The following is a 63,838-nucleotide window of genomic DNA, read 5'->3' as shown; positions in this document are numbered from 1 at the left end:
TTCGGGCTTGCTCTGCCAAGAGAGCGATGCGTTGTCCTAAGGTGTTTGTTTAGACATTGTCTTTTCCACCTCTTGGCCAGTTTCCGCCGCTATTACCATAGGCTGACCAGGTGAGAGTCTATCAACGGTGCCTCCGCTGTGCGCTCAATGGCTTTGGTAGTGTCCGCGTGCACTTGTTGAAGGAACTGAGTCCATTCCCGTACGTTGGTCGGGGTGGTATCCGACTCCTCCAGAGCCCTTTGGAGTTTTCTATAACGAGGGCAGTCGGTTAACTTTGTGGTCTCTATTGTTCGCCGGACGTTGGGCGTGGAGAGCGCTATTCTGATGATGTCGTGTTCGCTTCCTTAGGTTTTCGTCGAGGGCAACTCACTGTGTGCCTCTAATGTTAATTGTAAATGCGCGGTTTGGCGCGGTCTTTGCTGACACTGTTACCCGTGCGCGTCGGTTTGCCGATTTGATTGATTGCCCGTAATCCCAAGGCCGTGGCTGCGCGCTCGAGTAGGAACCCTTTGGCGGATATTTTCGCGTATCCCCGTAGTATGTGGGGTGCGTTAAAGTCACCCGCTATCATGATTATCATGATCATAATTATCCATGCTACCCGTTAAATCTTTTGTTGCCGAGAGAATTTTGGGTAGGTCTCCCCTTTTGCTTTTGGGGGGACTGTACACGTTTTTGATTATTGTGTGTGCCTTACTTCGTTTCTTTGGCATCACACTGATAACTATGGAATTAGTATCTCCCTCAATTTGTGGAAGTGTTCATACAGTGTTTATCGACTTGATCACCAGCGTGGCGACCTTCGAATTTAGGGGATCGTTAAGGGTGTAGTATCCCTGCATTTTGGCCGGCTTGGCTCCGACCTCCTGCAGGCATATCACATCCGGAGCGATTTCAGAGTTTTTGATAAACTGTCGGAGAGCTGCCGCTTTCCCGGAGAAGGAGCGGCAGTTCTATGCCAGATATCGAATTGTTGTGAATTTGGTATTCGTTGTTGCTTCTTAGTGTGATTAGCCATGTTGCGCACTCCTATTTTATGCCGATGACGTTTCCGTGCCTAAGCCATCGAGTTCTGTTACGCAGTCGCGTATTTTACATTTTTCCGAAGCCACTCCTACCGAAATTGCGTGTTTTCTGGTCAGAACAGCCTTCTTGACTGCCGTAAGTTATTCCGCCGCCAATGCCTTATGTTTTTTCAAGTCGTTCGTGCACAGTTGTTCAAATTACATTAGCTTTTGATTAAGTAACGTCATCATTTCAGGCATGAATATTTTCATGTTTTCCGTGATCAGTGTTTGGATGTGCGCTGCCGTTGTCTGCGTGTTTATTTAGATTGGCATTGTCAGATATGGCGCGAATTCCGAGGTTATATCTGCCGCCACCTTCGTTTTGGCTTTTTCTTTAGATTGACAGGGCATCTGCAGCTGTTGTATTTTATTATTTAGTCGTGCCTCTGTGACATTTGTTTCTCTAGTGATTTTCGTTTGCGTTCTTCTTCCAAAAGCTGTTCTCTTAGTTGCGCGTTGTCCTTTTCCATTTCCTTGATGCGTTTATCATTTTCGCCGGTATTCAGTTTTGGAGCAGTGGAGAAACAAGCCTCGCCCAGCTCACCGGCTATCTTTAAGGCAGTGACGACTTTGACCGCTGCGAAGCCCTGGAGCTGGACGGCTCCCTAGCTAGGGTATTGCTCTTCCTTCTGCTTCCGTGTGGCGATCTGGATCTCGATCGCCGTCGGTAGAGGTCCTCCTCCTCCTCCTCCTCCATCGACTCGAACCTTTTTGGTGTTTTTTCCCGGCCGCTCCCGCGATTGAAACCTGCGAGTCACCTTCCCGTGATTGGCGGCAATCAGTTTGTTCAGGAACCTACGCGTCTCGTGCCCCGCCGTTCCACACACCTTGCACTTCACTTCACACTCGTGTCCTTGTGGGGGTAGATTTTCTAGTCCGCAGCCCCGGCATATGTTCTTGGGGTTTGGAAACACGTCTGAGCGGTGCCCCTATTGAATACACTCCAGGCACATTTGGATTGTCGGTTTGTACTCCATACACCGTATCTCTACTCCGATGCAGTACACGCATTTGGGGCACGTGCCTCCCGAAAAGGTGAGAAGCGCGGTGTTTGAGCTTACTAGCATTCGGGTCCTATCGATGGTCACTCCTTGGGTCCTGACTCACAGGTGTTGCTGGAGATCTGCTGATTCGTTGTGGGCTGGGAATCTGTGTACCACCCCTTTGTATAGCTATATTCTGGATCCGCTACCTATGCGTTGAAGGGGTGTTGTTTTCCTCGCAGGTCCATGAATGTGATTCGACGAATGACGTCCGCCACTTCCAGTGAGGGTGTGGAGATGATGATGACATTCGTCCTCTCTCGGATCTGCGGTATGAAATCCTCACCGGTGATTTTTTGTTGGTTCGGTCCGTTTCCTGAGATTGTCATCCAGGTAGCCCGAATAATCGCTTGTGGCATTTCTGTTCTCAGGAATTTTTTGAGCATGAGTCCATTGGGGGTTTCAGTATTATCTTGATGTAATTTTTCGGTAATCGTGGTAGAGGCTTCCTCATCGTTGTGCGCGTGTTGCGAAGACCAGTGCCCGTCTCGCCGTTCTGCCCATCGCCAGCTGATGGTTGTCCAATAATCGTATACTTGTTGTTGGAAGCCTTTTGCCTGTCGTTGTGCTTGGCAGCCTCTCACTGTCGTCGCGATAGAACTAACTGCCAGACGTCCGTCTCCTGGTTATGGGCCGCGATCCCCTGGCTTTTGCTAGTCCCCGCTTCATATACATTCGTCGTGTCCCCATTTTCGTCCGTGTTGTTATTCGTATGCGTGGGAGTTAATTGGAGATCCATATCTGCTGATGCAGCCATCTCGCATGCTCGGTAGAGGCGTCCCGGGTATTAACAAGTCGCGAGGCGGTCGCTCACGCGCTAAGCTTATCGAGGCCTAACGGGGCTTCCGCCGCTTCGAATTTTCAAAGTCGCTTTGGATGATGAAATATTCCCTCACGGACTTTAGCTTGGTCTTTAAACGCAATTTTTGTCCAGCGGAATACGAACGGATACTCGAGGCAGGCGCACGTGGTGATTTTCACCTAAAAGGTCGATATTTGGTGGAGCCCACGTGAAGAACATGTTCTCCCGGGAAACTTCTTCCTCCCTTTTTTGCGCATTATAAGAATGACTCTGTTGCCCCCATAGCTGTTGCGATTCACAGCGTGTGTGCCGACTACGTTTTCTTTGCGAATTCATTTTCTGGTTGTGCTCTCATCAGTATGTCTTCTCGCAGACATGTGTAACTGACCATACAGCTGCTGTGTTTATACTATGTAACCCCGATCCCCTCTTCTCATCATTTGGATCTATTATTTCTCTTCCTCACAGGTGGTGGCTTGGCAGCCATGATGGAGCGCGCTGAGCCAGTACAGCACATAAACACGCCACGCTACCATGTCACCAGGTCTCTACGTTGGTTTGAAATAATCAAATGTGTTATAAAATAAACAACGATTATCGCGTCCGCTGATCGTGTATGCTACATTTACAGCAAGAGTCGATTAGATAGTGGAAATACGTTCGTTAGTTGCGTTATATAATTGGAAAGAGACAGAGAGAATACACTTGATTCAATAATTTGAGCCGCCTGTTCTTCACCCGAGGAGTGTGGCCTCCCTAGTCTAAGAAGCCGTAAAATTAGTTATTTTTAGAGCTGGAAAGGATGACCGAGGATCGTGATGAGTATCATGCTTAGAAAATGACCAGTTATTGATTCATGTCGAGAACATTAGGCTAGTGATTAATTTACTTTCAGAAATTATATATGAAGACGGAGGTGGTGAGGTACTACCATCGGAGTTAGCCTGGCATGACTGGCCGGCAACGGATCGTCCTGATCATCATATACACTGTTAAGAAGATTGTTTCACCAAACGTTGATCAACCCCGTGTCTTGAAGGAAAGAAATCGGAAGTCGTGGAACTCCCTTCCTGATTACTGCGGGCCCTTCAGGGAACGCTACTTCTTCGAAGCTTGAGTGTGGAAGATCGTTTTCCTGTAGGTTCTGTAGCAACGCCTTTTTTTCCCGCGTCAAACTGTGAGTATATAACCACGTGAAGTGTTCCACATCACTTATCTCACCAGCGGCTGTATATAGGCGGCTGTATATATTGGCTGTATATCATCATCATAATCACCATCATCATCATCAGCCTGGTTACGCCCACTGCAGGGCAAAGGCCTCTCCCATATTTCTCCAACAACCCCGGTCATGTACTAATTGTGGCCATGCCGTCCCTGCAAACTTCTTAATCTCATCCGCCCACCTAACTTTCTGTCGTCCCCTGCTACGCTTCCCTTCCCTTGGAATCCAGTCCGTAACCCTTAATGACCATCGGTTATCTTCCCTCCTCATTACATGCCCTGCCCATGCCCATTTCTTCTTCTTGATTTCAACTAAGATGTCATTAACTCGCGTTTGTTCCCTCACCCAATCTGCTCTTTTCTTATCCCTTAACGTTACACCTACCATTCTTCTTTCCATAGCTCGTTGCGTCGTCCTCAATTTGAGTAGAACCCTTTTCGTAAGCCTCCAGGTTTCTGCCCCGTAGGTGAGCACTGGTAAGACACAGCTATTATACACTTTTCTCTTGAGGGATAATGGCAACCTGCTGTTCATGATCTGAGAATGCCTGCCAAACGCACCCCAGCCCATTCTTATTCTTCTGATTATTTCAGTCTCATGATCCGGATCCGCAGTGACTACCTGCCCTAAGTATATGTATTCCCTTACGACTTCCAGTGCCTCGCTGCCTATTGTAAATTGCTGTTCTCTTCCAAGACTGGTAAACATTGCTTTAGTTTTCTGTAGATTAATTTTTAGACCCACTCTTCTGCTTTGCCTCTCCAGGTCCGTGAGCATGCATTGCAGTTAGTCCCCTGGGTTACTAAGCAAGGCAATACCATCAGCGAATCGCAAGTTACTAAGGCATTCTCCATAAACTTTTATCCCCATTTCTTCCCAATCCAGGTCTCTGAATACCTCCAGTAAACACGCTGTGAATAGCATTGGAGAGATCGTATCTCCCTGCCTGACGCCTTTCTTTATTGGGATTTTGTTGCTTTCTTTGTGGACGACTACGGTGGCTGCGGAGCCGCTATAGATATCTTTCAGTATTTTTGCATACGGCTCGTCTACACCCTGATTCCGTAATGCCTCCATGACTGCTGAGGTTTCGACAGAATCAAATGCTTTCTCGTAATCAATGAAAGCTATATATAAGGGTTGGTTATATTCCGCACATTTCTCTATCACCTGATTTATAGTGTGAATATGATCTATTGTTGAGTAGCCTTTACGGAATCCTGCCTGGTCCTTTGGTTGACAGAAGTCTAAGGTGTTCCTGATTCTATTTGCGATTACCTTAGTAAATAGTTTGTAAGCAACGGACAGTAAGCTGATCGGTCTATAATTTTTCAAGTCTTTGGCGTCCCCTTTCTTATGGATTAGGATTATGTTAGCGTTTTTCGAAGATTCCGGTGCGGTCGACGTTATGAGGCATTGCGTATACAGGGTGGCCAGTTTCTGTAGTACAATTTGCCCACCATCCTTCAACAAATCTGCTGTTACCTGATCCTCGCCAGCTGCCTTCCCCCTTTGCATATCTCCCAAGGCTTTCTTTACTTCTTCCGGCGTTACCTGTGGGATTTCGAATTCCTCCAGAATATTTTCTCTTCCACTGCCGTCGTGGGTGCCACTGGTACTGTATAAATCTCTATAGAACTCCTCAGCCACTTGAACTATCTCATCCATATTAGTAATGATATTGCCGGCTTTGTCTCTTAACGCATACATCTGATCCTTGCCAATTCCTAGTTTCTTCTTCACTGTTTTTAGGCTTCCTCCTTTCCTGAGAGCATGTTCTATTCTATCCATATTAAACTTCCTTATGTCAGCTGTCTTACGCTTGTTGATTAACTTCGAAAGTTCTGCCAGTTCTATTCCAGCTGTAGGGTTAGAGGCTTTCATACATTGGCGTTTCTTGATCAGATCTTTCGTCTCCTGCGATAGTTTACTGGTATCCTGCCTAACGGAGTTACCACCCACTTCCTTTGCAGACTCCTTAATGATGCCCACAAGATTGTCGTTAATTGCTTCAACACTAAGGTCCTCTTCCCGAGTTAAAGCCGAATACTTGTTCTGTAGCTTGATCTGGCATTCCTCTATTTTCCCTCTTACCGCTAACTCATTGATCGGCTTCTTATGTACCAGTTTCTTCCGTCCCCTTCTCAGGCCTAGGCTAATTCGAGTTCTTACCATCCTGTGGTCACTGCATCGCACCTTGCCGAGCACGTCCACATCTTGTATGATGCCAGGGTTAGCGCAGAGTATGAAGCCTATTTCATTTCTTGTCTCGCCGTTGGGGCTCCTCCACGTCCACTTTCAGCTATCCCGCTTGCGGAAGAAGGTATTCATTATCCTCATATTATTCTGTCCCGCAAACTCTACTAATAACTCTCCCCTGATATTCCTAGTGCCTATGCCATATTCCCCCACTGCCATGTCTCCAGCCTGCTTCTTGCCTACCTTGGCATTAAAGTCGCCGATTAGTAAAGTGTATTTAGTTTTCACTCTACCCATCGCCAATTCCACGTCTTCATAAAAGCTTTCGACTTCCTGGTCATCATGACTGCATGTAGGGGCATAGACGTGTACCACCTTCAATTTGTGCCCCTTATTATGTTTCACAACAAGACCTGCCACCCTCTCGTTAATGCTGTAGAGTTCCTGTATGTTACCAGCTATATTCTTATTAATCAGGAATCCGACGCCTAGTTCTCTTCTCTCCGCTAAGCCCCGGTAGCACAGGACGTGCCTGGTGTTTAGCACTGTATATGCTTCTTTTGGCCTCCTAACTTCACTGAGCCCTATTATATCCCATTTACTGCTCTCTAATTCCTCCAATAGCACTGCTAGACTCGCCTCACTAGATAACGTTCTAGCGTTAAACATTGCCAGGTCGGCCTGTCCGGAGCCAGTGATTCTTAGCACCCTCTGCTGGGTCGCAGGTCTGACCGCCGCCGTGGTTTGTTGCTTCACAGCTGCTGGGGACTGAGGGCCGGGGTTTGATTGTGTTGTTCATATAGGAGGTTGTGGCCAAGTACTGCACCAGGGTGGCCAATCGTGCTCTGGTGAGGGAGTGCGTTACCGGTTCTGGTCACCGGGATCAGGCCACACTCAGGCCTGTTTATGCAATTTTATCACACACGGATTTTTTTTTAATCCGGTAGAAAATTGCTGGCACCATGATTCGAACCACGGACCTCTTGCACGCGAGGCGGGTGTTCTACCTCTACGCCACCGCTGCACCACTATGTAGATATAGGCTGTATATAGATGTCATATATTCTGTGTATTTTCTAAGTACTGTCCCCTTTACTCAATGCCTCACTTGGAGGCCTGTAAGGTATTTTTAAATAAAAAATAAATAAGTAAGGCACAAAGCGCGGGAACTGATCGTCCACTCTTAAATAATCATGACTCGGTTTAGGCGGAGCTAATTTTAACGCGATACAGTTTAGGGTAGCTTTCCTGCTAGCAGGTCGTTAGATCACACAGTGTTGTTGTGGAGTTTTGCAGAGCGACCGAAAATGGTTGCGGATTGCGTCCTTTCCTGCAGATTCTTCAGGGCTCTCAATTTTGTGCCACATGATAGGGCTTCGCGCGCATATATATGAAGAATTACCTGTGGCACCCACCGCGGTAGCTTAATGACTATAGACGCTGTGTTGCTGATTATTACGACCTTCCAATTACACTTGTGGCTTCAAATTGCCGTCACAACTGTCATTGGAAGGAGCAGTGAGTAGACAACAAAGTGAATTATCGAGTCTTAAGAAATGGCGAGCATAGGCGAATAATGGGTAAGCACCTCACGTTGTTGCTGTCCAACGAAAAAAACAACAACTAGATTTTCTAATGTACATAAATGGATATTCATAATAGTGCAGCTTTGACAATTCGTCCATTTGCGAGTGCGTTATTTATAGGGCTGTTACTGACCATAACGATCCCATTGAATCGAAAAAAAAAGTTTTCCTGAATAGTCTTTGATTGGCAGATGAGTATTAATATCAAGAAGACAAAGCAATCGCGGTTTAATTACTACCTCAAATAAGGTCTTTTTGACGTAAACTTACGCAATCAATATTGCTGACCTTGAACCCTTCAAGCCATATAAATAATTAACCAGTAATATATGGTAAAAAACACATTCTGACAGTCTTTATTTGGGGGGGGAGAGAGAAGGAGTAACACAAATAAAGCTCTTCGTTCTCTCCGACCCACTCTTCGCCAAGCTAACAAATATACTAAACTTCTTGCGTACAACTCAATTGCGCGTTCTAAACTTAAATATGCATACGCTATTTGGAATCTTCATCACGAATACCTCATCCAGAGATTAGAATCACTACAAAACCAAGCCGCTAGGTTAATCGCATTGGATTATGGAAAGTCTCTCGACTAACATTCTTTCACAAGGTATACCACCAGCCTTACCCCTTACACTACAACAATAATAAAGACAGAAGCTGCAACATTTCCGCGCTTCGATTACTCTTAAAAAGTTCAACAACCTTTCGCCCACACTGACCTACTCCGTTTTTCGTCCATCCATTTGGAAATTCAGGAATGGAATCATTTGCCTAAGTCAGTAGCTGATATAGTCAGTGCAGACAAATTTTCAGAAGCACTGAACCAATTTTTTTCTAGCTGACCGTCAGACCGTTAACATAAACGCGACAATGTTCTTCATTGTCTTCACCTCTGTGCAATACCATGAAAGTCATGAATGGCATGGAAGTCAACGATTAAAGGTCATGTTTTCCCACTATCGTAGCTACTGCATTTTTCTGATTGGCTGTACGAGACATGCGTCAACTATTTCTCTTTTTATGGCCGTTGAATTAGTTGAATCAGGGCTTTGCATTTCCTTTTGACTTCTACATTTATGCTGTTCGCAAACAGGAACACTCACACACGTAATGTGGGAATGCACCTCACTCTCATTTTCTCATTCCCCCGTCAGGAGCGAGACTGACTGGACAGCCTGGCTCAGTTCCGGGGACGTCGACCGACAGCTTGAATTGGTGGACTGAGCGGAGAAGGCCAAGCAGGCCCAGGGCCTTACTTGAGCCCGATCTCACAGCCACGTCCCCCTTTACCCTTCCCCCTTTCAATAAAGTTTATCACTACCACCTGCCTACACAAAGTATATGGTAGCGGAGCTTGACAGTGTAGTGGAGCTTGCGTAGGAGCCCGTAAGTTCAATAACAATGTCGCTTCGTGAACAATGCCAGCATGTGTGCGAGGCAGGATACTTCGGCTGGCACAAAACCTAATATGACCTCACACTCGGAAGAATCGAAAAAAAATTGCGTACTGCTATATGCGAATTCGGCCACCTTGACCTGGTTCCCATGCGAAGGTCTGTGCGCAGACCTAAACAGCAGCCGACAACCTAACAAGCACCACCTTAGAATAGTATGAAACGGTGCAATGATACGCCAGCACAAGTTGGAATCAAAGATGTTTGCTTAGAAACCGTGCACAGTGTTTTACTATCTCATCTGACAAAAACATTTGTACTTCACTATACGCCGCAGCGCGCAAGAAAATGCTCTGATTGTGCAGTACCATTCTCATGAATTGAATTGGCATTGTTTTTCACAAATATGGTTGAAGCGCGAGCTATCATGAAGAAGGCTAGAAGAAGTGGCCGGTGTCCGCGCATGTATTGATGAACAGAATAAGATCCATCATGCTATAGATGTCAGACAAGAACACTTCAGGGTTCCATGAATAGAACCCTTACAAGAAAACTTTTTGCAAACAAGTAGACTTTATATTTTCACGAGACTATGTTGTCGCATACTTGCCTTAAAATGTTATATTCTTATAGCCGGTCTGCTTTTTGGCTACATCTTGTGATGGTGTTGAAACGATTGATCATTTCTTATAGCGTCGTCACTTTCCGTCGTTAAGGAAAGAAATTTTAGAGGGCCTGGCATACCAACTTGGTGTGAATTGTGCCATTTCTGTTATTCTTTCAGAGCTGTTATACTTTTGCACATTGTCATAGGGATGTTTGTTCAACGCTGTTTAATTAACGGTATTTTCCTTGATAAATTTTGCTTGTTGTGACATTTTTCATTTTCTTTGTTGTTAATTCTCCCTCATATTTTCTTTATTTTTAATATAACCCAGAATGTAATTCAACTAGACTTTTGGGTAAATCACAGAAGTAGGTATGCGCCATTACCTACTACACTGTCAAAATTGACTCAAACCATCGGAATGCGAATCGCGTCGCCAAGGTTTATCATGTCTGCTAAATAAAACGGCTCCGATGCACGTACATTCATGCAAGTTGTCTTGACTACCGGGTCTCATGGCATGTAGGACACTTAAGGTCGCCAACCCCATTGTTTCCCACGTAGCAGGAATGTTAAGCATGCACCTTGACGGCGCACAGGTATGGAACCTTGACGTAGTAGGTGGTGTGGAGTAAAACGTGTACGTCGATCTAAGTTCAAATTGATAAACATTTCACGCTCCTGCCTACTTCCAAACACCGAATACACGGGCAAATTTTTCTCTGCATTGGAGCAAGAAAGAAAGAGAAAGAAGGGGCAAACAGTGAAAGGAAGAAGAATAGCGAAGACTAGTGCATTATCTGCTCAGTTCTTATGTTTTCGTCTTCGGAACTTTCTGCTTGACAGTTGCCGAAATGTCCGACCAATGTCACCACGAAGAAGCGGAACCGCTGGATTGCGAAAGCCGGCCTCCGAGCCGAGTTGGGCGCACAGCCGATGGTGACGGCGTACCAGTGGGCCAGTTCTATGAAGAGCCACGTGACGACATCGCGAAGCACCATCCAGAACACCAGGGAGAGGTGAGCAGGCCCTTGAGCCGAGTTGGACGCCTGGCCGAAGGTGACTGCACACCTACCGGTGAGTACCATGAAAGCCCAAATCAGGAAATAGCTAAAAACCTACTGAAGCTCCAGGAAGACACGAGCCAGCCACATAGCCTAGTTGCGTGCCGGCCAGATGGTGATGGGGCTCCAGCAGATCATCTCCATGAAGAATCAGGTCACGAAACTGAGAAACTGTCTCCGGCCCTTCGGGAAAACGTGAGCCGGGCCTCTAGCCCAGCTCAAGGGCATTCTGACGATGGCGGCGTACCAGCGAGCCAGTGTCAAGAAGAACCAGATCAGAACGCCTCTCAGCAACCTCCGGCGCTCCAGGAAGACATGAGCATTTCTCCTTGCCGAATTGGAATCCAAACCGACGGTGATGGTGATCCATCTGGCCAGGTCTTTGAATATCCACCACAGGACACTGTGCCTCCCTCTCCAGCAACCCAGGAAGGTGCCACTACGCCCCCGAGCCAATCTGAAAGCACCGCCGAAGGTGATGACGCTCCAACCAATGACGTCCACCAACACACATGCCAGGACACTGCACAACACCCTCCTTCGCCTATGCAAGGTGCTAGCGAAGTTGGAAGCACAGCGGGTGGTGACAACGCGCTAGCCATCCACGTTCATGACCAGCCACGTCAGGACATCGCGCAACACACTCCGCCACCGCCAACGGATGCAGGGGAGCAGCCGACAGATGAAGTCGTAGTGGAATTCGTCCCGAGGCCATCACAACCGGGCGAGCCGCAATCCCATCTCGCTGGCGGGCAAGTAGTGGCTACAATGCACCCTATGTGGCGATTGCCTCTATGCGGTGACCTTCTGGGACCCACGCTGTTTCTCCTCTTAGCAATGGTCGGATTCGTGACAGTTCTCGTGGCGCTCCTGCTTTATTTGTACTGGACGCGGTTCAGGTAACCGTCTACACTTAGCAGCGGACCATTTATTAGCACGAGCGACTATACGCTGTAGAAGCATCACTCGGACAGCGCGCAGTGCCGATAAAGCGTCGGCGACGTTAGAAATAAATGAGTGGAGCAGGAGCTCGCGGTCCGAATGGCTGACCAAAATTTTCATGTCGAAATAAATTTTGTTTCCTTTCTTGACCGGGCTTTATTGGGGCTTTTACAGTGAAACCCTCAACGTTTTTGTGCAACGTGGAAATTTAGCTTTTGTACAGCTGGAAGCTTAGCTTGATGGAGTGATGAGAAAACTGGCGAACATTGGAAAAATTAGGTTCATGAACAATGAGAAAAGCGGTCAGATTTATTTTTAACAAATTTTCTAGATGTGGTTCTCCCACCGAACTTAAGGAAATTAACAGCCTCGAACCACTCGGACTTAGAAGAAAGAAACAGAGACTTGATTTCCTTAAACTACTTCACACCAGCAATTTATCCCTTGACCCATCTGAAGATTAACCGCAGTCATCGACCAGAACTACACGCCACCGCAGACACGATGCATTAACCCCTTACTTTGCAAGAACAAACACATATAAGTTTTCTTTACTTCCTAATCTTGTAATTTCATGGTTCTGTTTGTTCTGTCAATCTGATTTTTATTGTATGTACCACATGTCGCCCTCCCTGCTTGGAGCACGTGTCCGCAGTATTTAATAAATAAATAAAAATTAATAAAGATATAATGCACAATAAGCTTTGGTCTGTTCGCTGCCGTGTTGGAGGGAACATTCGCAGATGTGAACGAGTAGTCTCTTGTCTTAAAGGGAAAGAATTACCAGTTGTATTCGTTTGTGAAAGTTCTGCCTTCTGGTGGTGAAGCGGAAAAACTGGGCTTTTCTTCTTCCTCTTACCTATCCGTACTTATCTACTGACCTCTACAAAAACAACGCTTTCGCGTTTTACGACTGGAATAGATTGGCTTTTCTCAAATTTATATTTAGGCTACCCATTAAAGGCTTCATGATATCCTTAAAAGGCCCCTTACCAGGTCTGGCCATTTTTTGCTGACAAGCGCGGAGCATACAATGCGCGATGACGATCGTGTCTGCAAAGTATTACATCGTTACGCGCCGCAGAAAGATCTGAAATTTCAAACCGAACACCGTTTTGCCTTCTCCTCGTGGCCGCCGCGCTCCAAGCCGGAGGATGATGTATATGTGCTAATGTGACTACGTACACGTGTTTGTGCTGTGACGTCACTCGTCGTGATACGTGACTTCGAGAATTATTCAAGGCAACATCTGTTATTTGTGTAATATATGTTGCTTGAATAGACGAATCAGAGGATGTGCGCCACGCCGCAAAAAAAGCGAGGACAAATAAAAAGAAAATTAAGGCGGGGCCCATGACGTATGTCTCACACGATCCTCGAGATCCGGTATGGGAGAACGCAGGGAAGGAATTTCGCTTGTGGAGACTAGGCGGGGCAAGTGGAGAGAGTTTTTCGCTTGGCAGTACTGCTCGCCTCCTGAAATTATAGGTTGCGCGGCACTGAAATATTTCTATCTCGGCTATTAATGAGCCGATTTGAAAAATGTTTGCGGCAGAACGCTCCCTACAGGACACATAACAACTTCGAACGTATAACCAAAAAGTGCTCTGGGGCCTGGTAAGGGGCCTTTCAAAGAAAACAAGACGATGGCAGCGCCATCGTCTGGTGACATCTGAAAAATATTGGGTATTCCTTACCACAAGCAAAAGAAGATTTATACACTGGATAACGCAGGTAATTGTCGTTAGAAAGGTTTCAGAAATTAATGCATTCAATGCAAACATCATGCTTGATGAGCCGATACGCAATTAAGCCGATAATTGGTGACGTCTGGCTAATATCTGTGGACAGGAAGGCAACAATTTAGGTTTGAAATTTAGTGTAAGAAAATGAGGTGTTATGGTATTCAATGAAAACAGTGAACTGAAAGTGGCAATACAAGGCCAGGAATACCTCGGGTAAGAGTATATAAATACCTTGGTATATGGATAAACGAAGACAATAGATACATGGAAACACAGGAAAAAACAATAACAGTGAAGGAAAGAGAAATGCAGCCATAATGAAGCACAGAGCGTTATGGGGATAAAATAGGTACGAGGTGCTCCGAGGTAGGTGGAAAGGTGTAATAGTTCCAGGACTTACTTTCGGAAATGCGGTTGTTTGCTTTAAATCAGGGCTACAATCAGTACTCGATGGGAACGACAGGTCAGTGGGGCGCCTCGCTCACGGGAAGACTACAAATGAAGCTGTGCAGGGTGATATGGGCTGGACTAGTTTTGAAGTGAGGAAAGCTCGCAGTAATATTGATTATGAAGAACGACTGAGGAATACGGAAGAAAGTAAATGGGTTGGGAGAGTGATAAGGTATCTGCACAGGAACAACATTGATTCACAGTGGAGGAAAAGAACTAGGAAGCTTACCAGTAAGTATGCGGCCTGTAGGGTGGGCAACACTGCAACAAAGGACGCCAAGCGTAAAGTCAGAGATGCTGAAATAGTCTCATGGGTGCCGGCAACAGAAACGAAACCTGCCATGAGTAACTACTAAAGAGGAAAAAACTAAATCAGGAAAGAAATCATTCATGATAACTTAAAGGGAAGCTCATTACTTTTCGAAGCGCACCTATAAAGCGAGGTATAAGAAGGGAGAAGAAACATGTGCTTGCTGCGGTAAAGCTAGGGAAACGATGGAGCATGTTTTATTAGAATGTGAAGATATCTGCCCAGTGGTTGATTTAGGCAACACTGGCTTCCTTGAAGCCCTTGGGTTCAGCGAGAGCAGAGGAAATGGAAACATGTCCGCAATAGACGACCGCACGCCAAGTTTCATCCTAGACGCCAGCGCTCGTTTCTCCCCTGGCGGAGCGATTTCATCTCCAACGGGTGTAGGTTTCCGTCGCCGCTTCCCTTCGCGGTCGCGCCCGCGCTCAGTTCGCGCTGCGCGCGAAACGTCTCTTGTTTGCGACGGCGCCTTTCGAATAACCGGAAATTATTATTGTGTTGTTAACTGTCACGACAGCAATGTAAACATGAAATGGTTGATGCCACCAGTGAAATTCTGCCGATTCTCAAGAAAATGGTACGAAAGAAGCAGACGACAGACATGGATTACTGCGGTGCGCCGAGCGAAGTAAACAACTGGCAAACGAAGCGAGCTCGTTCATTGATCACTCCTGAGTGTATGACGGTTTCTATATGTAACCCACGTGAATTTAATAATTACTCGGTACATAATACTTTTATTCATATAAAAACTTTAATTTCAACGAGCGCTTGTCCTGTCTTCTTTCTCGTGTTTCGTTTGTGTGTGCGCTGCCCAAGAATGGAAACCACGTCTGTTGTATGTGCTAGCAGTGGCCGAAGTTCACGCGTGCCGAGAAATTGAGTATGTGCATGATGCATTGAACATGACCGGAGTTCATTCCAGCTTCACCACTGCACCGATCGATCGAGTTACTGGACGATACACACCCTCGTCTCGGTCGCGCCGGCATTACTGAAGCAGAAATGATTAATAATACTTTCAACTTCCGTCTCTTGAGTACTGTTAAAAAATGGTCAAGCTGTCTACATTGCTGCCTCTATTCCATATTGTAGGGGACGTACTAGTTAAAGTTGTGTGCGCATGTCGTACTTGTGCTATGCAGCGATATATCTTGTTTATTTCCGCACAGTGTCGATAGAAGTCCGTTGTCGCCATCAGAGACAACACGGATTTGTAGCAAACATAATGTGAGAAACTGCAAAAATGACTTTAGCTTGTAGGTGCCGTATGTATGTGCCGCATCGTATGTGCTGACGATTTTTCCGGCGGCACATACGATGTCGTTTCCAATTACCTGCTCAGAGTCACTTGGTTCAGCAGACGCTGCCCTTTCGCCACATTGCAGCCATTAAAATAATCGTCAAGCGTACCGACCTTCTTAAAGGCAAATAGAATCGTGTACAGTCTGTTTCACACTAAGGGGAAAACTCGGAACGTATTGTATCGCGATGCGGCAAGCAATGGAGTCGTGCGGCGGCAGCAGCTCGAGCAGGCGCACACGCTTGAGGGGCATGTCGTGATCTGCGTCGTCTGCTACGGCGGCGCGCGCTGGCCGCATTTTCGGGAAGCGTGGTACTGTCAGGGGCAGTGCACCGATTTCATCGGTACTGCTGGAACTGAGCTGATATTCTTTACTAAACGTTGTGCGTCGCCACACTCTGATCCTTCATTGGCGATAATGGAGTTCCACAAACTTCTTTTGACAACATGGTTCATTTCTTCTTTCGAAAGGCTGGAGTACTGAGCGTGTGTACGTATATTTCTTCACTGTGTGTGCTACCGTAATGAGCAGCGACAAAACGCACCAAGATGTGCGCGCAACGTGCTCAGTCTTTGTTTGACTCGAAAGGAAAACAAAGCACTCAACAATGGGAGTCGAACACGGTGAAACAAACGGACACGATTAAATGAACGTTTTAAGTTCAGACAATGAGCTGGAAGTGATTTTTCTCTATAATCTTTCGCTACACCAGACAGACCCTGCCCGCCGGTGGGGAATTGGACACGTCACGCTCGGAACTTCAGTTAGTATCTCGTCATGTCCCCAGCGGCAGCGATGACAGCGCTCATCCTGGAAGGCAGTGAAGTGTAGAATGACTTGATCAGGGATGTGTTCATTCGCTGCACGTCTCAGTCACTGACGATGGTGGATCGAAGCCTATCCTCGGGCGACTGATAGAGGGGATGTTGCGCCAGCGATACTTTCAACGAGCCCCAGACATTTTAAATGATGTTGGCGCCCGGGGATTGAGGCGGCCGCTCCAAGAGAGTGACTGCGCGCTCTTCTAGCAGTTCTTGCACAGCACGAGCAGTGTGGATCGGCGTCCTATCGCGTTAGAATATATAGTCGCCTTCCAGAAACGGGCCGTCAAGAATGTATGGAATCAGTACGTCGTCTATGACTGTCATGCAGCGATGAACTTACATTCGAGGCGTATCAGCGGGCGTCGCGCAACGCTTAGAAGAATACCGGCTCCTTTCACGCAGTAACGATGTGATCAGCGCCCTGCACCTGACAGTAGAACGTTTCTCGACAATGCGGCCAGCGTGCGCCGCCGTAGCAGACGACGCCGTTCAAGATCCCGCCCCTCGAGCATCTGCGCGAGCTGCTGCCGCCGCTTGACTCAAGCGCTCGCCGCATCGCGATGCGATGCGCTTCGAGTTTTCCCCTAAATGTCAGGGAGACTGTACACCGCCCTTCGAAAGAAATGTCCACGCGCACACACCGCGCGCGGCGCGAAACGTGCCCAAACACGCGCAGTGCAGGAGGCAATCAAGGCGGCGCGAACGAGAGATGGGAGAGGGGTACCACCCGCTAATAGAATTTTGCTCCGCATGCGGCGCTCGCAACGCCGGCGCAGCTCTCGGTGCCGTTCTTGTCTATAGAGATTAGTAAGAGGCGATTGGAAGATTGGTGGAAGAAAAGTAAAGAAATGACAAAAAACGGAGGCGTACAAAAGCAAAGTTCCCAACAGAGGGTCAGAAAATTTGGTTGTGGGAGTTCATAGCGTTTTTTTTTCTTTTTTTCGTTTTTAACTTAGGCAGGAGATTCGGCAGTTTAATAGCAAGAGATTGGTGGCGCAACCCACCGCCCCTTTCCAAAGATGACGCTCTTAACATCCATCCATCCATCCATCCATCCACCTCTTCTCAATAGACGCCTCGCTTTAGGGCGGTAAGAACGGAGGGACAGGGTTCACCGCACGTGCTTTGGAGGTACCGCGAAAATTCACCGGACATGAGCGCACACATTCGCTACTGCCGCGTTTTACCAAGTAAGTATAATGGTATTGTAACTAAATTTGTATGATTTTCTTAATCAATTGATTGCGTTAACATGTTTCCTGGTGGTTCGTGTTAAATTTGTTCACGTGGACTGATCGGTATCCAAATGGTGCACTGCTACGTGCCCTTTTGCCGATCGCACTCTGACAAATGCCCGGGCGTGTCATTTCATCAGTTTACAAGTGACAGAGAGTTGTGCGTCAAATGACAAAAAAACATTGGAAGGAAGGATTTTACTATCAACGATAAGTCGCCACCTACGGTCGTATGTCACCAGCACTTTCTTTCGACCGACTACGCTCCAGAGTGCCGCATCAAGAAACGGTTGCTTGGCGCTGTCCCCACTGTTTTCGAAGGCTATCCGATCTACCTCACGTCTCCCGCGAAAAAGCCTCACAAAGAACCTGCTGCACGGGCAGTTCTTGTTCCTGAACTAACGCAGAAGAGTGACAACGGTCCCGGAGCAGAAAGGCAACTGCTTTATTGCCAAGAACGGCTTGTTCTTATACAGAAAACGCTATGACGTCACAGGGTCATGTGGCGTCACTATATCGGAGCATAGTTAGATAGCACAAGGCGTCACACACAAGCTTGCGCTACGACAGTTCCAAAATAAGCCAAGCGGAAAGCAGAGCCGCTTGAATCGCTGCCTGGGGAATGCAATTTGTTGGACTGCCTCTATAAACACACTAAAAGCGTCAGCACGCAAACCACAAACAACGATGGCCAGCGAGCAAGCCGGTACATCTGTATCATTACAAAGCTTCGCTCTCAAGTTTCATATCACCGTTTGAAGAGCCAGCAGTTACTGGAAAAACTCGCGACAGAAGACCAACCCACGGTATTCTATCGCAAAAGCAAACATCATGCTTTCGTTGGGAGAATCGTGACAGGCTCACAGAATGTAGACAAAAGGCCGTATTCCTGCTCCACCAAATATACCGATACGGAAAGCAACATCACACGTATCCTGAAGAAGTTATTCAAGAGGGCATAATATGGCTATTTCTGTCACCGAAAGGCTATGATCGTACCCGAATGTAAAGGCTCCTGAATTTGCCAGCAAAATGCACCCTCCAGAAATACATGGGCCCAAGTCCGACAATGTTCGGAATGAGTGCTGCGATGCGAGCAAGACTGGTTCACGAGGCTTCACTTCTGAGCAGCAGGCTGCATATGTCAACATTAATTATTGATGAACCCAGCATAAAGAAGAATTCGGAAGAATTCGACAAATGTGTGGCGGCAACGATCAACTGGATGCCAGGGCCGTTACGACTGCCCTTGATAGGATTGTGAAGGCCAAGCCATTAAGCCCGAAGGAAGCCGAGACGCCCGGTATGGATGCTGAAGAAGTGGTTGCCACACTGTCAAAAGTTTCGCGACGAGCTGGAAGACCTAAGGGAATGTCAAGCCGCTACACCAAGGCCGGTGACTTACTCGGGCTTGTCGTATACGTTGGCAGCTACATTGCTAAATTAATAGCAGATTTTGGTTGCGGGTCCTGTGAAATGCTTGCAACAACAACGTGCAACAAAGTTGATCTGTACGCACTGTTGCAAGACCAAGACAGGAGCGGGCTATGGTGCCCAAGGCCTGAGTTTCTTGCTCTTTTGAACAGTGTAGCGAATTTCTTTAGCGTGTGGCAAAGGACTTGTCAAGAACGAATGCGCTTAACGTTCTTCAACTACTCGTCGAGCGTCGGCTCGAACGCGCGCCAGTACTAAGCTGTTCAGAGTGTGTTGACGACAGCCACGCAAAGCGATCAGCGGCTTTAATTGCCGAAAAATTCATGCGAATACTCCTCATGGAACACGCAAACAAAATCACTGTCGCACAAGATAAGCCCTCCAAATATGTGCACAAGCCGTCAAAGAAATTAATCAGACTATGACCTTGACACGCTTGAACTCGGGATCTTTGACGAGGGAGAAATAATCCCACTACAAACTGCTTGTTTACACAGCTTTTAATGCTTCTTCTGAATGATTTTCTTCATTGAAGTTTGTACCAAACTTTGTTGAAATCAACGCTTGAAATGCAGCAGGTATTATTCAATAAAAAGTATACTGAAGAGTAATTTGCATCATTCACGTCATGTCCTTTGCGTTGAAGTGTTTCTTCCACATTTTCATGATTCCAAGCTTCTCAAAGATAATTTAATGCTATTCGCCCCTATAAGCCCAGTATTTCCGGAGAAGGGGGGGGGGGAGGGAATCTCCCATTTTCAGGACGCCCATGATAAAGGGAATGTAGGAAGACAAAGAGAATGAAGAGGAAAGGCAGGGAGGTTAACCAGATATCAGTCTCCGGTTTGCTACCCTACACTGGGGATGGGGGATAGAGGCTAGAAAGATGGCAGAGGAAAACGCTAAAAAAAGGAAAAAAAAACATGCACACGTGGAGGCACACACACAAAAGGCGTATAGAGTTAAAGTCGTTCACACAGGCCGGTAGATCGTAAAAAGCGCAATAGCGCTTGCACGGCCTTCTTCTGTGACGGTAGGTCCTTTCGATGTTGCAGAATTATTTTTTCGGAAAGCGGTTGGTCGTCCAGTTGGTCAAGTTCGTGGCGAAGGCATGCCCTCTGTGGACTGTACTGCGGGCAGGCACACAAGATATGGCCAATTGATTCTTCAAGACCACAGTGGTCACAGGTTGGGCTGTCGGTCATCCCTATGCGGAATGCATAGGCTTTAGTAAAGGCAACGCCCAACCAAAGTCGATATAAAAGCGTGGCGTCTCTACGGCGAAGCTGTAATGGCGCTCGAAGACTTAGTGTGGGATCAAGTGAGTACAGTCGCGTGTTTCTTAAATGTGGCTCATTCCATTACGACGCGGTGCACTGCCGAGCAAGTAGGCGGAGCTTCCGTGCTGCGTCAGTTCTAGAAAGAGAAATTGGGACGTGGCACTCCTCAGTATGGGCTGAGCGGGCAGCATGATCCGCCCGTTCATTGCCGATAATCCCGCAGTGACTTGGAAGCCACTGAAAGGTTATTTCGTGGCCTGCATCACTTGTATGTTGTAACAATTCTGTAATATGGAATATTAGTTGTTCGTGCGGTCCGCGTCGTAAAGGTGGCAGTAGAGACTGCAGTGCCGCCTGCGAATCGCAGTATATTGTCCATTTGTGTGGTGGTTCATCACCAATGTGATGAAGGGCAGTAAAGAGCGCTGCGAGCTCTGCTGCCGTCGATGTTGTCGCGTGAGTCGTCTTAAATTTGATTGTTGTAGCTTTCGCTGGTATGACGACTGCCACCACGGAGCTGCTTGGAAGGACAGATCCGTCAGTGTAAATATGCGTAGAATCACGGTAGTTCTCGTACAAATGTAGTAGCGTGAGCTGTCTAAGGGCTGGCGATGATAGATCAGCTTTTTTCGAGATACCAGGTATAGCGAGGTTGATTTTTGGCTGAGCGAGGCACCATGGAGGAATCGAAGGTCTCGCAGCCGGGGTGAAATAAGCTGGCAATGATTCATCATATGCGCTTATCGTCTGGCTGAAAGATGTGTGTGGTCTGTCCGCTGTTAGGGAGACCAAGTGGTGACGAGGAGTCCTGGCCAGATGCCTTATATGGGTCCTGAGTACTTCAATTTCAATGGGGGTCCTGACAAGGTGGTCTCCAGCGATTGCTATCGTAGCCACTGTTGAAGCACTCTGACGCAGGCCTAGACAGATTCGGAGCACTTGACCCTGAAGACTTTCTATTGTGCGTACATTTGTTTTACCTGTGTTGCTTATTGCTGGCAAGCTGTATCGCAGAAATCCTAGGAAAAGCACCCTGTACAGTTGCAACATGGCACTTGGCGACATTCCCCATGTCTTGCCAGCGAAAAACTTGAGCAGGTGACAGATGCCTGTCAACCTCTTTTTTTTCACGTATGATACGTGTGGGCTCCATGACAAGTCCCTGTCGATTATGACACCTAGGAACTTGTGCGATCGGACCCGTCGTATTATTTGGCCATTTATCATTACACTGTAATTGGCCATGGGTTTGCGCGTAAATGGCTCCAGTGCGCATTTCTCGGAGGAAATTTCCAGGCCTTGATTACAGAGGTAGATAACAATTTGTGTGGCGGCTCTCTGAATTCTCGCGCTCAACTCTAGGCGTGTTACTGCAGACGTCCATATGCAGATGTCATCGGCGTACATTGATAGCCTGACTGTGGTTGGCGCGTGCTCAAGGAGAGCAATTAGTGTTAGATTAAATAACACAGGGCTAAGTACACCGCCCTAGGGGACGCTGCGGTAGCTATAATGTAGAGAAGTATGGCCTCCCTCAGTGCTTACAAAGAAGGATCGCATGGATAGATAGCTCCGTATCCATTGAAACATCCGACCACCCACGCCTACCTCTGCGACAGCAGAGAGGACGGCTTCATGCGTAACGTTGTCATACGCCCCTTTAACGTCGAGGAATAAAGAAGCGCAGAGACGCTTACGGCATTTCTCATGTCGAATGTAGGTGACCAGGTCGACGACGTTATCGATCGATGATTGACCGCGTCGGAAGCCCGCCATGGCATCTGGGTAGGTGTTGTGGTACTCCAAGTACCACTCCAGACGTCCTATGACCATCCTCTCCATTACTTTGCCCACACAGCTCGCCAAAGCGATCGGGCGATATGATGAGAGTTCCAACGGCGATTTGCCAGGCTTCAGCAGTGGAACAAGGCGACTTGTCTTCCAGGTGGCTATGGTGTTGGGCTGCTGAGCACGAGGTCGCGGGATCGAATCCCGGCCACGGCGGCCGCATTTCGATGGGGGCGAAATGCGAAAACACCCGTGTGCTTAGATTTAGGTGCACGTTAAAGAACCCCAGGTGGTCAAAATTTCCGGAGTCCTCCACTACGGCGTGCCTCATAATCAGAAAGTGGTTTTGGCACGTAAAACCCCAAATATTATTATTGTCTTCCAGGTTGTTGGTAGCGTGCCATTTCTCCAAGATTCATTGTACACTTCGAGGAGAACTCCTCTCGCTCGCTCCCCCAGGTGACACAGAGCTCGGTAGGAAATTCCGTCAGGTCCTGGCGCTGATGTGTGGCTACACAAAGCTAATGCTGCCTTAAGTTCGTGGACTGAGAATGGTAGATCCAACCGGTGATCACGTGGTGGCGGACAGCTACACGAAGGTGATAGAATGTTGGTAGCTGTGAGTTGGCCGGATACGCTGGTGCAGAAATCCTCAGCCACGTCAATCTCCGATCTCTTTTGAGAGAGGGCAAGCGCTTTGAATGGGAATCGCTGTACGGGAAGTGTCCGGAGACCGCGCACCGTTCTCCATAGTTGAGATAAAGGCTTGCGTGGATCTAGCGACTCACAAAAGGCAGCCCAACGTTGCGAATCGAGCTTGTCTAACTGGCGCTGTATCTTCTTTTGCGTGCGCCTGGCAGTCCGTAGATCGTTCATTGTCTTCGTACGTCGGTATCTTCGTTCAGCACGTTGTCGGATTGCTCGAAGTTGTTCTAGTTCCACATCAAAATCATTCAGTCTCGAAGAGCATGTGAGAGTATGCATAGTGTCTTGCACCGTGCTCTTGATTGCCTCTTCCAAGTCGAAAAATGGATTGGCGTCGCAGTGTTCTTCCATAAGAGACTGAAATTTAGGCCAGTCCACTCTTTGGATCGCATCCCGTATTTTGCAAGGGGACAATCCTCTGATCTTGATGTACGTGGGGATATAGTCACTTCCGTGCGTCTCTATGTCCGTAAACCACCCTGCGCGTCTGACAAGGCTTCGTGAGACGAAAGCCAAGTCAAGACAGCTGCTGCACGTGGAGCCACGTAAGAAGGTAGGACTTCCATCATTCAGCAGCCAAAGTTCATTACTGGAGGCGAGAAATACTAGAGCTCTGCCTCTTCCGTTGATCATCGGACTTCCCCAGAGTGTATGGTGGGCGTTGAAATCTCCAATGATGACCCAGGGATTGGAGGTTGAGGAAAGGATGTCTTGTAGTCTTTTGTAATCAAATCGACTCGACGGAAATAGGTAGGCGCCCACAAAAGTAAAGGCCAAGTTCTTTTTCCTTGCGCTTAGGCATATATATTGATTATTGTCATTGGGTGGTACAGGCTGATGAGTGTAGGTGAGGTCACGGCGAATACACACCAAAACCTTACTGTTTTCATAAACAGTTGACGACATAAATAATTCATATCCAGAAATCCTGATTGTGTTCGATAAGTTCGGGTCGCAAATGACGATAATGGGAAACATATTGGCGTACACGAAGCGACGGAAATCCGAAAGGTGCCCTCTGAGTCCGCGCGCATTCCACTGAAAAATAGCTGCTTGTCGGACCTCTTCCCTAAAAGACCGTGGCTGTGGAGCCGTGATCTACTCAAGGGTTGCCAGCACCGGACTCAGAGCGTCCAGTGCTTGAAGCGCACTTCTGGCAGACGGTGTGTGCATGTTGCTTAGCAACGCGCGAACGGCATTCATTAAAGGCCTAATAAGTGCTATCACTTGCTCATCTGTTTTCCGCGATTCCTCAGATACAGCACTTTGCTGTACTGGGGGTGGCTTCTTCTGCGGCTCTTCTGGCGGTCGTGTACGCGGAAGTGGCGGCCATTCCTTCTTGGAGAGAGATCTGGCAGTTTTCTCCCTTCCAACATCGGTGTTCCGAGTGCTGGAAACTTCCGCTGATGATGCTGCTTGACGAGTTGACTTTTCCTGAAAGCTTGATGTTTTCCGTCGTGAAGACCTTCGACGGTGACGTCGTCTTCACCGTACTTTCACAGCGGCCTCTTTGTGGGTAGAATTGTCTCTCACCATTTGTTTAAGAATGGTGATCTCTTTCTTGATCTGGGGACAGTCTTTGGAAGAGGCGCAGTCATCACCCTGACAGTCAGGACACTTCGATGTGGTTGCGCTGCAGTTGTCTTCTGAGTGGGGTTCGGCACATCGAGGGCATACGGCCGAATTTCTGCAGAGACCGTTCACATGGCCAATCTTGTGACAATTGAAGCATTGCATTGGTCTTGGAATAAATGGTCGAACCTGGTGGCGAAAGTGGCCGACCTTCATGTAGGGTGGACGGCAGTCGCCTTTGAACGTTAGCCTCACACAACGTGTGTTGCCGAGGCGACAAACATGCACAATGACGTTATGTTCACTTTATGTTCACTTATGTTCACTTTTCGTTTTATGAGAACTGGGAGGTCTGCATTAGGAATTTCGTTGTCAATGTCATAGATGACTCCTATTATTGTGGCACCAATCGTTGGCATAATGGGTCGGACCTTGATGTTTCCCAGCTGCGTTACATGTTGTAGTATGGTCAGCGCGCTCGGGTTCATCACATCGATTGCCAGGATGTTTCTCCTAGTGTTTATCCTGACATCCTTGATTTCGTTTGGCACAGTGTTTTTGAGATACAGGGAGAGTGCTTGCCTGTTGAGGACGCGCAGGTTGTCGGTAGCGTTCTGGGGCACAAACAAGATGGAGTGAGGCCATCGTTGAGGCGCTGTTTTCACAGTGTTCGAGCCGGACGCCGAAGATGAGTTGATAATTCTTCGTTTGGCCTTGCGGTATTGGACAAGTCGAAAGCTGTCTTCCGAGGACTCGTCACCTGATGCGGAGTACAGCTCTGTGTCCTCGCTACCACTCGACGTATTCCCTCGCTTCCTCGAACCGATGTCCGCGGGTGAACGGGAACCGGGAGGATCCTCGGGGTGTTGCACAACCATCACCGTGACGGAGGGGGCTGTACACCCCACAGGTGCAGTGAGAAGTCCAAAAAAGCACAGAGACGGGCGAGATGTGTTCCACAAGAGAAGCACTTTGTCTTCTGTAAATTAGTAAATTAATTAGTTCTGTAAATTAATGTAATGTAAATTAGCGTAAAAAGATATCATCTGTTGGCCGACCTCCACAAATGAAGGGGGGGGGGGGGGTGGACGACCGCTTCAGTCAGCTGAACTGGCCGGGGTTAGTGTGCCTGTATATGCTCCTTTGCTGCTTGAATATGTGAGTGTGCCTAGGCACGACGTAGGAGGTTTCCTAACGCGTGTTGTATGCGTTTGTGCCCTAGGCATGCCGGCATTGCGGAGTGCGGTCCAGTTTGTTTAAGCTCCGCCGCTAGCTGCCCGCGCGGTGAGGCAGTGGGCACGGACGCCCCATTTGGTCATCGCTGTGTCTGGAGGGGCAATGTTCTGACTGGTGCTGTATAGGTCGCGGGTCGCTTTTTCACTCGCGATGGTAGATTGCTTTTAGAGCGCAGCTCTTTGGCGTCCGTTCCTGGGTTTCGCGTCGTCGTCGGCGTTGTCGTCGTCGTTGTCGTCGTCGTCGTCGGCCTCGTAACCAGCTCGCCGACGAATCTGCTCCGCCGCCGCCGCGCATGCGCGCTGTCGGCTCTACGGGCGAGGGAGGATGATGGAAGGGAGGAGGAGAGACTGTGGAGGAGGGCTGGCTACACAAATGGCTGTTTGGCGTCCGTTCCTGGGTTTCGCGTCGTCGTCGGCCTCGTAACCAGCTCGCCGACGAATCTGCTCCGCCGCCGCGCATGCGCGCTCTCGGCTCTCCGGGCGAGGGAGGATGATGGAAGGGAGGAGGAGAGACTGTGGAGGAGGGCTGGCTACACAAATGGCTCTTTGGCGTCCGTTCCTGGGTTTCGCGTCGTCGTCGGCGTTGTCGTCGGCCTCGTAACCAGCTCCGCCCCCCTTTCATCTCCCCAGCGCTAGCAGCGACCGACTGATACCGCTTTCGTGAGTCCGCTACCGCACTCACGAAAGACGTCGTGCACTTCCTGCAGCTCGCATTAACCGTCGATCGATCCACACCGATGTTAGTAGTGGGGGACTTTAATGTTGACATAAAGACAAACAGCAATTTCCTAACACTTATGCGGGAGAACATCCCGTTCCTCTCGCTCGTAACGCGTCCCACGGCTGTGACAACCTCGCGAGGCACTTGTATAGATCTCGTCTTTGAGAATCAAGCATTGGTGTACCAAGTCGAACATATATCAGTCTATTTCTCCGACCACAAAGCTTCCTTCATGACTGTCAAGAACTGTTAGTGCAGTCTTTGTTAAAGGAATACGTGTGAAAAATAAAAAAAAAATTCTGTGATAGCGCATACATGTGTTGCTCGATTTCTTTGCCTCAATCTATCGAAAAGGTGAAACAGCTTATTTGCTGCGCTCAAATTTCGCATTAGGAAGTAACGTAATCGTCGGTAATTTTTTTGTACAAGCACTGCTCCAGGAGGGCACATGTACCCGCAAACGGAGGCCTCAGGAGAGCACCTGAAGTTATATTAAAGTAGGTGGCGCAGGATCTCCAGGGCACCCTAGCGGTAGCGGGGGGATCAAAGCTGGAAGCAGGGTGGCCCGTGGGTTGGGGCCGCGGAGGCCGAAGCGTGTCAGATGGTGTCCGCAGAAAAAATTGGCTGTCCACGATAGCGCACAGCCGATCTTATATTCGCCTGGCACGCGCAGGCATCGGTGAGCCCCAACCCACGGACCAGTCCTGGTTCGAGATTTGATGTCCCCGCTGCGGCTTTGGTGTCCTGGAGGCGCCGCCAATAATGGGAAATAATGACACGTTGTTTAAATTAGTAAAAAAACACGATTGAATAAATATAATTACGTCCAGCCGCCAACTTGCGACGCTAAAGCGCGCCCCACGATTTCTGCCGGCACGCCTAGGGTCGAATGCGTACAACACGCGCTCAGAAAGTCCTCCGTAGTGTGTAGGCAGAGTCGTATATTCTAGGAGCAAAAGTACCCACATTTCCTCTCGCGCACCCGCTCTTACTCGCGCATTCGCGCAAACGTCCGTCGTCTCCGCAAGTGCCACGCCCCGCTGTACCTACTAGCTATTGTAAATACGCAGCCCGGCCGTGACGGAGCATAGTCATTGGCAGAGCGGGCGAAAGGGCGCCCCTCTGCTGCGGCGATAGAGCGCGAGGTGTTGCGTGAGGGGAGAGTGCATCGCCGCGACGCATGTCAGATTCGCTCTCGCTCTCGGCACGAGCGCTCATCGACGAAGCAGAGCCGTTGGCAGAGCGGGCGAAAGATTGAACTTGCTGCAGTTAAAGCCCGTCTACCTTCGGAAAAGTACCGCCATCTGCTCTCTCCTCCGCTGTCTCTTCTGTTAAACCGCGTGTTTTTTTTCTTTACTTTTGGCTTGAGCACTCAAGGCGACGGTAGAGCCCCCTCGAGCGTCCCCGTAAACTGCTTGTTTTTTCTTTCTTTATTTTTTACTTGCGAAAGCAAGTCGATGGTGGTGCGTTCTTGAAAGTCCCCGTTGAAGCTCAGTCCGATTGGACGATTGCTGTCCGCGCTATCACTAGACAGAAATCATCCAATCGGATATACAGTAGAGGGAAAAGCGGCATTGTTCAAAGGATGGCGGTACTTTTCCTAACGTAGAGGGGTATTAGCTGCGGCGACAGAGCGCGATTTCTTGGGTGAGGGGAGAGGGCATTGCCGCGACGCGTTGCCCGATGGGCTTCGCCGCGTCAGTGTCTTGCGGCGTTGGCACCGCCGGCTGCTGCTGCTTGCTGGCTCAGGCAGCCTATATCACTCTAACGCATTACTCGCAGCGCAAAACAGCGCCGTTCAATTGGTCATTAATGATTTCGCACTGAGAACTCAGGAGGATTTTTTTAGGAGGGCCCCATTTAGGTTTCACCACAGCTGTGCCAGTCTCCTACAACGACACCCTGGGTGTGGCGTTTACGCGTCGTTACGTGCACCTAATGTGACGCACCGTGTCTGCTGACTGTGGGCTGTGCCGTGTCCGTGAGTCTATAAAACATGCGCTATGTGGCTGCCCTTAGTACGTGGAAGAGCGACTGCAGTTGACTGATGATCTTGACCCCCTCGGCAACAAACTGTTCACAAAGGAGTTATATTGAGCCCTTGGTTTACCTCTAAACCTATTTTTCAGGAGCTTTACTTCACCATTCAGAACGTCGGGACTATAGGCTCTCAGTAGACTTGCCTGCTATGCATTCTGCAACAAGGCCAAGCGCTGAGCGAGTTGATTCATTCTAAAATAAGGCGAAAACCATTGGAAAAACACATATTCGCAAAACAAGGAGCAAGGAAACAAGAAACAAGTTCATTACTAGCATCGTCCTGTGCACTCCTTGCTCGTGGTTTATGCCTGTCTTTCGCTGGTTTTCTTCCGCTTCCACCAGCGCAGAGTAGCTTGCTAGACGAATATACTTCAGGCCAGCCTCTCTGCTTTTCACATAATGAAACTATTTTTTCTTCCTCAAGAACAAGTTCAGGCGAGTAGTTCTGAAATCGTGACATATAAGACACAAGTTCTTAATTAAACTTAGCAAGATAGAACAGAAGCCATATGGTTCGAGCTATGTAGTTCGTGTAATTAAGGACTCCAAGAAAAGGGGTCACCAGGTTCTTTCTAGGCGGCTACCTGACCACTTTGACATAACAGGCAAAGACCGCATACACGAAGCTGTTGCAACATCACATGATGAGTTTCCACCGGGCTCCTAATGCACGTTTACGGATAGGCGTTCCTGGACACGAATGCTTATTCACTATATCATTTGCTGAGTATCATGACCGAAATCTAGCACGCCCTACGGATTGCCCTCTCTGAACTATTCAGTGCTTCCCCGAGCTTCACTCGGACAACCTCGACATCTTGTGCAGCAATGACTTCCAGTTGTGTTCACGATAGCTTACAGCTACCTCACAGGAAACGTACTGCTTCCGATATCAATGACCTCGTCTATCGCTGGTTTGAATTTGATGTAAACAGACAATCGCCTGAGGCTCATATAGCTCATATAAAATGCTCATATTGAAAATAATTCTTCTTGCTGTGAGTAAGACCATCTCTGCCTCTTCTGCGAGTTTCATGGCACGCATATCATAAACATTTGTCACCGCCTCTCAAACTGCATCAGTCATCTAAAAGCCGTCCACAAACTGTCGGCGTTCAATTCGGCCTATCATTGAGTTTATTAGTTAGCGCAAGAACACGCTGGAATGACTTGTCCACCGGCTACGTTGCTTTGTCCGACCTATGCCATTACTGTCGCCCCCTCAAGGCAAATGCCGAAAGAGGCCGAGCCCATCCCTCATTCGGAACCTCCGTGATGTTCTATTGAGGTATCTATAAAGAAAAAAACTATACCGCAGGGCAGCAAGGTAGCAAACAACGTAAACAAAAAGTCTTTAATCTCCAAAGCAATGTCCTCTAAAATGACGTTGGAGATTATTTTTTTCTTTTAGTCAACCAGTTTATGGTGTACACGTGACATTGACGAAAATTTCCGGCTATTCGCGCTAATGAAAAAAAAAACTGCGCTGTAGCGCTCACCTGAGATGTTACGGGCGCTGCTTTCGTCTAACAGCCTGCGATATGTCAGATGTAAAATGATAAATATATGGTATCTGGTGTGCTATAAGTCTTGCGCTCAATTCGTCGGCAGAGGAAGTTTTCATTTGTAGGTTTTGCGCCACACCAGGTGCCCAGCAAAGAGCTGAAGCAGCAGATATTTGCTGTCGTTACCGTTGACGTAGACTTATTACAGCAACGACATTAGGCACATGTCGTGAAAAATTCCATAGCACACAGCTTGTGGTGATTCATTTGGCGTAGGGATTACGTGGTCTCAGGCAGCTCGGAAGAGAGGACACAGAGGCATTGCGTTCTTTGGATATGTTCGTCCCTAATTATCGCTAAGTAAATGAAGAAGTTAAGTCTTGCTGACGTAGGTCTGATTCTACGAGTCTACTTTGGCTGAGGAGAACATTTCAAACGGCGAGTCGCTGCGCTTGATGCGGTTGTAAACAAACCGGGCAACTAGGCGTTGAATTTTTCTGCTGTGTTGGGGTCTCTGATGACGCTGGCGTAATTAAGAAAGGGTATGACTAATGATTCATGTGCATTTAATATTAACTGACAGATGTAGCTGCTTAAATTATGTTTTAAGAACCCTAATCGGCCTCTAGCGTTAAAACAATTGACCATTTTAAACGGTAAGTTATCACTACACACAAATACTTGTGCTGCTCAACATGTGTCAGGAGCTTTCCATGTATATTACATGGAAGCTCTAACCTATTAATTTTGTATCTTGCACCAAATCTTTAAAAACCTTTTTTTTCTCTTAACGACTTGGCTAATGTTAGCTTGAACACCCTATGCATGCGACGCTGCGAAGCAAGCACGGAAGATGCCACAGAAGCTATGTGTAGGCTACATATATATTTATCGATCACCTAAAGCCTGAATCTTCTAATAAACCTTCCATCTTCTTCTAAGCATCTTCGCCTGCTGGTTTCGGAATGCCTGGCGATGTGTCGTTAGTGCATGCCGTTATTTCTACATTGTGTAGATCCGCACGGTGGTTAAGTGTTCTATATTGTTGAAAAATGAAATGAAATATTGGTCGTATTTCAAAAGCTCACTCTAAACACTTATGAACGCGCCTATTGTGCACAAAACACAGTAGTCGCTGGGTTGGGGTCAAATTTAGGGTTATTCCAAGATTGCATATATATATATATATATATATATATATATATATATATATATATATATATATATATATATATATATATATATATATATATATATATATATATATATATATATATATATATATATATATATATATATATATATATATATATATATAAATATATATATATATATATATGCAGAGAGAGAGAGAGAGAGAGAGAGAGAGAGAGCAGTGAAAAGGTAGACAAAGCCCGGGGCACTATGCCGACCAAAGAAACATTTAAAAGACAAGAAGACGTTTCGACCCCACACGGGAGCCTTGTTCACAGGTAAAAGAAACAATGGTGTTCGAGTAGCTCACTTATAGTCTTGAATACGTGACGAAGGCAGTGCGCGTAATTCACAAAGAAGCAGTTCAGTCGTTCATTTCGCACCTGAACAGCATGAAAGCGGCGATCCAGTTCACGGTGGAAGAGGAAGTCGACGGCAAGCTCCCGTTTCTTGATATGCTGATTGAAAGAAAGGGGTCTACTTTGTCGTAAGGAGTTTTCAGAAAGCCAACTCACACAGAATGCCACTTGCTTTTCGGCTCTATGCAAGCTGCTTCTCACAAAAGGGCAGTGGTTTCCACGCTTCTGCGACCCGCGGAGAAAATCTGCACAAGACAGGAAGACTACGCAGCCACCGTAAGCGTGGTACAGCTGGAACTATCAGCCTGTGATTACCAATGTTCTTTCTTGAAGGCTGTTGAACGACAAATGGCACGTCCAGCGTTAGCCTATGCTGCCTCATGTCAAAAGCACGCCAGAATACCATATATATGTATATATATCCCGTCGACAAGCGAAGCTCTAAGCCATGTTCTGCGTTCTTGCAATGTTCGAGTTGCACACATCCTAAACAAGAAACTACGACAATCGCTCGTCAATGTTAAGGACAAATTACCAAAAAAGAAATTCCCAGGTGTTGCGTACGTTGTCCCATGCGCGGATTGTGACTACGTGTATATTGACGAAACTGGTGACCTTAAAAGGCGTCTTAAACTGGGCTATTATGACGTCAGAAAATAAAACGTGAAATCGAGTGCTTTGGCTGAACATGCCGCTTGAAGCGGCCACGCAATCCACTGGGGGAAGGCACGTGCCCTTGCCAGGAAAAAAGGGCTATCTCGACGCCTTTATCTTGAGTCGCTCATGATCTAGACTACGCCACACACTCCGGACAGGCGAAATGGCAATCTGCCGTCAGTGTGTGCGCGCTACCTGCGTCATGTGTTCAAGATTATTTAAACGAGCTGCTCGAACACCTTTGTTTCTTTTACGTGTGAACAAGGCTCCTGTGTGGGAGCCGAAACGTCTTCTTTTCTTTAAAATTTTACTCTGGTCAGCGTACTGCCCGGGTTTCGTCTACCTTTTCACCATGTTCCATCCCGACCAGACGGGCCTCCATCAAACACTGAACTTCGCACACACACACACACACACACACACACACACACACACACATATATATATATATATATATATATATATATATATATATATGGAAGCGTGGCCCGCCGGTTCCTACGAACGCTGAGAATTGTGCCCTCGCTTGCCGCGCACACAGTGGCCCACACTCGGTGACCCAAGTTGGCGAGAGGTTCATTGAAGAGCCGCACATACCCTGCGTATTCATGGAGCTGCTCGCTAAAGCGTTTGGGTGAAAGACGTTCATTGAAAAGTGGTACATACCCAGCTCATTTGTGGCACAGCCTGCTAATACAACGCGTTGTTGTCCTTGAGGATCCCCGTTGAAGTGGATTCAATTGCGCTCCGCATCGTATAAATGTAAGTGATCTTTTCCGTCATTGTGATTCTGGTTAACCTCCCTACCTTCTTCTTATCTCTATCCCTCCCTCCGTCATTGTAAATAGCGGCGCATTCCCAGTGGCACATACCTAGTCACCCAAGTTGGCGTCAAAGACGTTCATTGAAGGGCTACACATGCCCAGTGACCCAAGGTGGCATCAAAGAGGTTTATTGGAGATCAGCACAAGTCGAGTGTCACATACTCAGTACTCCAAATCGGCGTCAGAGTACCTACCACCGGTAGCCACCCACTCCCGTATCTACACTGGCCCATGTCGGTGTGACAGAGGTTTGTTGAAGAGTGGCAGGTGTGTACACATTGCCACATACTTAGTGACCCATTTTGGTCGAACAGTTGCGTTCAAGCCTTGTTCCCCCAGAAGAGCAGCCCTATGCGCTATCCGTTCGACCATGGACTAGCCAGTGACCCGCGCATTTCGATGGGGGCGAAATGCGAAAACACCCGTGTGCTTAGATTTAGGTGCACGTTAAAGAACCTTACGTGGTCGAAATTTCCGGAGTCCTCCACTACGGCGTGCCTCATAATCAAAAAGTGGTTTTGGCACGTAAAACCGCATAATTGAATTTTTTTAGCCAGTGATCCAGGTAGACGGGAGAATGGTTAGATACAAAAATACATAGATAGCTAGCCCTCGGAAATTTCGTGAATTACCCTAAGACAACGCAATGAGAAAAATTGAACAGAATCCATCTCACTACGATTATCGACAGTAATGCGTTAGCATTGAATGAATATAGCGCCACGACGTTTTGCCATCGTCGAACCGAGTTATGTATGAGGTATGTACTGCAGCGGGACTCTTCTTTCGCGCTCCCCAAGAACACTCGGCGCCATCTAAAGCCGCCACCACGAAGCCTGCACGTGACCTCCGAAGTACATTGCCTGCCTGTTAATTATGACAATTAGGACCCTTTTTGCTAAAATACTGAAAAATTAAAGAAACACGGCGCAGGTCGTGTGCATATGTGCTTCTTGCGTCCTCATTTATTTCCGCTGGTTAAATATCGAGAAAGAATTATAACCGTTTTTGGTGTGTTTTGTTTGATAACGTAATCAAGAACCAGTTTTTCCAACTTTACACTGGCTATACATGGCACCCACAGGTGCTCGAATGCACGAACTAGGCCCATCAGGGAAAGCGGCCATGTCCGGCCCGGGCCCGCTGTTTGAAGCCGGTCCATGGCCAAGGGCGACAGGCCCGGTCCAGGCCCCTGAAAAATAATTTCAACCAGCCCGGACGCGTAAAGTGATTTCATGTGATAAAACCCGTGAAAATAGACATTGAAAACTAAGTAACCCCATTCCACTTGTGCCATGTAAGCAAAGTACAGCCCAGGACCATACGAGCTTGTGTTGAGCGCTGTGTCTTCGTTGCCTTCTCCTGTCCTCGTGTTTTCTTGCGCTTTCCCTCAAGCTTATGTCGCCTGAACCTCAGACAAACGGTTTAGGTAAAATATGTAGATATGGCCGAGTTGAAAAAAAAAAGCCCTGCCGTGATCGCAGCAGATCAATATACAAGAATGCTGCGGCACGTTCCAGCAAGCAAGACTCAAATAGTGTCATAGCCATCCTGGACTTCGGAATATTTTAGTGCGACAGCACTAGTAGCCTACCAAACTGGATTTCGCCGCGCTCTGTATGAAGGCTCTTCATGCAGTCTCACGCTTTCGCGCGAAACGCGCGAAGAAGCTGGGCAAATCTTTTTCTTCTGTGCCTACGAAACGGCCGGCTCGGCCTTTATTCTCCTTGGATGGAATGGATGGATGTTATGAGCATCCCCTTTGGAACGGGGCGGTGGGTTGCGCCACCAAGCTCTTGCTATTATACTGTCTAATGTCGTACCTAGGTTAAAAAAGAAAAAAAAAAGGAACGCTATGAACTCCCACAACCAAATTTTCTGACCCCCTATTGAGAACTTTGCTTTTGTACGTCTCCGTTTTTTTGTTGTTTCCCTACTTTTCTTCCACCAATCTTACCAAGTGGGCGACGCTCACGCGCGCCGCCACGTGTGGCGTTAGGGAAATATACCGCGCTCCCTTTGATAAATATGCACGCGTACTGCGGCACTTCCATCACTCCTCTCTTTGGCTTCGCCTTGTGCGCAACGACGCCCGTGTGCGTGTGTGTGAAATATGAAAAGCAAATCGGGATCGTCGTCGGAAATATGTAAAGAAAAGATTCGCCGTGCCAAGCGGCGCGAACATCAACAAGCTCGGCGGCAGAGGCCGCGGGAGCCTACCGACGAAGATGTGGCCAAGCCATTGCGACTGCAGCAACAAAGTATAGACCATTCATGACGTTGAAGCGTGCCAACGAAACTGACGAAGAACGACAGATTGCACAAGCGTGCCAAGCGCCTGTCAAGTATCAGGTGTGCAATAAGACAAAGACATCGCGACTGTAAATCGTTTAAATAGCAACCGGTTGAAGAAAGGCCTAGCCATGTCCAACTTGGTGAAAGAAAATGTGATTTCGCATGATATTTTATGGTTGGCGCAGCCAAACCAGCTCACATTTTGTTTTCTAATTTTCAGGTTCTAGTATCGAACAGTGGGCCTGAATTTGTTAGGAAAGATCTTCGAGAGCAGGCAAAGCGCCACGACGACACACCGCGGCTTTGTTCTATCACACGCAGACAAATAGAATGGCGAATAGGGTGATATGCGATTTGAAACAATTCATGTCGATGCATCTAAGTTTCAAAAGCGGCTCGCAGTATTGTCTAGATGTGGCATTCGCTCATCATAAAAGGACTCATACAAGTATCCTTGGGTTCAGTCCATAATTTTCTGCCCATGGTGAGGTTCTAAAGTTGATGGCGACAACATATTGGCCAGCAAAGCTATTGGCTAGTGAAGCAAAAATTCTAGGGCCTTTTGAAGTTGTGACGTTAGTTCGTTACAACAAGGTGTACTCAACACTGTGGGGTAGATGACCCATGGACAGCTGGAACTTGCAGCATTAAGTAGCGTTCTTTATTATCAATCCAGGAGTGATGAACACTGAAAAGGAGGCAGTCTAAGCTAGCCTAAAATGAGGACGCAAGAAATGTGCTCGAGACAATGAACAAGTGGTGATTTTGGGAAAGACGTAAACGGTTATTGCCGATTTTCAGATAGCACTTGTGGGTCAAGTTGCGCCGAGTGACTGGATTGCCAATTCAGCACGGAAACTTCCATTCATGTTATTCTTATTTCTATGCTGAGAAGTCACAATCCTAAAGACATCAATGTATATACGAAATTAAATGTGCGTCACATAATTCTACTAATTCCTTTGTTTACTTTTCCATATTAAGTAAGTTCAACATGAAAGCAAGCTAAAAGGGATAGATGAGATCAATAACTTCTATGTTGCAATTATTATTTCCGTCTGTCTATTCGAGCCATGCTTGGAAAGCAATATGACGCACAAAGTGAAAGCTAAGAAACTTTCAAATATACGACTGACTATTAAAAAAAAGGCTGCTTCGATTTGGCACGCTGCCTCAACAAATGTTTTGTCATGCATTGTCTAAAAAAGCTATGCGAACCAACGCACATTTTTCAATCTATCTCGCGCGAAGCTTTTTTGAAGCGGTTAATGAAATGCTACAAATTCGAGTATTTTATTCCTACATCTCTGGCGCAAACTGGCGCGCGCACATGTCCTCTGCTGCACCCGTGCTACGCATGGTGACCGCTCTCATGTTCGCTTGCAGTTGCTAATTTCTTCTCAATAATTTTAATTGTATCGTCCACTTTCTTGGCCAATTCCCCATCGTGGGCATGTGCCATAGTACGCAAGTGATCATCCTGATCAACGTGAGACTATTGTCTGTACGAGCTAGTTGGCTTTGGCATGATTTCTACTGGTCGCTTTCAGAACTCAGCTCTTAGGCGCACGTCCCTACGTTGAGCATCAGCCTGCCTCGGCGTCGTAACCGAGCGAACGAGCACAGCGAAATATGAAAGAGCGAATGCGGAGCGCGGGATGAAAAACGGTGAGAGCAAAGAGAGAGCGAGGAAGAAAGCGGAAAAGGAGGGTTCAGCGGAAGCATAAGGAGGAAAGCGGAGGAAGCCACCTTGAAGAACCACCAGACGGCGCTCACGTCCGCGCAGTCGCGGCAGCGGCGGCACCGGTCGTGCGGGGAACAGAACAAAAAGAACCAGAAAGCTCATCTTCGTGCATAGTGTTCGCTTCAAGCGTTTCCAGGTAAATATTAAGGTTGCATAAGCTGCAGTTGCCGCGAAGCGTCCACTGTGTGACCGGTCTGTATAAAGGGCCGCGCGTCGCGGCTCGGCCAGTCGGCGCGGTGATCGGTGCGATGCTTCAGTATATCGCCAAATGAAAGCACGCGTACGCTGAGCTCAGATTTAGCGCATTAGGGAGCATCGTAATTGTCGGTTATTTTTGGCCAATCCACCATTGTGGTAACAATAAAAATTCAAACAGCGCATAAACGACGGGACCAGAATGAGGAGGAGACAAACACGGCGCTGAACTTACAACCATAGTATGAAAATCGTCATCACCATCAACACGCAGAGCTGGGTGACAATGGCACGATATGTACCGTCCGCTTAATGGCCAAGCCCTAATTGTGGGTATGTGCCTTAAATTAAGATAATCATCATAGTCATCAAGCGGCGTTCATCTGAAAGAGCTAGTTGCCGGTGATGCGACATGTACGACCGCTTTTTCGCCAATCCTCAGTTGTGGGTATGTGTTATATAGCATGGAGATCGTCATCACCATCAACACGCGGCGACCATCTGAAAGCGCTAGTTGGTGTGGGCGCGACCTAAGTGTGCGTGCGATTGTGGCCTATTGATTAGAGCATCGTTTTGCTGTGCTTGGGGGCCGGGGCTCGGTTTCTTCAAGTGTTCACTATTCGGCACGTACGAATCAGAAGCAGCACACCGCTAGCAGCTACGGTCAGAAAAGACCTTGAGTGTTCGCGAAAAGCTTGGGCCACCCGGCGCAATGAGTCGCGCCGCGGCACCTCCAGCAGCCGCTCCCCGTGCCTTCGAGCTTAATCGACGTCATTCCAGCCGCTCGACTCCAACGACCCACCGCCGGGTCAGGAGGTCCCGGTCCCTTACCCGCCGCCCCAGATCTCGCTCAACCCAACGATCCTCCTCGTCAAGCCGGCGCCGGCCGTCCAGCCGAGGCCTCAGAGATCACTGAAGATGGTGGCCTGGCAACAAGACCCCCAGCGTCGCTGGCATTGAACTCACAAGTGAGGGAGATGGCAAAATAGAATTCCGCCTTGAGAGCCCATGTTCCTGTCCAGCAAGCCTAAATATCCGCTGATCAGTCCCAGGTAGCTAAATTAACTAGCTATATCCAATTCCTTGAAGCTAAGGTAGACAGGACCCTCGCCCCGCACACATGCACACCCCTGTGGCAAATACGGGAGTACTCCCCCGCCTCCACTAGCACGACATCACAGCCGCATACCTCAAACAAACGCAAGGCAGCCATATCCACTGCCTCGCTCCATACCGAAGCGCTCATTGCCACAGCTGTTACGGCGGCCACCTACGCCACAGAAAGTCAGCTGGAGGTGTGCTTTAACGCGATCAATCAACTCATAAACAGAAATCCCAAGGAACTTCACTCGTTCCGCATGGATACGATAAAAACATGCAGTACACTTAAGAGCTATGTGGAGGCAACGCAGGCTTAACGCAGCACATGGCTCGCCGCAGTACGAGAAACAACGGACACCAGCCAAAACTACATCCTAGAGGAGATCCGTAAGAAGCCAGCCACCTACCAACGCCAGCCCGCCAGGCAGGACCCCACACCGACACCAATGCGACATGGCTCCACGAACAACCCTCACAGTATGGCAGTGCAACTGCGGGAGCTACCGCACTAAGCGGGGGCACTTATTTCAGCTTCACATTCAATACAAGACCTAGATCCTGCACAGCCTCCCATAACCGGGTGCTCTTGCGACATGTACGACCACTTTTGGGTAACCTCACTTTAGGTGTTTGGCATTTAAGTCACCCCAAATCAGTAGCTGCACTTCTTTGGACCGCATGGATGCTTTGCGGAGGACTAGTGGAATGTAAGTTCCCTTGTCTCGTAGTGAGTTGTAAATGCTGAGGATGGAGAGCGGGCTGTCTCCCCTCCTCCTCGGCAGTATTTCAAGGAGTGTGTGCTGGATGTCTGTGCCTTCAAATTCGTGTTGTCGGGCGAAAAAGTTGCGGTGTACAAGGATGGCTGTGTTGGAATGAGGCCTGTCGGCCGGTCCTAGCTGATTGTATGGAGTGTAACCTGGTAGTTTTACGGGAGTGTTCGTCTCTTGGAAAGCTATGATGTCTGGTGTATCTTGTGTGCTACCTCAACGACCCACAACGACCCACAACAACCCACATGGGTCGGTAACAGTGTGTGCAGAGACACAACGCCAGACCTCTCTCTTTGCAAGAACATGCCCGGGCGCCCGCTGGCAGAACACAGGCCACATGGTCGGCAGTGATTCTTACATTTTGTCGCTGACTTTCGAAACGGCTGCCAGTAGGGCGAGGACGGCCATGGTCCGCATTATGAAGTGGGATAAATACCGTCACCTACGCGAAGAAACAGCACCCGACTCCAAATCGGATCTCAACGAATGGATCAGGTCGCGGATCCACGACGTGTCTTCCACGACATGCGAAATGGCGGCGCCTCAAGAGCAGCCATCGACGGAATCCCTCCTCCTGCACATGTGGGAAGGGCGCGAAAGCCTCACGCGCAGGGGGCAGCGCCAACGTCACAACAACAAGCTGCGACGGCGTATAGCGAAGCTCGAACGGGAGATAGAGGCTCACACCACTACGTTGGAACGTCAGCCGGGGAGCAAGATCTGCAACACCCTCAACAGCCAGCTGGGCTGCAAGAATATTTATTTATTTATTTATTTATTTAAAAATACTGCTATCTCATTTTAGAGACATAGCAGAGGTGGGTTACATAACTTATGAACATAACATGTCAACCAACGTGGTTAGGCAGTTCTTTCTGGAATCGATTAGTCGGCAATGAACGCAGAGAACCATCTAAGTTATTCCATAATTCAACAGTGTGTGGAAAAAAGAAAACTTGTAGCAATCTATTTTTGGAACGAAGGTATCTATGTTTAATGGGTGAGTGCGTCGGGTTACTCGCGCAGTAGGTGTGGTTAGCGAGGTAGGCGCTTCAATGTTAGATGATCCGTGAACGATATTGTGCAGCAGAATTAGGCGGTCACACGTGCGACGAAACGAAATGGGTGACGAAGTGGAGTGACGGTGAAAACATACGGTCGTAACGGCCATAAATAAATCTAACAGCCTTTTTCTGAATGGATTCTAATTTGGAAATTTCCTGTATGCGATAAGGCGACCACACTGCAGAAGCATACACTAAAACAGGTCTAATGAGTGGTTTATAGGCCGTAAGCTTGCACTCTTTAGTGCCGTGTTTTAAAGTTCGTGTTAGGCACCCTAGTTTTCGCATCGCTTTAGAGCAAACTGTATTGATGTGATTATGCCAACTAAGGTTAATTGTGATAGTAAGTCCAAGGTATTTGAACTCGTTACCTTCGTTAATAATGTGTCCTTGTGTGCTATACGTAAATTTTAGGGGCTGTTTCTTATTAGTAAAAGACATTGCCACAGTCTTGCTGAAGTTAATGCTCATCTGCCATGTCTTACTCCAGTCTGAAAAGGATGAAAATACGTTATTAAGTACTTCTCGATCACGAAGAGTACGAATGTTAGAATAGATTACGCAATCATCTGCATAAAGACGTATTTTCAATTGTGTGTTTCTGGCTACTTCAATGATGTCGTTAACATATATGATGAATAGGAGTGGCCCGAGAACTGAGCCCTGCGGCACCCCTGACGTAACCTGGGCTATAGAAAAGGTTTTGTATTTAAAAGTGACGGATTGGAATCGGAGGTGCAGGTAATCGGATATCCAGTCAATTACTTTATTACTAGGAAAGATTGCAGCAAGTTTTAGAAACAATTTTTTTATGGCTTACCGTGTCAAATACATGGCACCTGCTGCGATACCTACTGGATCCCGCCAACACTAAGTCAGCGGCACGCAAGAAGCTGACACAACGGATAGACCAAAACTCTGGCACCGACGAGGAGCTGCTGGTGGAGCTCCCCAGCGGGTACATTTACACCTCGAGACAGAGCGACACGCACATGCCACGCTACGTCGGAGCTCCCAATGAACGCTTGGATGCTGACATTTCGGAGGCAGAGGTCTGCACTGCGCTGCACAAGCTGCGCACGACGTCTGCTCTGGGCCCCGACGATGTTACTAACAAGGCGCTGCGTAACCTCGGCCCGAAGTCGGTTGGTACAATAACCGAATACATGAACGATTGCTGACGCTACAGCCGTTTACATCCTGAGTGTAAACATGCACGGTTGGTGTTGATACCAAAACCGGGCAAGAAACTGAACCTAGAGAATCTTTGCCCCATTTCACTCACCTCCTTTCTACGCAAGCTCATGGAGCATTCAATAATCTGCCGCTTACAGATCTTTACAGAAGAACACGATCTACATCACACGAAGCTCGGTTTTTGAGCACATTTGTCTGCCCAGGACGTCTTCGTTTAATTACACCATGACCTCTTGCATCCAGACAGTGGTTGTAGCATGAAAGCACTATTAAGTCTGGACGCCCATAAGGCTTTTGACAACGTGCTCGACAGCTTAGCTGACTTACACCCCGGCGAACGAACCTACAACTGTATCAGGTCGTTCCTCAGAGACAGGACGGTCGAACTCGTGGTAGGGGACCTGCGCTCGCCTGTAATCCGGCTCGGAGGCAGAGGCACGCCGGAAGGCGCAGTATTGTCCCCGTTCCTATTCAACCTAGCAGTACGCACCCGGCCTCCGAAACTGAATGAAGTTCCGGGATTCAGATACACGCTATTTGCCGACGACATCACGCTGTGGACGTGTGAAGGGTCGGAAGGCACAGTTGAAGAAACGCTCCAACACGCCACCGACATCGTCGTGGAAGACGTGAACACAGCGGGACTACAGTGCTACCAGCATAAGTCGGAACTACTACTGATCCGGCCACCCAACCGAAGCAAGCCCAAGTCACCCCCACTTGCCATCACGACACGCGTAAACCGGCAGCCAGTCATCCACATCGAGCACATGCGAGTACTGGGCATGATACAACAGCAGAACCGGCGGAACGGTATCACCATTGAACGGCTCCAGATGACGGTGAACCAGAACACTAGACTGCCACACAGAGTGAGCGCCCGTAAGCAAGGCGTGAAGGAGAAGGACCTGCTAGAACTAGTCCAGGCCTTGCTCGTCAGCCGTCTCACCTATGCATTAACATACCTACAGTTACAGAAGACAGAACGAGCTTGCCTCGATTGCATTATACGACACACATACAAGGTAGCCCTCGGCTTACCAAGACACACATCCACCGAGAAACTTCTTCAACTGGAAGTTCACAACTCCATCGATGAACTCACTGAAGCAAACCGCACATCACAGGTTCATCGTCTCCAAGGTAGCAAGACAGGCCGCTGGATCCTCGCTCGAATGGGCCTCAGAGCTTCCCCGATGGGCAGTGACCCCGCCACTATCCCACCACACATAAGGGACATATTCGTCATCAAACCGCTGCCCAAAATCACACTCGCGGGCTACCAGGATGGCAGAAGAGCGAGGGCCCAGGACCCACACAAGACGTACTGGACCAACTCCGCCATGGCGTACGTCGACGCAGACCAGTACTCTCATCTACCTCACACCTACGCCATTTGCACTATTACCAGGCCCGGGACTCAAGGCACAGACAGCTTCGAGCTCTCTACGCGCTGCCACCCCCACTAAAGCAGAAGCCGCCATTGCATTGGCCGTGGACTCAACAGACGCCTGTATAGTTATTAGCCACTCCAAAACCGCCATAACAAACTTTGCGAGAGGAATACTGGCACAGACCACACTAAAGCTCCTACAGTCACTATACAACAGAGAAGAACCATGCTCAATGGAGTTGATATGGGTACCGTCTCACGCGGGAAATTCAGGGAACGAAGTCGCCCACCAACATGCTCAAGGATTCGTCAGCCGAGCAGAGGGCCTTCCGGAACCGGAAACCTCAAACGAAGTCCCGCACGACATAACCCAACATTACCGTCTTACACGACACACTACGCCCGCACCGCACAGTAAATTAAAGAAGCGTCAGGACATCACCTGGCGCAAGTTGCAGACACACTCATACCCGAACCCCTACGTTTACTCGCACATTTACCCGGACAGAGTAAGTCTGTACTGTCACCTGTGCGGCGAGCTAGCTGCGCTAAGTCACATCCTCTGGGACTGTGAGCAGTACCCCCCTCCCCCCGATCTCCTGGCCTCTCCCTCACCTTCATCATGGGAGGAAGTGCTGCTGAGCTCCATCCCGCACGTGCAACTCCGAGCCGCGGAGCGAGCCGAAGAGGTCGCCGTCACGCATCGCCTGGAGACCATCTGGCCTTCCTGACGAGGCCATGAATTAGCTCCCTACTCTGACGATTAAAGTTCCCTTTCTCTCTCTCTCTCTGTCTTGGGCATAGGCCTGTATACCGGGGGGGGGGGGGGGGGAAGGGGGCACTGCGCCCACTCTCAGGAGCGGGGGGAGCAATGTAGGTCATCTGCACCCCCCCCCCTTGAAACCCGGCAATATAGGCGCCTAGAGTCCCAACCAAGATCACACGGGTCTACAGGAAGCGGCTTGAAGCCCTGATAATAGGGGTCTGGCCTCTCCACCAATTGCACGTGGAGTCTCAGCCACATTGGTTCTTCAGCGCACTCATCACTGGTATTTATATAGCACACAGAGTCTACTCGGCAACAGTTGGTAAATTTCCCTACCTCTGCAAGTCTGCAGTAGTCTTTCAAGTCTTGATCTAGGCATTGATTCGGGATATTTGATCTGTCAATAATGCAATTGAACCTCAATTGCGCAATCGAGGTTTCGAGAACTTTCGAGACTCATTTCACTTATCTGGTGGTGAAAGGTGTTCTCGTGGTGAAACGGAGGCAGCATGAAGCATTCGCTCCTAGCTGGCAGCGCTCTTCATCCCGTCAACGTTGTAGCAGCGAGTGCTCGTGATCATGGAGTGAGATGTTTATATTTGCCTGTGCGTGCGTGACAACATGCTTGTCATAAGTGAATCTACAGGTTGGTGGGAAGGTATGCCCCTCCACCCAAAATCAGAATTGAAAAGGAAAAGTAGGCCATTTATCCCCCCCCCCCTCCTACGTACTACACATACTTGTGAAAGCGGGCACTGTCGGCTGCACACTACACAAATACAATAAACCAGCTGAGGCCAAATTTTCTCTCAGAATTCGGCTCACATAAATACGGTTTATTTAGTACATATACCCTGCTTTCGGACGTCGCCTCCATGTGCTGTAGCAGATGACGCTCGACCGGCCGCACTAAGCAACTTAGGGTTCTACCGTACTTTGCGTTGCAAAACGCCGGCGGTACGTGCCTTGTAAGCCTGCATTGCTGAGAAAGCTATCGCTAGGCTGTCCGCAACAAGTTTAATCAACCATTAGTTGCATCATTCCGTGTTTGTAGGGGCCGTCAAACCTAATCATCTTTGAAAACACAAAATCAAAATTGCTTTTATAATGTACCGGTATTTTATTATTGTTGGCATTTTACCGATTTTGACGCCCGATTTAGTGACTTTTTTGTCTGTTAACGGGAAAGGTTGCTATTTAGCAATCAGTGACTTTTTTAGTGACTTGAATGAACAGTTGGCGACATTTTAGCGACTTCTAAGTTAGAAACATTACTTGGAAAATGGCTTTCAAGAACGCCCTTTGATATTCAAGAGCCAAATGTAAGTGGCCCGAAACTCGCTGTACGATACATAGGCTCCGTGACCATGATCAACCAACGGTTGCCTTCACATTGGTAGCATTCACATTGTGACTGTGTTTCACAGCACAGTAGTCACCATAGCCTTGACATTGTGGTAACAAAATTGAAGTTTCTGCATTATTTACAAAACCTATTTGAATGCGGTTAAGCGCTGCGGGTTCAGCGATGTCACTAAATCCATTCGTTTTGTGGACGCTTGGCAAGCATATCGGAGAACTAATTTACCAAATCCTAGTGGGATAAATTTTCTGTTCGGATTTACAACACTGTAGACGAATAAGATATATCGACTGCGTAAAAATGAGGTAAATATCGAAACGGCATAGCTCGTTCACGAGCGACTGAAGAAATTGCTTCCATTTCTCACGCCTTTCGGACCAATCAGTACTTCACGGCGGCTTTCAGGTAGATCAAGGGTGAAAGTATGGAATTTAACAGTAAAAAGCTCGGGTAATTGTCATTGCCATGTTAGCAACATACGGCCAAGCGCGTTCAACAGAATCTAGTTTTGCTACCACGAATGTCGAGAAGCACAAGAAAATTCGTGATAATATGCAGACTAGATGTATTTTCATGCTAAGAAAACTAAGTTGCTTGTGTTCTTTTGAATCGTGCTGTACTTGTAACCTTCCAATCTGAAAATAATGAAAAATTTAAGCTGTCATGATTCAGTATGTAAATATTAGAGGTAGGGCGATCGAATATCGACTTTTTCAAATCCGAATCAAATACGAATAGTAAGTACCGAATATCGAATAGACAAACGCAGACGCACATATTTACATCAGGAACATTTGTTCCAGTATAACTAGGAACACGCTTGCACTGAATAGACAGTTAACGATCACGCACAACTAAGATCGTTTTAAGCACAAGATCACAACAGTCATGTAAAGAACTATATACGGACAGTCGTTTGACACCTTTAAGCCTAGTGGCAAACAAGCTTTCCAAGAAGAAGAAGACAGGCACTTGAAACTGGCCAACTTCTCAAAAATGCATAATAAATAGTTGTTGAAAAAATATCAGAAGTTATGTAAAAGGAAAATAAAACGCTAAGGAGGTATTTGTGTGCCCTAGACAGAATACGAAGCCTTTTACAAGAACAAACATCACTGCTTATAACGTAAGAGGTAAAAGTCCTGCATGACTAGGCTGCAAGAAAGACATAATTCATAAGCACAATATAGCCGATTGTCATGTATTGGACAAAAAGAAGGGAAACTAGGGGCCCAGTTTTGTAAGGGCACCATTTTTGTAAAAACGCTCGCACGTATTTGTTGGTCAGAACAATAAGAAACCAACATATAGTGAAGAAACAGAAAGCATAGGATAAATTATTTGTAGTTTTAATTGAAGTGCAAAAATGAGAACCTAATGGGAAATGGAGCAACACTGATCTTGCTGACGGTGAGAGCCTAGTCCACAACCTCTGCATTATGTGCTAAGGCAATGGGAGTTCTCGCGTCCATGCATTCTTGGGTATTTATGTATGTGTACAGGATGGAAACCAAGGAGTGTTAACCAGCGCCACACTTCCACCGCAGAGCCGAAAACAAAGCTTGCATTACTGATTTTGTTTCTGCATTGCTTCGAAAACATTGTCACTGCTGCTCTCCTGATAATTATAATTTGCCATACTTTGTTCAGCAGGTGCAGAACAGTAACCCGATTTTAACTGTCGGTTGTTGCGAAATATTTGGTTAGTTTTGATATTCGAAAATACCGACTAGTTCATTTTTGAATACGAATAAAATATTACACACCAACTATTCAAACTCGAAACTTTGATATTCGCCTCTCCTGTACTAAGTACATTACCAAAGGTAAAGCCCTTTATACTCTGTTGGTAACTTCACTGTTTTCCTTCAGCTGCATGAACAATAAATAGTAAATAAATAAATAAATAAATAAATAAATAAATAAATAAATAAATAAATAAAACAATAAATAGCCTGACCAACATGACTAGTCTAGGCAAATTATTTATTTCACGCTAGCTTATATTACAGTGTTTCAAAACACCTACATTCTTAATATCCACTTCACAGTTATAGTGAGAATTTTAGTGACTTTTTTTGTCTCACTTCAGTGACTAAAATGCTGGCAACACTAGAATGTAATGATTCATAAAGTACGATTGAAATACAGATCTGTTGAGGATAAAGATAACTTTCACTGACGGATTCTCAGCCTTTTTTATTGCAATGGCAATCGGGTAATCGGCAAGGGAGGCGAACTTTACAGAATACGTGCCACCTGGGGCCCCTCTGAGTATGCATTCTCCGCCCAGTGGTGAAAATGAGCTTCTGCATAACTTTCAATGAATGGTTTCCAACAAATTAACATGTCATTAACACATCAAATAAAAGAACGTGTCATCGTTTATTGGTCTGTGGCCGCTAAAGCGGCGTCTACCTAACGTCCCTGCCACCCGCGATGCGCGCCGACTCGCTCCACTCCCCTTACAAGGAACTCTCCGTGTCGGGCGTTGTGGTCGAAACGAAAACGAACATTTACTGCAGAAGCGAAAAGGGAAATTATACGCAAATTAGTGCAGCTGCCGTTGTTGGCGTGGCGTGAATGCGGACAGAGTAGCGGCGGCAGAGCGATACCACTTGGCACGTACTGCAAAGATCACTTTACAATATATATAAAGAGAGATGACTTACCCCCTCCCCCCTCGAAAAGATGGTTGGTACGCCACTGGTCTTGGGTATTTTCCATGGCTGACCTTCCATGGTCTTACTTAGCGCCATCTTGCTTGTAAGATGGCGATAAGCATGTATACTATTATATAATGTTTCAGTTCTTTTTCTGTCGTGCGTAATTATTTGTAATTATTGATCTAACCTAATTTGTTTTGTCCTTTCTAATTAGATCAGGAGGTCCCCTTACAGCCTTGAGCTTTGGGACCTCCTTCTGTATATCTTGTTACTGTGCTTTTATTTTCGTGAGTGAATAAATAAAAAGTCTTCTTCTTAAGACACATACTTGGGCCTAGCTCTGCTTGAAGATATATGCTTGACACGTGCTGACTCATGTCTCGAGAAATCCACATGTAAATACAACAGCCATGAACGCTATGATACAGTGTTTAGTAAGGACCTTTCAGAAGGTGCGACTGGCTTCGTCGCAGTTGCCACTGACAAAACACTCCGGCGCATGTTTCGGCGTCCCTGCTGGTTGTTTTAGCCTTCTCGCTTTTCACAGTTTTGTGGACCCACCCGGTAAACACTGTCGCCAACTTGGTCGCCAAGTGGCACCAACTTTTTTGGCAGATTTGAATGTCGTAAATGAAATCTTTTAAAGCGAAGCTTTCTTTGCCGCCTCCGTCGACTTTTCCACTGCTGCTGCTGTTGCTGTTGTTGTCTGGCACACCACGTCAGGAGTTGGTTCAGAGCGTGTGTATACACGAAAGGCGCGTAGCAGAGAGGAAAGGCGACGCCAGAAACTCGTTTGGACCTCTGCAATGTGTTTAGACCTTTGTCACCAACTTTGCTGGTAGATTCCAGTCTCTCAAATGAAGTTCTTTTTCACCCAATCGAAGCCGCTTGTCGTGTTTGTCATGCAAATGAACGCCGCTAACCCATTACTAACACATGGAATGAGCTCAGGCTCAGGCTCAGACCACCCGGCTACGATGAACCCGATCCTAACGTCAACTCAATGAAACGCCCATTACAAAAGTGGAAACCCTACGAGTTCTAGGGTTACACATACACAAACACGGGTCCGGGGCGGCCACCCTCCCGCGACTACAGCGAACGCTATCACAGCTCACGCATCTCGTCAGGAGAGTTGCAAGCCATAGAAGCGGACTTAAAGAACAGGACACGCTACGCGTGATGCAAGCACTCCTCACCAGTCGCATAACATACGGCACGCCCTACCTCGCGCTGAAGAATGTAGACGTAGAAAAAATTAACATTCAAATACGGAAAGCCACCAAAATCGCCCTGGGCCTACCATCTACGGCTTCGACTACGAGGCTTCTCAAGATGGGCGTACACAACACCTGGCAAGAGCTAGCTGAAGCTCACAAAGCCAGTCAATTAGAACGACTGAAGCTCACGCCCACCGGCAGATCAGTGCTGCAACGGCTGAGCTACGGTGAAACCTTTATAGCCACCACGGACCGAAAAGAAAGAATTCCTGCAAACCTCCGCGAATCCCTGTGCATAGCCCCAATTCCACGCAACATGCACCCCACGTACCACAAGGAAAGAAGACAAGCCCGAGTGGATGTTCTACGGCGAAGACACAGGCAAGATCCGGACGCCAGATACACCGACGCAGCCAAATACCCACAAAGAAACGCTTACGCCCTGAGCGTCATAGATTCTCAGGGCAGAGAGCTAGCGTCTGCCACAGTCCGTGCACAAAACCCCGAGACTGCAGAAGAGACAGCGATCGCCCTAGCGACTACCACGTGCATGGACGCAGCTGTCATCTTCTCCGATTCTCAAGCAGCCGTCAGAAACTACGCTAAGGGTCGCGTGTCAACACAAGCACTGAAGCTATTGAAGCACCGCAGTACTCCGATCCCCTACAGCTGCGTGACATGGGTTCCTGGGCACGAGGGGCTGGAGGGGAACGAAGCGGCACACGCCGCGGCCCGAGGCCACACCTGCCGGGCCAACCCTTCCTACTCTCGAGACGCCCGGTCTGCGCCAGCGGATGCAGAGACCGTACCCATCACGTACTCAGGGATCCTTCAACATCACAGGCTGGAACGCAGGGTGTACCCACCACCTCACCCAAAGCTCAACAAGGAAGAAAGCACTACACTCAGAAGACTGCAAAGTAATACTTATATCCACGGAATCATCATGCATAGACTGTACCCAACGCTACAAGGATACCACTGCCCAATGTGCGGCGTACCGGACACCTTAGCGCACCTGATCATCGAATGTCCATGGCAAATAGACAAAGACGCATTGCCTTCACCGAGAGACTGTTGCAACGCCAGACAAAGCGAAGACCTCATGGAAACGTGGGAGGCCAAGTTAGTCTCCGAGGACCTGGAACAACAACGACGTCTCGTTGCCAGGGCCAAGGAAGCAGCGAAGGCCAGAGGGTTCCTGGAATGAGGAGACCTCCCACCGAGAGTTGGACCAGGGCTTACCCCGGAATACTGTTTCCAAAATAAAAGTTTATTCCTCCTCCTCCCATTCCACAGTTCTCGAGTTTACTGTGTGGTATAGGCAACATTCAATCGTGCATGTATTTGCGTTGTATCGTTTTGCAACTGGCCGAATGCTGAAGCAATGAAGCACAGAGTACGAAAAATGCATATCGAACGCAAATTTCGGAATCTATTTCAAGACAAGCTTGAGCGAAGTGGTTTAGGGAAAGCAATACGAATAAATGCAATACGAAAAATCTGGCGTTGGCACAGCGGTGCCACGAGGTGTAAGGTGATGTATGATGTTCTCGAGGAGGTAACGGCGATGAGAAGTGTATGGCACATGAATGAATGCATTTAGGAATTTTCCCACAGTGGCACGTGCCCATTCTGGAGGGTTGGCCAAGAATGGGCACATCTCATGTGGCACGTGTGGCTAGTGGGCCAAGAACTAGTTGTCCAGTTAAGAATTAAAAATAAGAAAAGAAAAGAAGCCGTAGAGTATCACGCGCTCTTCCTGTGTGATTTAGAGATACCTATGAGGCGACGTTACGTCGAAATATTTATGTGGTGATTCATAGTTTCATTAGGCAGAACACAAGTGCGCTTAATAATACAATTTTATCGGTCAGCATTCAGTGTATATAAGCTCATTTAATCGGTGAGATAGAACCGAAGCGCACAGAACTGGGGTTAGGAGGCAAAATTTAGCTAACAGAAATATGCTACGGAAAATGTACGCTATGCTTAGCTCGTAACCCACCCATAAACTACGTGCTGAATTCGTGGCTGCTTTCTCGACGAAAATGCTAGAAACGCACATTCAATTTGCACAACTTGCCTTTTTGTAGAACTGGCTGAGGCCCTGGCGCCACCTTTGGAGTAGCTGGTCACGACGACTGAATGTGCTCGATGATCGAAGACTGCCTGTAGGCTCGGGTATTGCAAGGGTAAGTTCAAGCTTAAATGCAGTACGAAGACTCCCTACGTACTGACGCCACTAAATTGCTTTTCAGTGTCACTCTACCAAATTATCTGTCCGCATCACGGTTGTAAGAGAAAAAAAGCTGATGAAATGAAAGCTAGTGATCTACGACTACAAAAACAGTCGTCTGATTCTTCTAGCCTGCTTCCTGCCTCCCTTTACCCTTTTCACCGCGCTTTTATGCGCAATGCGCTCTTTCGACATCTAGTCCTCTCTCCCTCTTTCACTACCGGTCTCTTTCTCTCCATCTCTCCTCCTTACACTATTTTTCCCTTTCTCTTCAGCATCTGCGCAATCATACTTTTCTTTTTTCCTTTTGCCGTCGCTGCGTATCCGTCACTGAGAAGGAAAATTTCCCGACGATTACGATACTACTTAATGCGAAATTTGAGCACAGCTCTATAAGTGAAAGAAGTATGCGTGTCAATATTTCATATTATGATTACATAGGCACACGGTTTACATTAGCAAGAGAACGCTGTGAGTAGCGTAGCTGGCGCGGACAATCTGTCCCGTGCGTTACATTACGAACGGAGTGAAGTATGGCGCGACCAACGTTGCTAGAATAGATTCAGTTGTTAAAACTCTCCGCTTCCACCGTGCATCGCAGGTGGCACCTTTAAGTATAAACCCCATGCAAGCGATCTTGCACGCGACAGCGACAAGCGACGCGATGGAGATGGCTGTCGCGTTCGCTCGTCGCCTACAAGTTGCACCCCATGCGAGTGATGGCTTCGAGCGACGTCTCCCCAGTGTTGCCGGTATGAGGGCAGCAATATAGGTGCCGAAACTAGCGTGACGCGTGCTTTATTAACTTAAGTTGATGTATTTTACTGTAAAAAAGCAGCATAAAATAATTCTGAAAGTCTTGCAGTAGGTCCCTATCCTTGCACGTATAAAAATTCAATCGTTTGCTCATTCCGTGCGACAATCGGAAGTACTGGAGTTATGTACATCCAGTTCCGGCTTTGCGCTATTGGCTAGTCGCTCATAGCACTTCCGGGCGACGAGCGACAAATTCTAGATTTGCAAAACCGAGCGATCGCGCGACTAGACCGAGCGATCTGTTCAAGCGACGGCCCGATCCGTCGCGCGAACCCGTCACTCGTCGCTGTCGCGCACAATATCGCGCTAATGGGGTTTAGCCTTTATTGTGCTTGCCGCCAAGTGGCGGGACCGTCGCACCGGCTAGCGCGGTGTCGTCTGCTCAGTGCAGGCGCGCCAGTTCTAGTGTTTGCAGATGGGTGCAGCGTTGTCTAAGTGTTTTTAGGAGACGCCTTCTTCCGCTGCAAACTTGGTGTGCTTTATTCTAAAAACCATGGGTAACATGGAACAAATTTATTTGACGCACTCATTCGCTCTATTTCAAAGCAGACCGGAAGGCACACCGTTTCATCGCCGTTTTAAAGATACCAAGTGAAATGCTTTATACGATGTCGAAATTATGACACTCAGTGCCCTCAATCTCGTTCCTACAGAACAGGAATCTCAAACCCGCACCAAGCGTTGTACCACGTGTATTGGGTGCATCTGCCCGCAATCGTATTAGCGCGCGTCTGGGGACAGAAAATAAATATTTTTTTATACCTTGGACAACTTAGGCAAAAGGGACCGGACGCTCGGGTGGGTCTCGCAGGCCGCGTTTGAAGCCCCTACTAACATCAGTCATGAGGGCTTTTAGAAAAGAACTCGCGAATAAAATAGTTGATAAATTGAGCCAATTGTCACCATTCGGCTTATAAAAACCATGCACAGTACTTTCTCCACTAATTGAATACATCACAGCTGGCCTTGCTTTTATTGCACACTTATCCCAATTTGCATCCCACTTGTTGGCAGTTCCATTATTGCAGCAACTTAGATCGCTTTCTGGCTGCTTTCACTGACACACTAGAGTCGCGCTGCTGGCGTAGACACTTTGAATAGAAGCGCATGCGCGTGGTCAAATAAAACGTAATCATTTGAGCCCAAAGCTCTTCAAAATGCGCAGTGCGCCCAACCCGAGTCAGAGCACACTCACACATCTCCTCCATAATAGTCCGCATCAAGTCTCGAAACACCCGTTCTTTGCTGCTAAGCATAGACTTCAAAGCACCTGATGGATGCTGCAGTGCACCAGGCACAAAAGACCTCATTTTTGTTAAGATGGCTGTCGCTGGTATACGGTTATTGAATACACAAGTCGCAAGGCAGTCTTCACAACTGGTGAACTTGTGCGTCTTCTTCACGACATTGCCACCAAGGTAATAGAGGGCACTTGCTTTTGCAGCGGTGCGGCTGTATGATTCCTGCAATTCAATCTGTGAAATAACTTTCCCCAGTTGTGCCTCCTGGGCTTCTTTCTTTGAAAGAGCGATGACTTTCTCGTCGCAGAGGCTTTCGTACACTGCGACAAGGACTGGTTCAGATTCCCCAGAGCAGTTTCCTTTTGTAGCCATCTTTAGTGGTGTGTACAGGCTAATACGCCTAAATATTTCGCCGAAGTGGGTTATGGTCGGGGGATCTTCATCTCCACCAAAGCTCCTGACCACTCCGAAGAAACGCTAGCAACAGGGAGAAAAAGGAACCTGCTTAGCATGTTGCACATAAAAAAAGGGATTGGGCAAACGAGAGTTTCCAAAGCAGTGCCAAAATAAGGTACACAGTACTCCAATCAAGAGCAATACTGATTTAAGCGTTTGAACTGGTGTCTGAAATTAATGTCACTTCCAGACACTGCAACTTTCTTGTAATTTTTGTGTAGTTGGTGGATGTTTTTTTATTCAAGCAAAGTGTCCGCTAAAAGAAATCATAAATAGGCACATACCTCCAATGGATCTTGAATAAGCTTTGCAGTGAGTACACACGGTACATTTTTGCTGTGAAGGAGGGTGATTATGTCGAGGACGGACATCAAAGTGACCTTATAAGAGACTTCAGGGTCGTCTGAGACGCAAACATTCTGGTGTTCTCTGGCCTGCTGATTCTCTCAGTAGCGTTCAGCATTTCAAGGAAGTCCTGGATTACTTGTAATAAAGTGTTTACGTATGAAGCGTGTGCTCACAAAGTGCTATCAAATGCAGGAATAAAAATGCAACCTGCTTTTATCACCTTGATTTTCTGTGAGTCCTTGTGAGTCCTACAGGACATTTCGCATTGACTGCGTCAAACAAGTTGTTCATACGAAGGCTGAAGTTTACAGTGCCCTGTGTGTCTTCAAATCTAAAATACTGTTGTGCTCTATAAAAATTCACGCAACGACGGCGCTTGTACTGAAAAGCCGGAATACGTAAAACATAAACGTATAAACGTAAATATTATTAGAAAGGAAGGCATGCAAATACCTTTTAAAAATAAACAATACCAAGCAAAAATTAGCATATGATAGTAGTAGTATACTTCCATTGCTAACCGGACGCTCGTCTTCTCTAGCTTACAAGGATTAACATGGGATGAGGTGAGTTTAGGAATAACTTTCAGTTGCATTGCCTTCTCGGTGTTGTGCAAGCGCCGGTAGTGTCCAAAGTTGATGCAGTCTGAACCAGCCTGCAAAAAAGCAAATGAAGAAAGCCATGGCAGCATCTTCAGAAAGCTGGTCAAATTTATGCAGTTATACCTTAAAACCACATGAACCATAACATACCTTTGCAAAAGTGTGTGTAAAAATGTTATTTCACACACACTTCATGATGTCAGACACGTCACAGAGGAAGTGAAGATGACGTCCGTCTTCAAGCGACGGATGGCGTATTTTGCTGACAGGTTGGCAGATTTTTTTCTGACACTCCTACGTGTGTCCACATTTATCTGTTATTACCAGCGCCGTCACTCACAACTGCACTAACGGAGGCACCATGTCGTTCCAGCTGTAGCGCAAATTCTAGAACAAGCTTGGATAAAACAACCAGGGGCAGCCACTGTAGTGGAAAACTTGCCACTGGCTGCACCAACTTCTGGAAAAGTGGAATAAACATGATAACAAGGGCATGGTCTGCTGCACCGGCACTGTCTGTTCCTTGTGTTGCAAAGTTAAGAAATCCATCAAATTTATATGTTGATTTGTAGAAATCGGTGGATCAACGAAGCTTAATTTCTTCAAGCATGAGTGGGCCAAACCGCTGTACCTCAGCCTTGTCCTTGAAAAAGGTTTTAATAGACTTCAGCGCAACATCATTGTAGCCGTAGTCGCATGACACGCCTGAAATAATTTGGCTAAGTCGGCTACAAGTGGGGAATTGAAGAAGTTTCATGTTCCTGAGCATGTAGTATGCTCTCGGGATGCCACTCGCAAAAGCAGGCAATTCATTAGTCACGTGTGCGTGTACTTCACCCTTTGGGGCTTTTGCATGCGCCTGATTCAGAGATGTCTCAAATGCCAGGTGCTGTATTGATGGAAGCGTGCTTAATGCCTTGCTAATTGACTGAGATTTCTCCTTTATTATCTCTTCCTTCGCCTTTTTATGTCTTGCATAAAGGACGCTCTCTTTGCTGATGTCCTCAGTACTTGCGCAATTTTTTAGCCTGCTGCCTTTCTGTATGAGTCGACTTCGCATACGGGTGGTCTCTCTCGCAAGTTTCTTGCGAGAGAGACATTTCTTAGCATGGATGCGGCATGCTATACATGTTGACTGAGACGAAAGCACCCCCCCTTAGGGACGTCTGCGTCAGCAGGCGTTTGGTGTGTTGCGACACCACGTACCCGAGCACACGAGGGTTGGACCCTCCCACATGTAGCCGTGCGCGGCTTAGCCCTGTCTGCGGAAACGGGGATCCTGGGGATTGAGCCGATGCCGGGTGTTCGGACCTTTAAGGCCCCCCGGCGGAGGTAACACACCTCTTTGCCTCTGCTTCACATAGATGGACCTCCAGACTGACCCAACTGGGGGAAATCGGCAGTCGCCTTTTCCTGTCCTCCTCTTCAATCTTCGTCTCTCTCTCACACTTTTAATCTTTCCTGTCCTCACCTCACTTCTTATCACTTCCTAGTTTGCCGGCGGCAAGAGTTAATCTTGCGTACCTAGCCAGTCTTGGTTATGCTGAATTTGGTTATAGCAGCGATGTACGGTGGTGTAGGCAGAGTTTCTCTCGAAGGAACCTTTCACGTCCCCCTGTTAGGCTCCATGGTGGGTGGTTGGCATCGCTGCCGAAGACCCTATCAATACTTATGGAAAATGTTGTTCCTAGACTCCCTGAGCGCCCTCAAACGAGGGCGCATCGAAGATGTCTTTCAGTTTTTCGGGTGCCAAGTCCACAATTTCCTACATTTCCGTGTAGTTCACTCGGAAAAACCCAACAAACCACTGCGCACCATTTCACCGTTCTTTATATCGAAATCTTTGACTGATGTTTTTTGGTCCTGGTTATAAGGCGACGAGGATGGCAGCCGGTGACCTCCTCCTGGAGCTCCGCGATCAGAAGCAATATGAGAAAGCGCCGAAACTAGTGTCACTTGGGGAGACCTAAGTAACAGTAACCCCACACCATATAATGAACAACACCCGCGGAGTTGTGTCGGACGATCATTTGCTGAAACTCACTGAGGCTGATCTCTTGGAGGGCTTCAGCGCGCAGAATGTCATAAAGGTTAAACTAATTAAGATGAGGCGGGGTGGCAAAAAAGATCCAGACCAAGCACCTTATGCTTACCTTCGGCTCAAGGGTCCTTCCCGAGTCCATCGAGGCCGCTTATATCAAACTTCGTGTTCGGCCGTACGTGCCCCATCCTCTCAGATGCTTTAGGTGCCAAAGGTTCGGCCACAGTTCACAGAACTGTCGAGGCTGGCTGACATGCGCCAAGCCTAGTGACAATGAACATTCCTCTGAAGCGTGCCAGAACACTCCACATTGTATGAACTGTAATGACGAGCATGCCGCATACTCGCGGTCCTGTCCGTCGTGGAAAAAAGAAAAAGATATTGTTACAATCAAAGTCAAAGAAATATATCTTTCCAGGAGGCACGTAGGCGGGTATTACACCTGCCTAAGAGCAGCTTTGCCGATGTGGCGCGTCAGGGGGCAGAGCCACAAAGGCCCCCGGGGGCTATCCGGCCCACACGCAGTGAGCCGGCGGTGACGCCATCTGTCCCCCCGGCGGTTTCAACTAGCGCTGCTCCTTCACCCCAGCAGAAGGGGCCATCCACCTCCGGGCAAGTGGCCTCAAAGGTCTGCAACGTGCCGAGACCTTCACGTCAAACACAGAGCTCGGAAGAGCGCGTGTCCAGCGCCTCGCAAGAGGCAATGGACACAACTACCAGCATGATGCACGATGGCGCCACCAGCGCTTAAGGAGCGGCGAGCATCTTTCGACCGCTCCAAAAAAGACAAAACTCGCGTCACGGCGCCTGTAAAAGACCCGTGAGCTAATCGCCGTCTCTTAAAACACAGAGTACACAGCACATTTATGATCATGGAGACACAAACAATGCGATGGAATGCCAGAGGACTTCTTCATAACCTAGACGATATTAGAGAACTTCTACACAAGCATAATCCAAGGTTGCTGTGTGTTCAAGAGACACATCTGTTACCTAAGAACACAAATTTTCTTCGTCAGCACACAATCTATCGTAAAGACCACAACGAGGCGAACGCCTCGTCTGGCGGTGTAGCAATAGTTGCTGACAAGTCAGTAGCTTGTCATCATGTCGCCCTTCAGACGCCCCTTGAGGCAGTGTCAGTTCGGGCGATTCTTTTTAATAAATTAATCACTGTGTGTTACATATACATACCCCCAAATTATTATCTCGGAATAAGCGATTCTTATAACCTAATTAATCAGCTCCCAGACCTCTACCTAATTGTAGGCGATTTTAATGCCCACAACATCATGTGGGGAGACGCGGCGCGACGTTAGAGGTCGCTTTATTGAAAATTTTCTTGTGAACTCTGGTGCGTGCCTCTTCATCAAGAAGGAGCCAACGTATTATAATATTCATCATAATTAATATTCGTCAATAGACCTGTCGATTGGCTCTGCTTCAATTTTCCCGGACTTGCATGGCATGTAACCAAAAATCCTTATGGAAGTGACCACTTCCTTGCAATGTTAAATTCAATACGTCAACAGGAATGTCACCCACATACCCCCCGGTGGAAACTAGCCTCCACCGGTGGAATCATTTTAAGGAATCAACTTACTTATCCCGACATGTTATCACCGATTTTAGCATAGATGAAGCCATACCGCATTTTACTTGTTTTATACTCGACGCAGCAGAACAATTCATTTCACAAACACAAGGACTATCAGAAAAGATGGGCCCCTGGTGGAATGAACAGTGCAGACTGGCAGGAAAGAAACAAAACAAAGCGTGGGGTTTGCTGCGTCGCTCCCCGACTGCAGAAAACCTCATAGAATTTTAACTGGCAAAATCATAAGGAAGGCGTACGAGGACACAGGCAAGGAGGGCTAGCTAGGAGCGGTTTCTCTCGGGCATCACTTCCTACACCCAAGAGTTCAAAGCATGGAATGGCGTAAGAAAGCTAAAGGTGCAACAAATCCACCCTTTGCCCTTAGTGGACGATCAAGGGACTACCTTGGAAGACCAGGCCAACGCCCTGGGCGAATACTTCGAATGTGTATCAAGCTCCAAACATTAGACAAAATGATTCTTCAAACATAAACCATTAGCTGAACTTAAGGCACTGGATCGTAAATGCCGTCCGGATGAACCATACAACCATCCTTTCAACATTGCCGAGCTTAAAGCTGCATTGAGCACATGTAGAAGATATGCACTGGGAGCTGATAGAATTATGTATGACATGATTAAAAACTTACACAAAGACACAAAAATGACACTTGCGGCACTTTTCAACTCTATTTGGGCTGCCTGATACCTCCCACTCTCATGGAAGGAAGATATTGTTATTCCCGTCTCGAAGCTGGGTAAAGACCCTTCTTTGGCGGCAAGTTCTCGCCCGATAGCTCTTACAAGTTGTCTGTGTAAGGTATTTGAAAAAATGAATAACCATAGACTAATACATTCCCTTGAACTGAAGATATGCTTGATCCTTATCAGTGTGGCTTCATAGAAGGGCGGACCACGACTGATCATTTTGTGCGCATTGAAGGAAATATCCGAGATGCATTTGTATATAAACAGTTCTTCTTATCGATATTCCTCGATGTGGAGAGGCTGTATGACACAACGTGGCGATATGGTATCTTGCGAGACTTGTCGGGAACGGGCATTCATGGAAATATGTTAAGCATACTAGAAAGCTATTTTTCCAAACGTACCTTCCGCGTGAAAATCGGCAATGTATTGTCGCGACCTTTCATACAAGAAACTGGTGTACCCCTAGGAGGTGTGCTTAGCTGCACGCTCTTTGTCGTGAAGATCAGCAGGCTTCGTGCTTCATTACCGCCGGCAATTTTTTATTCTGTTTACCTAGATGACATACAAATGGGTTTCAAATCGTGCAACCTTGCAGTGTGTGAGAAGCAAGTACAACAGGGCTTGAACAAAGCGTCCAAATGGGCAGACGAAAATGAATTTTAAGTGAAGCCGAACAAAAGTTCTTGTGTGCTTTTCACAAGAAACAAAGGGTACATTGTAGATCCCAATATCGAAATGTATGGTCAGCAAATACCTGTGAACAAAGAGCACAAGTTCATGGGCATCATACTTGACTCTAAATTAACTTTTATTCCACACATAAAGTAGGTCAAGGTGACATGCTTAAAAACAATAATCTTACTGAAAATTTAATCCCACACAACATGGGGCAGCGATAGAATGTGTTTAATGAATCTTTACAAGAGCCTGATTCGATCACGGTTGGACTATGGTGCCGTGATCTACCATTCTGCCGCCCCGAGCGCGCTAAATATGCTAGATCCGGGGCACCATCCAGGGATCCGACTGGCCACTGGCGCTTTCAGAACAAGTCCCATTGAAAGTTTATATGTAGAATCAAATGAGTGGTCACTCCATCTGCAGAGAACATATATCAGCCAAACATATTTTCTGAAAGTTAACTCTAATCATCAACATCTGTGTTTTAATGCCGTTAACGATATGACGCTTTCGTAATCTTTCGTAATCGTCCCTCTGTAAGACAGCCCTTTTCACTGCGTGTGAGGGAGCTTAGCGTTGAAATGGATGTCCCACTCCTCAAACATCGCCTAATGCCTCCAGCTAAGCTGCTACCTCCTTGGGAGTGGCAGCTGATACAAGGTGATATATCTTTCCTGTAAGTTACAAAGTACGCTCGATATATTGAAATCCAAATGCATTTCCTGGAACTCCAGTACAAGCACTCCTGCGCGGAGTTCTACACAGACGCATCGAAGATACACGACGGGGCGTCCTGTGCAGCCGTCGGTCCATCCTCGGAAACCGATTTACTGTATCCGGAAACAAGTATCTTTACGGCTGAGGCCTACGCACTAATGTCGGCTGTGAAGCATATAAGGAAATCAAAACTCAAAAAATCAGTTATATATACAGACTTCCTAAGCGTTGTGAAGGCCTTGATGTCATTCTGTAAGCACAAACATTCAGTAATTAATGAACACTATTCCATCCTGTATAAAGCGTATATATCTAACCAGCATGTGACCATATCCTGGGTGCCTGGCCATAAGGGGGTCGAGGGTAGCGTTCTATCGGACCAGATGGCCACATCAATTGCATCGCATGCTGTTAATCCTACCACTGCAGTCCTTGTCAGAGATCTGAAGCCTTTCTTACGAAGGAAACTGCGAAACTACTGGCAACGCTTGTGAGACGTGGAAACAAATAAGCTGCAGCTAATAAAGCCATACTTAGGTTTCTGGCCTTCTGCAACGAAATCACGCTGAACAGATGTCCTATTCTCTCGCCTAAGAATAGGACACACATTTGGCACCCATATCTTTTTACTCACTGGAAATGAGCCTCCAACCTGTGGTAGATGCGGGGAGAGGCTGACTGTCCTCCACGTCTTCCTGGACTGTCGGAAAGCCGAATCTGAGAGAAAGAAACATTTTTCCTTAGCCTACTGGCAGCACATCCCCCTTCATCCTGTAATGTTACGTGGCCCAGAACCGCTCTTTGACACCAACGCACTAATAGGTTTCCCGAAAGATGTTGTGTTACATGTTATTAGCCTCATACATCAGTAGCGTCTCCTCTCTTCAGAGGATGCCGCTGTGATAGTTGTTTCGTATAGCACATGCCTCTAGGCCTTTATGTTTCAAGGGGTCTGGGGAGGCAGTAGTGCTCTGGGCAATTTTAGCATCTCACATATTTTGTATATTGCATCATTCTTTCCCAATGCATTTAGTGTTCATAGTACACGTCATTAATCATTGCCATAATTTTATTACGCGTAGATTTTATGCAATTTACACCAACTCATTTAGGCCCCTTTACAGCCACGTCACATTAAATTCACAGAACGGACCAGATCACTACGAACTAAGAAACACTTGCGTGGCGCTCTCTGGCCATACCTGGCCCTTGCGCCATTAAACGTCCGACATCCATTCATTGAAACGACAACATTTTGCACTTTGGTGAAATACAGTTGGTGCACAGCCTCGGGCATCCTTTACACGCATGGAGCTTATGTACAGCTTTTAAGAGATCGGTTAAGTCTTTAACAGCATGAATGGGCATACTCGCGCAAGCTGTCACTGCATAACCGTAGGCACTTCCTGTGGCCGAATTTTCACTATTCACGCTTCGTTATTCTCAATTTGCAAGGTTTACACTCCGTGGTTCAATGTGAAAAATGCCACGAACTCAGCGTCGCTGCTATTATGAGGAGCCAGGGTCATCATGCGCCAGCCGGGAGGCAGCTGTAAGGATTTGATGTCAGTTGTGATTAATTGCTGTGCGTCGAGAGGTAGCGAGCCTTCAGGCTGCTCAAGTTAATTGCACAGCGAACCTTGGCGCAGTTTCGATGCGTGAGTGGGTCGTTTAGTGCTTTCACACCTCGGCCAGCGCTTTTTCTCCGGTAGTTTTGACATATACGCAGGAAGGTTCAAAACACTTTTTGAGCTCCGTCTTTCGCGAGGCTGCACTTTCCTCGAGGGATTTCGACGCTTTTCCCGTTGGTGACATGGGCGTAAGTCTTCAAAATGTCCTACTCATGGAAATGGAGGCCGCAAACTGTTGACTTAGCTGTTAGTTCCTTGTCCGCACGTGGAACTCCTTTGTCCCACACTGAGCGAAGTCGCACGAAGCGTAAAAGAAATGCCGACCCGAGCTGGTTGCATCCTTGCGGTAGCCGCTCCTGCACCGCGGCACGCAACAGGTTCGCATGGTTCACAGAGCTTACACCAGTTACACATCAATAGATAGGCAATACATGATAGCACTGGCTCGAACGGCGCCACAAAAGCTGCAAGGGGCGGTAGGGCTACCACGCTACTGCCAGAGAACGCCAACGCTTCTGCTACGGTGGTCACAGCGCGTTTTAGAGCCCGTTTCGACTGCAGCTCCATCAGCTAGCAAATGCAGTGGCGGTTCCGCGCAATACAAACGAGTTTAAAAACTGAATGTATTCTGGTAGCGTTGTGAGAGTGCGTAGCGTCGGGAGAGTGCGAGAGGCAGCGAGTGGGTGACGCGTGGGCGCGATTCACAGCAGCCGCCGCAGACAGGCCGCCTCTCATGCAGCGCTTTGTTTCATATATATGGTATCGGTGGACGCGCTCGCTGCATGCCTTATCGATGGCGTCGTCGGTGAACCGGCTACGGCGCGCTATTCTGTCACCATCACGTTGCCGTCGTCGCCGCAGAGCCCCGTCTTGCGCGGCACTATGCTTTTCTTTTCACGCTTTCGCCATACACTCCTCCTCCGCTTTTCGCATCGTAGTTTCCGTTGCACCCTCCTCTTCTGCTTTCCTCCTCGCGCTCGCTTCGCTATGGCCGTCTTTCATCCCCCGCTGCGCTCCGCGTTCGCTCTTTCATCCTTCGCTGTGCTCGTTTGCTCGGTTAAGCGGAGGACGCCGAGGAAGACCGACGCTCAACGCAGCAACGGGTGCCTAATACCCCTGTTACTTGGGTGACCTTAACCACGGTTATCGCTAAACGCGGTTACACGGCAGGCGAAACTGCGGTGAGGCCGCTAACCACGGTTGACTGCCGACCGAGCTTGGTATCCTCGGTTTAGTGTAACCGACATTTCGGAAACGGGCAACATGGCGGACGGTACTTCTCCCGAGTGCAGCGCTGGCGCTTCCCAGATATCTTCCAAAAGCCTATCATTTGGCTTGACGCAACAACTGAGGCACTTATTTATGGCGCTGCTTTTAAACTTATAATTTCGCTATTTTTAACGTGTACTTTTTTGTGATAATTTCTGCAATGTGAAATCGCAGTGTACATACATACACCTGAAAGCACTGCCTTTTCTTCCTTCCTTATTCTTTTTTTGTAGATGCAAGCGTATAGCTCCAAAGTGCATTCGTGTAATGTTGTACTCCCTTTAAATATGTACCCGATGTTTGTTAGTTGAAACATTCATTTGTTCATTACGAATTTCTTTCACCTTTTGGTTTAGTGGACCTAATTTTATCTTATATTTACCCATTTGTGACCCTTAATTCTGATTCTTTAAATATTTATATGCCCACCAGGCATGCTCACAAATGAGAGCAGGAGTATCGAAAGTAAGTAACCTACACGTAAAACGCAGTCTTACACGTTAAAAACTCTGAAATATGACAATCGTTTTGCTTTATCCACTGTACTCTTTATCTTTATCACTGTAATCTTTATACCACTGTAATCAAATGTCGAAGAA

At 47.5% G+C, this 63,838-nt stretch overlaps 2 protein-coding genes across 2 annotated transcripts; both read left to right on the top strand.

Moving 5' to 3' along the window:
- Positions 1 to 10,783: 10,783 nt before the first annotated feature.
- On the top strand, positions 10,784 to 38,311 carry LOC139051679 (uncharacterized). The gene is made up of 2 exons (XM_070528646.1): positions 10,784 to 11,749; positions 38,132 to 38,311. Exons 1-2 carry the CDS (start codon positions 10,784 to 10,786, stop codon positions 38,309 to 38,311), a joined length of 1,146 nt encoding a protein of 381 aa, XP_070384747.1.
- A 3,429-nt stretch (positions 38,312 to 41,740) lies between these two features.
- Positions 41,741 to 42,952, top strand: LOC139051678 (uncharacterized). The gene has a single exon (XM_070528645.1). It carries the CDS (start codon positions 41,741 to 41,743, stop codon positions 42,950 to 42,952), a length of 1,212 nt encoding a protein of 403 aa, XP_070384746.1.
- The last annotated feature ends 20,886 nt before the right edge of the window (positions 42,953 to 63,838 follow it).

Source organism: Dermacentor albipictus, unplaced genomic scaffold (assembly GCF_038994185.2).
Source record: "Dermacentor albipictus isolate Rhodes 1998 colony unplaced genomic scaffold, USDA_Dalb.pri_finalv2 scaffold_13, whole genome shotgun sequence".
Taxonomy (NCBI): domain Eukaryota; kingdom Metazoa; phylum Arthropoda; class Arachnida; order Ixodida; family Ixodidae; genus Dermacentor; species Dermacentor albipictus.
Note: the sequence above shows the minus strand (reverse complement) of the source record. Positions and strands in the feature narration are given on the sequence as shown.

Excerpts from the sequence above, each read along its gene's own strand:
- LOC139051679 (XM_070528646.1), top strand. The coding sequence starts at position 10,784 with ATGTCCGACCAATGTCACCACGAAGAAGCGGAACCGCTGGATTGCGAA. Across the intron at positions 11,750-38,131 it reads CCCATCTCGCTGGCGGGCAA|CCGCTCGACTCCAACGACCC; the intron begins GTAGTGGCTACA and ends ACGTCATTCCAG.
- LOC139051678 (XM_070528645.1), top strand. The coding sequence starts at position 41,741 with ATGAAAGCACTATTAAGTCTGGACGCCCATAAGGCTTTTGACAACGTG.